The following is a 55,470-nucleotide window of genomic DNA, read 5'->3' as shown; positions in this document are numbered from 1 at the left end:
AACCCTAACTTGGCATCAACCCAGCCAGGTTTCCCTTTTGGAGCCCACACTACTGGATAATGCTAAAGAAAATTGCACACCCCCCTGGCCTCCAGCCCTACCCAGGGCTTAGGGCTAGTGCACTCTGCTCAGCTGCTTCTCCCGTCCCCCACTGCAGCTCTGTCCAGCCTTCACCACAGTCCTCAGGCTCCTGTCCAACATGCTTGCTGGTCATACTCAGCAAAATTGCCTCCTTCTTCTCAGAAAAATGTGGAAGGCATCAAATTCCCCACATCCTCACAACAAACCTATGAGCATCAATACTCACCCACATTTATGCATGCAACAAACATTATGGGGCAACCAATTATGTGCCGATTTCTGTGCTAGGGCTGGGCTAGAGAGATGAATGGCAGAGTCATTGTTCCTTCCTCAGAGGGGGTGTCAGCAGCTGAGGACAATAGGATGCTATTGAGAGACTTGATCTGGGGAGTGACTGGTCAGGTCGTGTTTATTTGTTTATAATTGGGAACTTATTTGTTAAAAAACATTTTTTGGCTTTTTTCCCCCAAGGCTGCTTCATGGTTTATGGTGTTCAGATTTGTTTTTGGAAGATCACTCTGGATGGGTGAAGGAGGGGCAGAAACAAGGCAGTGACAGGACTTGTGAAGCTGTTGTGGGTGGGAGGTGATGGTGGTCGGAACCAGGGAGTTCAGTGACAGAGGAAGAGATCAGAACCAAGAGATATATTGGGAGGAAGACTTGACAGGTCTTGGAGATTGAATGCGAAAACATGAAGGAGCGGAAGATGCAAAACTCGGCATCACCCACCTGCCGTCCCAGATGCAGGGATGGAGGGGTCCTCCGGGTTCTGTGTTTCATGGGAGTCATCTCTGCCCACCTTTCTTCATTATTTTCTGTCTCTTTAACAGCTTTATTTAAGTTGAGCTCTTAACATCTCAGTGAAGTTTTGTAAACCTTGCAAGATCTTCACTTTGTGCCTTGAAATATGGGGACCTCTTCTTACACTCCACACTCTCCTGGAGGTTTCCTAATAAGAACACTGCTTGGCATTATCCCCAGGTGAAAGACCAGCTCCTTAGTCTGGGCATCAGTTAGGCCTGGACATGAAAAAGGAGTGTTGCCACCTTAGCTAACATACTCCAACGAACTTCACAAGCAGTGTGTGAATTCAGACTGAAAACATTCCTGGAGACTAGCTAAGTCTATCATTTATTTTATTCATGCATAGAGTTTTACATATTTTCTGCAGACCATCATGTTGTCTGCAATTATAATTATATTTTAACTTCCTGCCTGATGCTTATACTCTATTTCTCTTATTTCTTTTTCTTGTGTTACTCCACCAGCTTCGATGTCTACAGAAGTAGTGAGGGAACAGTACCTGATCTCAAAGGAAATGCTTTCAACATCTTAACATGAAGTATAATCTTTGCTGTTTTAAGTATAATCAATTTTATATAGATGCCCTTTATTAGGTTAAATAAATTCTTTCCCATCTTGAGTTTTCGCTAAGACAGGAAAAAATTAATGTATGTTGAATTTTAAATGATAAATTTAAATGTATTAATATGATTAAATATATTACTCTATTTTATAACATAAAACCAATCTTATATTTCAGGAAGAAACTCAATCTGGTCACACATGTTTTTCTTTCAAAATGTATTTTTTTAAGTAAATATTTTGCACATTACCAGGGCTTAGGAATAACTTTTATTTATTTATTTATTTATTTGAGACCGGGTCTCACTGTGTCACCCAGGCTGGAGTGCAGTGACACTATCTTGGCTCACTGCAACCTCTGCCTCCCAGGTTCAAGTGATTCTCCTGCCTCAGCCTCCCAAGTAGCTGGGATTACAAGCATGTGACACCATACCCAGCTAATTTTTGTATTTTTAGTAGAGATGGTGTTTCACCTTGTTGGCCAGGCTGGTCTCGAACTCCTGGCCTCAAGTGATCCACTTGCCTCAGCCTCCCAAAGTGCTGAGATTACAGGCATGAGCCACCCGCCTAGCCTTCTACTTTTAATAGAGACAGAGTTTTGCTATGTTGGCCAGGCTGTCAAAATGTATTTTTATTTTTAAATATCTTTCTGGAATTGATTTATCATATGTTGCTTAGGATTTTTATAATTATGTTAGTGAATGAAATTAAGATTTATTTTTCCTTTATTAAACTGTCCTAATCTGTGTGTGTGTTTTATTCAAGGCTTTGCAAGACTCATAAATTAGAAGTACTTCCTCTTTTTTTTTTTTTTTGGAGACAGAGTCTTGTTCCAGAAAAATTTCTGTAAGCTGAAGTGTAGTGGCGCCATCATACCTCACTGTAACCTGGAACTTGTGGGCTCAAGTGATCTTCCTGCCTCAGCCTCTCAGGTAGCTGGGACTTGTCCTCTTTCTTTTTTTTTTTTTTTTATTTCCCCTCTTTGGGAATAACTTTAATGTCTTTGTAAACATGATGCATACCTATTTTTTTAAATTCCAACACTACCTTAAAATACAAATAAGAAAACATTTAAATATTTTCACGAAACCATCTGGTGGAAATCAGTCAACATTTTGATGAATGTAATTCTGAACATCCCTCTATGTAAAAATAAATTTCTGAATTTTACATAAATGGCGTACATACATTACATGTGAGGTTCTGCTAAACTGCTTTCTTCCATTATGTCATGGACACCTTTTCTTTTTTATTTTTCTTTTTTTACAGATAGGGTCTCACTCTGTTGCCCAGGCCGGAGTGCAGTGGTGCAATCATAGCTTGCTGCAGCCTTGAATTTCTAAGCTCAAGCGATCCTTCCACCTTAGCCCCCAAAGTGCTGGGATTACAGGCACGAGCCACTGTGCTCAGCCATGGACATCTTTTCATGTCAGTAAATATGGAACTTTCTCATAAATCGTACTGATTACTTCATCTAAACAATAGTGCCTCCTAGCCAATGACAAAGTTACTTACAATTTTTATTTTTACTGTAACAAAGCAATAATGAACATCCTTGTGCACGCATATTTTTATATTTGGGTAATTATTCAGGTAAATAGTGAAAGGGTATACAAATCTTAACTATTCATACATATTTCCAAACTCCCATCTAGAAATGTTGCACAATTTGCACTCCTACACCATTGCAGAGAGAATACCTTACTCTCCACTTCTCCACCCTCTGACTCCTACTCTTTCTTTCTTTAAAACTAACGTCCAGGCCAGGTGTGGTGGCTCATGACTGTAATCCCAGAACTTCGGGAGGCCAAAACAGGACAGTCACTTGAATCCAGGAGTTAGAGACCAGCCTGGGCACCATAGAGAAACCCTGTCTCTACCAAAAAAAAAATGTTAAATTAACTAGGTCTGATGGTGTGGGCCTGTAGTCCCAGCTATTGGGAGGCTGAGGAGGGAGGATCCCCTGAATCAGGGAGGGTGAGACTGCAGTGAGCCGTGATCACGCCAGTGCACATTAGGGCAAGACCATGTCTCAAAAACAAAATAAAACAACAAAACTAATATCCCTATTGACATATGTCACATGCCACATAATTAACCTATTTATAGCATGTACAGTTCAATTATTTTTGGTGTTTTCACAGAATTGTGCAACTATCATCACAACGAATTTTAGAACGTATTAATCACCCCCAAAAGAATCTCCATACACCATAGTGTCATTCTTATTATTACCAAACCCCAGTACCTGGCAACCATCAATCTACTTTCGATCTCTATAGATTTGCCTATTCTGGGCATTTCAAATAAATGGAATCATACAATATGTGGTCTTTTGTGGTTGGTATATTTAACTTAACATAATGCTTTCAAGATTCATCCATATTACAGAATGTGTTAATACGTCTTTCCCTTTTTTATGCCAAAAATATTTTATGGTATGGATATAGCACATTTTATTTATCCATTTGTCAGTTGATGAACATTTGAGTTGTTTTAATTTTTTGCTATTGTGAATAATGCTGCTATGAACATTCATGTACAGGTTTTTGTGTGGACATCGGTTTTTATTTCTCTTGGGTATATACCTAGGAGTGGAATTGCTGGACCATACAATAATTATGCTTGACATTTTGAGGAACCACGTTCCCTCTTAATTGCTAATATTATTCATTTGTACCTTCTCTCTTTTTAGAAAGAATTAATATTGGCAGGTCCATATAATTAATCTTCTTAAGTAATTACCTTTCGGCCTTCTTTATCTCCTGTATTACATTTTTGTTTTCTATTTCACTGATCTCTGCACTTATCTTTATCATTTCATTTTCTACATGTTTGATGAGCATATTTAACTTTTCTAACTTCTTAAACTAAAATACCTAGCTTATTAATTTTCAGCCTTTTTCTTTGTTAATATAATAATTAAGACTAAGTTTGCCTTGTTGGTATTGTTTTAGCTGTAATCCACAAATTTGTACACAATCATTTCATTATCGTTCAATTTCAAATATTTTCTAATTTCTGTAGTGATTTCCTCTTAGACCCAGCATTGCTTGGACATATTTCAAAATCTCCAAATCTTGTGGAGGTGTTACGTTTATCTCCTTGTTATTGAACTCTAACTTAGTGAGTCTCAAACTTGAGCTTTATCAGGATCACCTTATTAAAGCACAGACTTCCAGGCCCTGCCCCTAGAGTTTCTGATTCACTATGTCTGGGGGGGACCGTGCATTACAGTAGCCACTAGCCACATGTGGCCATTTAAATTAAACTTAAGCTAAATAAATTTTAAAATTCAACTCCTCAGTCGTATTATCCACACTTTAAGTGTTCAATAGCCACATATGGCTAGTGGCTACCGTATTAAACAACATTAATATAGAATAATACCACAGAAGCTCCTATTAAACTATCACAGTCTAGTTGAAAGGGCCCTGGAGGCACAGTCAAATCTAAGGTCTTAATACAGGGTCTGACTGACTTGCTCTTAACCCTGTACTTCCAACAGATGCCTTGGGTAAATCTGTTGAGCCAGATCTGTGGGCCTATGTCTGAGAGCCAGGAGTCCAAGCTCCATCCTGTCCAGCCTCAGTTACAATCTTAGCCTCCGTTCTGGCAACCTCACACCTATGCATGCTTCTGTAGCCCCCCTCTCCACAGAGCCAGGGACCACTGTGCAAACAAAAGCTAACTTAGATGTACACCTGCTTAAAACCTGTCAGAGGCTCCTTGCTGTCCTCAGCATAGGGACCTCTGAGCCTGACCAGAGCCCTGGGCATTCGAGATGGTAAAGGGTGGTTTGTTCATGTCCCTTCTCCTCTAGCCTGTGATCCCTGAGGGCAGGTGCAGCTCATCCCTGGCACTAGCAGGGTGCTGGGCAGAGTAGGTGCTGAGCAGCACTTGTGGAATGAAAGCACCAGGTTGGGGAGCTGCTGGGCTGCTGGGCTGCTGGCTGGGCAAGGCTGGGCCAGTCCCAGCCTACAGGGGCTGGGCTGGAGGGAAGGAGGATGGAGCTCCAGGTAAGGAAGTGGCCACCTGCCCTCTGCACCCAGAGATGACACCATGTCCACATCTGCTCAGGTGAATGTCTCCTTCTTGCTCTCCCTAGAGCTGCTCTCCTATCAAAAGCTCCCAGCCAACCAGATGCTGCCTGGGGTGGACATTCAGCAGAGCGCGAATGGAGAGAGAGATGCTGTTTACTCAGAACCTGCTGCTGGAATACGCAAACCAGACCACTCAGGCTTGCCCAACGCCTGCCCAACATGGAGAGGAGGGCCAAAGTAGGCTGGTTTCTGTTCTGCTGGGGCCAGAGAAGGAAAGACCTGGCAGGGCCCTCAGAAATAAGGAGCCCCTGCCCCTGTCCTGGGGCTCAGTCTCCCCTAGAAGAGACCCTGTGTGCAGAGATGAGGGCCATCCACCCTTACCTGCCTCATGAGCCCAAAGCTGGGTGAGGGGCCAGAGTGTGGGAAATCATGGAAGACTACCTGCAGGAGGTGGCATGTGAAGCCTGTATACTTTTTAATCAGAGGAGATGGTAAACACATTGATAGGCTGAGGGAATGCCTGATGGGTGGAAACAGTGAGAGTACCTGACACAATTGTAAGGAATGAGCACCATGGGCTAGAAGGTCACTAGGCTGTGGTGTGGAGGCTAAGGTGGGATGCAGATGAGGAGTGTGAAGGAGTGGCCCAGGGGAGTGTTGCCCACACAGCTGAAATCACCTTTATGAAGATTATGACAGTGAGAGAAATCTAACAAAGCTGACTCCATCCTGGTTGTAACCACACAGGCTAACTGTCCTCGTTCATTCCTGGGCATAGGCCAAGCTAACTATGCGAGGAATATAGCTTATAGGTTTTTTGTTGTTGTTGTTTTTGAGAAAGGGTCTTGCTCTGTCACCCAGGTTGCCTCCCTGGGACTACAGGCATGCACTCTCATGCCCGGTTAGTTTATTTTTATTTTTATTCTTTGTTTTTGTTTTCTTTTTTTTTTGAGACGGAGTCTCACTCTGTCACCCACGCTGGAGTGCAGTGGCAGGACCTTGGTTCACTGCAAGCTCCACCTCCCAGGTTCACGCCATTCTCCGGCCTCCGCCTCTGGAGTAGCTGGAAATACAGGCACCCACCACCACACCCAGCTAATTTTTTGTATTTTTAGTAGAGATGGGGTTTCACCGTGTTAGCCAGGATGGTCTCGATCTCCTGACCTCATGATCTGCCCGCCTAGGCCTCCCAAAGTGCTGGGATTACAGGCGTGAGCCACCACATCTGGCCTATTTTTATTCTTATAGAGACAGGGTCTCACTATGTTACCCAGACTGGTCTCAAACTCCTGAACTCAAGTGATTCTCCTGCCTCAGCCTCCCACAATGCTGAGATTACAAGTGAGCCATTGTGCCTGGCCTTATAGTTTAACTTTAAAGCAAGGACGATAATAGCCCCTTCTCAAAACTAACCCCCTGCTTGTTTGGGGACCAAATTCACCTTTGTAAAACTAATGAAAGACCACAAGGTTAGAATTATGGTAGGGACCTGAATCCTGCTAAGCTCTAAGCATAGTAAAGTGATAACCAGCCATTGTTCCCTAGTTTGCTTACTGCTCAGGAGTCATGTAGCTGGAGGCCACAAGATTTATAACTTTCTCAATTGCTCCTATAGATAACATCACTATTGTTAAAACCTAGGATTGGTCTGTGAGATATTTTTCTGACTTTTGCATTCAGGCAGACCAAATGACACCACCTAGACCCATGACTAATACCAAGGAGCTGACTCAACAAGTCCTATGACCCCCCACCCAAAAAATGGCTCAGCATGTGAAGACAGTTTAGATGCTCTTATGGTTTCATCCCCAAACAATCAGTAGGACCCATTCCTTATCCCCCTGCCAGCCTAATTATGCTTTAAAGCCCTAGCCTCTGAGCTCTTGGGGAGGCAGATTTGAGAAATATCTCCCGTCCTTCTGCCTGACCATCTTGCAATAATTAAACTCTTTCTCTGCTGCAATTCTGCTGACTCGATGTATTGGCTTTTCTGTGCAGTGGTCAAGAATAACCCATTGGATTGTAATACAATGGATGGGTTTGGTCACTTGGCAGGTGACAGTCCAATGACCACAATCAAGGAGGGTTTAACAAGGTGACTTTATTACTTGCAACAATTAAGGAGGATGCCAGTGATAGCACCCAAGAGCAATGCCTCCCCAAATAATGGTGAAAACAGGGCTTTTATTAGGTAGGTGAGCCGAGTCATTGTATGTAAAGGCAGTGCAGATGCAGTCACCATTCATGCTTCTACATACATAGCATGTATAGAAAATGGCAAATAAGCTCCCCTCTTGGTGGGTGGGGTTTTTAGTATGATAATGAGGACAGTTCATCAATATTCATCTCCAACTCAAGTATCTCTGGATCCAAGTGATTTTTGTTTTTCCCCAGGGGCTGAGCTTCTTCCTGGAACTTTCTGAAACAACAAGATCTCAGGATGCAACAGTTACCTGTGGGTACTTTTCCAGAAGGACTCCAGAGAGGCCAGAAACAAGGGGCTGAGCAATGGAGCTCGGGGTTTCCAGCCTGGCACCTGGGCAGCTGCTGGGGCTGAGAAGCTGGGGCTGAGGTGATGAGGTTGTGCATGCCTGAGGTGCCTGAGGTGCCTGAGGGTGATGCAGGGACTGCCAGGAGCTACAGAAGGCAGGGCACAGATAAGACATGAGGCTGAGGGATGGGGCCAGGTGGCTCAGGGCCTGAGAGGAACTGAAGGGCCCCATGGAGGTGAAAGGAGGAAGAGAAGGGCAGCCCAATTAACCTGTGGGCCCCATGGAGGTGAAAGGAGGAAGAGGAGGGCAGCCCAATTAACCAGGGAGCAGGGAGCAGAGCTTGGGGGGAGTGAGGGAGGCAGGGATGGTAGGGGGAGTAGATGGCATATCATCCTGGTCCTTTCCCTGCACAGACTCCCACCAGCAGCCCTGGCCTTTAAAGGTGGCACTAGCCCCCTGCCATCTGTTGGCACTTCCCCTGTTCTCCTCAGGAACATCAGCACTTGGGGTCAGCAGGGTTCCCTGTGTCCCAGAGGCCTTGACTCAGAGCCCACCCAGAATGGACAAGGTTGCCTGGTCCCCCAAGGGTGCTGCTCCTGCAAGCCATAGTGGCCATGCCTGAGCTGCAGCTCTCCACCAGCTGCGTGGACTTTGAGACCTGCTTTGTGAGCCAGCAACGAGTCTGGGAGGTCTACCAGATGCACCTGAGCAGCTGCCGAAGTTACTGGGCCACAGAAACTGGAGAGAAGATGATCCCCCAGGAAGGGTCCTGTCTTAGTCCATTTTCTGTTGCTTAGAATACCTGAAAGTGGGTAATTTATTTAAAAAATAATTTGTTTCTTACAGGTATGGAGAATGAGCAGTCCAAGGCTGAGGGGCTGCATTTGTTGAGGGCCTTCTTGTTGGTGGGGATAGTTTGCCTGAGTGAACACAGGGTATCGCATGGTGAGGGAGAAAAGTGTTCTAGCTCAGGTCTCTCTTCTTATAAAGCCAGCATCCCCACTCACATAATAACGTGTTAATCCAGTAATCCATGAATGGATTAATTTATTCATAAGGGCAGAGCCTCCATGACCTAATCATCTCTTAAAGGCCCAGCTCTCAATACTGCCACATCGGAGATTTAATTTCACCATGAGTTTTGGAAGAGACAAATGTTTAAACCATAGTGGAGCTCATGTATCATGTCCCTGTGAGGTGGCTCCCCAGGGCTGGCACAATTTGGAATTCCTGCAGAGCAGCCAGTCCTCCAATCTCATGTGATCTCAGGGTTGCCCTGCCCTGTGGTGCTGAGCAAGACCAGAGGTGCAGACCTGAGAGGCAGGCAAGCCTGGGGGTGGCTGAAATCTTCCTGTAGTGGTACATGGGGCCACCTGTGCTCATGTTTGTCCTCCCTTCCTCTCGGAGCTGGCCAAAGACACAGTGATCTTCAAGGTCTCTCCAAACAGTGGGCTGCTGGAGGTGTGACCCACCAATGCACTCCCAACCTCCATCACCTTGTAAGTTTTCTTCACTGCCAGTTACAGCCCCTCCCAGAGTCCCCTGCACTGCCCACAGAGCCTGGACATCCTGCCCAGGGCCCTTCCTAACCTACTACCTATAGGAGCAGTAAGCTACCACATTGATGGTGCAAGATGTGCTGGCAAGAAGGCCTGTACCCTGTGGTTCTGGGGCCAAGGGTCTTATGATGACGAGAGATACCTGTCCCCTCACCAGCTCTGAGGCTCTGCCTTATCCCTCAGCCCCAGCCCACAGCTATGGAATAAACATGGCCCAGGGCTGAGGAACAGGTCTGCTGGGCAGGGGGCTGTACCAGGTCACAGACTAGGGTGGTGGGGTGGAAACTGGAGAGGGGACAAGCTGGCACCTCAGGTCTCCAACTACTCTAGAACACCCCCCTGGGATGGAGGAGGCTCCTTTCCAAAACTGCAATATTTGATACAATTTAATATCAAAAGGAGAAGAAAAACTCCTGGAAATGCAGAAACAGTAAAACACTTCCTTAATCTGATCATGGCTATGTACAACACAACAAACTTACAAAAAACATCATGCAATGTTAAAATGGTGAGTGATTTCCCTTTAAAATCAGAGTCAAGACAAGAAATTCCTACACATATCACTTCTTTTCCATGTTGTACTGGAGGAACTAGCTAGTATAGCAAAGCAAGGAAGAGAAATATAAGACAAACATTGGAAAGGAAGAGACACTATTTAACAAGACTGTGGATATAAAAATCAACATGCAAAATTACAATTCTCAATACCAGCAATTAATGGAAAATGAAATTAAGAAAACAAAAACAAAAGACAGTGTTTACAAAAGCTTAAAATTATAAGGCACCCATACATAAGTAAAAACATACAAGGGCTCTAGTGAGAAAACTATAAACTAAAAGTTTACCAATGGACTTTGGAGAAGACAAATAAATGTAGAGATGATTTAACATGTTCTTGGTTTGGAAGACTCAATATTGCAAACTGTCCTTTAGCGTCACCACAACTCTGATCAAAATTCCATCACATTATTTGTTGTTGTGTAACTTCACAAGCTGACTCTAAGATTTAAATGGAAATGCAAAGAGCCAAGAAAAGCCAAGACCGTCTTAAAGAAAAAACAACATGGGAGAACTTGCTGTGCTAGATACCAAGAGGTTAACACACTAGAGTCCTTAAGAAAGTGCGGTATTGACAGAAGAATGGCCAGGTGACTGAAACAGAACAGAGAACCAGAACCAGACCCACATGTACAGTCACTTGATTTATGATGGCACTGAGACAAGTGGGGGGAAGACCATCTTTCCAATAAAGGATCCTGGAAAAATCAGGCATCCATATAAAAAAAAATGAAGATGAAAGCCTTCTTCACATCATACATGCACACAAAAAAACCAGTCTCAGGCAGATTAGATATGTAAATATGAAAGGCAAAAAAAATTAGGTGAAAAGGCAAGCCAAAGGAGGGCAAGATGTTTGCAAAACAGATAATAATGGACTCATGGCAAGAATACATAAGGCACTCCAGTGAACCTCTAAGGACAAGAACAGACAACTCAAAACAAAAATGGGGCTAAGCATGGTGGCTCACGCCTGTAATCCCAGCACTTTGGGAGACCAGTGTGGGCAGATCACCTGAGGCCAGGGATTTGAGACCAGCCTGGCCAACATGGTGAAACCCCGTCTCTACTAAAAATATAAAAATTAGTCAAGTGTGGTGGTGGCATGCTTGTGATCCCAGCCACTTGGGAGGCTAAAGTGGGAGGATCACTTGAACCCAGGAGGTGGAGGTTGCAGTTTGCCAAGATCGTGCCACTGTACTCTAACCTGGGTGACAGAGCAAGACTCCATCTCAAAACAACAACAACAACAAAAAAAAAAATTCAAAAAGCAAAAATGGGTGAAAGACTTGACTAGGTACTTCACAAAACAGAAAATCCAAGTGGCCAATGCATTTATGAAAAAGTTCTCAACCTTCTTAGGAAGGGGGAAAATGCAATTTTAAACTCAAGATACATCACTACACAGCCATAGATTGTGTAAAACTTACATCTGAAAAAAAATCAAGTATTATCAAAGATGTGACATGCATGAAGTCTTTACCCTGCTTTTTAAAAGTGTACATTGAAACACCATTTTGGATAATGGCTTGGCATATCTAGTAAAATTGAGTGATGTATTCTCTCTGACTCAGCATTCTTGCTCCCAGGTAAAAACCCTAGAGAAACCAGGGTGTCTGTCCTCCAGGATACAGTTACAAGAAGGTTCATACAGGCATTATTCATCATAGTACATTTTCACCATTTGGAAAGCACCAAAGGTTTATCACTTTGGATATGGATGAATAACCTGTGGCCCATTCATACAACAGAACATAGCATAAAAACAAACGACTTGCTGGGCATGGTGGCTTGCACCTGTAACCTCAGCTGCTTGGGAGATGGAAGTGACCAGATCACTTGATATCAGGAGTTCAAGACCAGCTAGGGTGACATAGCAAGATCTTGTCTCTAAAAAAAAAAAAAAAAAAAAAAAAAAAAAATTGAGATGGAGTTTCACTCTGACGCCCAGGCTGGGGTGTAGTGGCACCATCTCGGCTCACTGCAACCTCTGCCTCCCAGGTTCAAGCCATCCTCTCACCTCAGCCTCCCAGGTAGCTGGGATTACAGGCATGCATCACTATGCCAGGCTAATTTTTGTATGTTTAGTAGAGATGGGGTTTCTCCATGTTGGCCAAGCTGGTCTTGAACTGCTGACCTCAAGTGATCCAGCCACCTCAGTCTCCCAAAGTGCTGGGATTACAGGCGTGAACCACTGTGCCCAGCCTCCAATTTTTTTTTTTTTTAATTAACCGGATATGGTGGCATGTGCCTGCAGCCCCAACTTCTCTGGAGGCTGAAGCAGGAGGATTGTTTGAGCCCAGGAGTTTGAGGCTGCAGTGAGCTATGATGGATGAATCTCAGAGTTGAGTGAAAGAAGCAAGAGTTCAAACTGTGACTGCTCTTATAAAGTTCAAAAACCAGTAAAAGTAACCTATATTGTTAGAAATGAGTAATTACCTTGAAGGAAGGGGAGACGGTGACTGAGAGAGGAAGGAGGGAGCTTTGGGATGCTGATAATTGTCTGTTTCTTGATAAGGGCAATGGGTACCCAGTATGTGCTTTGTGATATTCAAAAAAACAGGGCTGGGCATGGTGGCTCACACCTGTAATCTCAGCACTTTGGGAGGCTGAGGCAGGAGGATCACTTGAGCCCAGGAAATTGAGGATGCAGTGAGCTATGATTGCACCACTGTATTTCGGCTTGGGAAAGAGAGCGAGACCCTGTCTCTAAAAACAAATAAACAAAAACACATTAAATGATTTATGCACTTCTACATGTGTTATTCTTCAATGAAAAAGCTTAAAAGATTACTGTAAGAATGTCAGGTGAAATAAAACTTACGGCAAAAAGCATTAATAGAGACAGGGGAGTTATATTTAATAATAAAAGAATCGAGCAACTCACTCCCTCTTGGGCAGTATCTTATTCTGATTTTACTTCTCTATTGTGTTCTTTAATTCAGCCACTATGGTGTTCATTTCTAGGATTTATGGGTGTCTTTTTCCAAGTTTGTGTCTTAGGAGTTATGTGACTTTATCTCTGAACATTTTAAACAAAGTCTTTTCAGAAACAGCACTATCACCACTAGTTCATTGATGGCAAATCCTCCAGTGTATTCCTTCTGTTTTTATGCCATTTTATTTCTTCATGTGCTCAGTAATTTTTACTTACAAGTTCATTTTCATTGAGATTCATCTTCCTTAGAAGCCCTGTAAGTCTTGAGTTGCTGCGGCAACCTTGTTGTGGATTGCTTTAGTGTTTGCTTCTGCCAAGGCCTTACAGGATTCACAACTGTTTGTTTCTGGACTTGGGGCTTGCATTCATGGGGGGCTAAGTTTTCTACTCATGGTCTGGGGGCCTCATCCTGTACCGAGCTGCTTCACACTCACCCCAGGCATCCCCTCAACATGACCTCAAGGCCTTTGGTAAATGGTCAGCAGCATCCCATGTCAAGGATGGGGATGAAAGGGGATAACCTAGGACAAGAGGCTGCTGCCACATTTAGGCCAGTGCTTGAACAATGGTAGAAATATACAAACAGCTCAAAGAAGCAGGTGAGAATTCCACAAAGGCAAGTAGTCAGTGACCAGGAAATTAGAGCTCCGGAATTCACAGTTCACAGGCATCCACGGGTACCATCACAAGCTGCAAGATTACTGACCTCTCTCTCTCTCTCTTTCTGCACACAGGGAGGCCCCTGCCGACATGTCGACACTGTCTATTGTATCATAAAAATATCACATGTGTGAGAAAGAGAATTTATTGACAGCAGACAATTTCATACAATTTTGGCATTTAATTTTAGTCATTACACCAAGATACCTGTGTGATAAGAATGATGTGTGAGACCCACAAAAGGAATGTTCTAGTCTAGTACTATGTAATAGAACTATAATGTGAGACACAGAAGCAAGTCATGTATAGTTTTAAAATTTTTGGTAGTCACATTTCAAAACATTTTTAAGAATAGGTGCAGTTCATATACACCATGGAATACTATGCAGTCATAAAAAAGAATTAGTTCATGTCGTTTGCAGGGAAATGGATGAAGCTGGAGACCATCATCCTTGCAAACTAACACAAGGAACAGAAAACCAAACACCGCATATTATCAAAATAATAATAATGTATTCACTCATAAGTGGGAGTTGAACAATGAGAACACATAGACAAAGAAAGGGGAACATCACACACTGGGGCCAGTCAGGGGATGGGAGGAAAGAGGAAGGAGAGCATTAGGACAAATACCTAATGCATGTGGGGCTTAAAACCTACATGACGGGTTGATGGGTGCAGCAAACCACCATGGCACATGTATACCTATGTAACAAGCCTGCACCTTCGGCACATGTATCCCAGAACTTAAAGTAAAATTAAAATAGATAAATAAGAATAGGTGAAATTAATTTTAATGTTTTATTTGCTCAATATATCCAAAATGCTGCCATTTTTACATATGATCTATATTATTGAGATATATTGAAAAATATTGAGATGTTTTATGTTTTATATTGTACTAAGCCTTTGAAATCCAGTGTTTTTTTCACAGTTACAGCACATCTCAAATCAGACTAGCAACATTTGTTGTTGTTGTTTGTTTTGAGACAGAGTCTCGCTCAAGGCTGGAGTGCAATGGCACGATCTCGGCTCACCTCAAGCTCCGCCTCCAGGGTTCAAGTGATTCTGCTGCCTCAGCCTCCCGAGTAGCTGGGACTACAGGCGCCCACCATGCCTGGCTAATTCTTGTATTTTTTTTTTTTTTTTTTTTTGAGACGGAGTCTCGCTTTGTCGCCCAGGCTGGAGTGCAGTGGCCGGATCTCAGCTCACTGCAAGCTCCGCCTCCCGGGTTTACGCCATTCTCCTGCCTCAGCCTCCCGAGTAGCTGGGACTACAGGCGCCCACCACCTCGCCCGGCTAGTTTTTTGTATTTTTAGTAGAGACGGGGTTTCACCATGTCAGCCAGGATGGTCTCGATCTCTTGACCTCGTGATCCGCCCGTCTCGGCCTCCCAAAGTGCTGGGATTACAGGCTTGAGCCACCGCGCCCGGCCAATTCTTGTATTTTTAGTAGAGAGGGGGTTTCACCATGTTGGCCAGGCTGGTCTCGAGCTCCCAACTGCAGGTGATCCGCCCACCTTGGCCTCCCAGACTAGGCACATTTTAAGCCCTCAATACCTACGTCTGGTTAGTGGCTGCTGTATGGGACAGCATGGGTCTAGTCCAATAAAATACGTAATGTCAAACTCTAAATAATATTAGCCAGGCTGGGTGCGGTGGCTCACGCCTGTAATCCCAGCACTTTGGGAGGCTGAGATGGGTAGATTACGAGGTCAGGCGATCGAGACCATCCTGGCTAACACGGTGAAACCCCATCTCTACTAAAAATACAAAAAATTAGCTGGGCGTGGTGGTGGGCGCCTGTGGTCCCAGCTACTTGGGAGGCTGAGGCAGGAGAATGGTGTGAACCCAGGAGGCGGAGCTTGCAGTGAGCCAAGATCCAGTCACTGCATTCCAGCCTGGGGAACAGAGAGAGGCTCTGTCTCAAAATAATAATAATAATAATAATAATAATAATAATAATAGCCATTGATTCAGTAAACAACTAGATAGGTCCTATCTGGAACTGACTGACAAGCCTTGGCCACCTAAGAAAAATTGAAAGCGTGTAGGAGTGCAGTTGGTCTTGCTGACAGCCACAGCCTGTACAACCAGCTCCTTCACACCCACACTGCCCCATCAGTTTTCTGTCCTGACCCCTGTCTTCCTCCTGTCCCCTATGGCACTAGGTGATTCCTGGCAAAGTAACTTGAGGAGAGATGTTTAAATAAGGCTTATATGTTGGCATCACAGCTCACACACAGGCCTCTGCCAGAAAGAGCAACACAGACTTCTCCAGCATCCTGTGGTCCTACGGACAGATACTTCACGAGATCCCTTTCCGGGCCCTTCAAACCCCACTTTGGAGACCATACTAGGAAACCCAGTTAAGAACAGTAGGCTCAGAAAATGACACTGAAAGGGAAAGGCATGGACACCAGCTTCTTGGTGCCCCAAAGCTTGGGAGCACATGCGCAAAGCAGTGTGCTGGGCCAGAGTGCCAGGAATGCTGGAGGCCACTCCCTGCTTCACCGGACTCCAACCTGCCCGGGAGATCCATGGCCTTGCTGCCCTGGCTCCATGAGAACTGCATGCTTATCTGTCTTCCTCCCTCAGAGGCAACAAGGAGTCGAACCAGAGCTATTCTCTGCAAGCCCATGATCTTCCAATAAACTAGGCAAGCATGGAGGAGGTAAGACAGGCCCCGACTCCTCCTCTCCCAGGGAGAGAGGAGGTAGTGCCGAGGGTCTGACCCAAGGACTTCACAGTCTGGTTGAGGAGTCCTGGGCCCTGCCTGGCAGAGCCCCCATGCCAGCTGGGAAGGGCAGAATCACCTGCAGGGCAGTTAGGATGTGAGCTGGGGTATGGGGGTTTATCCTCAGAGTGGTGGAGGCCAGAGGTCAGCTAGGATGGAGCCATCAGGAAAGCATCCTCAGGGATGTGGACTGATTTGGGTAATTCCCAAGGCCATGCTTATTTGTAGCATCAGTGAAAAGATGGTGAGAAAGCCCTGTACAATGGGACAAATGAGAGAAGTTCTCATTGTTCCTTTACATTCCATCCCTGCCCTGACTAGTGCATAAAATGGAGCTTTGAAATCTGTCCTCAGCCTGTGCTTCAGGTGGAAACCCGCCATGCTAGCGGATGTGTGGACTAGCAGGTGTGGTTGGTGTGCAGACACAGTCTTGCCCTCGGTCCACCTCTGGCCCTCATTGACATTGCCCTCCCCACTCCCCTGCCCCCATCCAGAGAGCTCCTTACTGTCCCTGAGTGATTAGACAAAGACACTAAGGAGTCTGTCTAACCCATCCTCCTCCAGGCCAAGGGCCTCTGCACTCTCCACACATGGCCAACTTTGACCCAGCCATCTCAAGACCAACATTGTACCTTTATTGGAATGAATCACAGCAGAGCTCCCGCAGAAGGGCGGCCATTTTTTTTTAATGTCAAGTGCTGGTCCGGGAGCAGGACTGATCCTGCCCCACAGACTGAACTGGGCCTGGAATCTGTGGCCTGGAATCCACGACCCCATACTTGGCCACTCAATTCCAACCCAAGATGGTCTGGGGGCCTGGCCCTCGGGGAGCCTGGATGTTTGCTTCCTCTTTATTGATCCTAGGCAGGTTTGGAGACAGGGTATGGGAACAATCTCAGGATCTGGGCATTGAGAATGACGTTCTTGGCCGCTTCTTCAGACATATCATCAGATGACATATCATCAGATGACGTATCCTCAGGCGTCATGTCCTTGACCTTATTCCTGAAAGAGCCATCAGAGGATAAGTCCAGGGCCACATCTTTCCAGAAGCTGAGAAAAGCAGCGGCTTGTGCCTTCAGCAGCACCCAACCCTGCGTTCCCAAGAGGTGAGCCTTTCTCACTCCGGCAGGTCCCCAGTTGAGCTTTGCCAGGAGCCTCCAGAATCAGGCGTGCTCCAGCTCCCAACTCTCGCGAGACCCTTCTCTTTCCTGTGTCTTTGAAGTTGGTCCACCATCTTCACTGCTAGCATTTACTGAGCACTTGCCACATGCCAGACCCTGTGCCAGCTGCTTTATGTAGGTTTAATCCTCTCAAAAAAACCCATGGGGGATGGCTGGGCTACATGGCCTTACCTCTCTGTGCCCCAGTGCTCTCATCTGTAAAATGGGGATAGTGATAGGACCTACCTTGCATTTGACTGTTTTAAGGATAGAGAGAGATAAGGTATGTATAGAACAGGGTCTAACACATAGCAAATGTTCAATACATCTTAGCTATTGTTATTACTCCGTTCTCATTCCACTTTGCAAACGAAGAAACTGAGTCTCAGAGGTATGAGGTAACTTCTCCACGCACACACGAGGAGGTTGTGGCACAGGGAACCTGTGCCCATAACCACTATCTGCTCTCCCTGTGCGGCGCTGAACTTCCTCTCTCTATGGTGGGGCAAGTTTCTATCCATCCTTCAAAGCCCTACTCAGATGTCACTGTGACATTTTCCCCGACTCCCCAAATGAACATTCTTCCCTTGTTAGGTTCCTATAGATCCTGTACATCCCACTGTCAGAGTCCGCTAGCAGTAGCTGTTTGCATAATCTGTCTTCACATAAGCTATGGCTTTCTCAAGGGTGGGGAGTGCTGACCTCTGACCTTTGACAGTCAAGCCCTGGCACAGTGCCTAGCACGTGTGATTCGAATGAGAGCAGGGCGGGAGGGCAGTAGGAAGATGGTAGGGAAGAGGGCAGAGAAAGCCCAGAGGCAGTGACTCCTGTGGCACAGAGCAGAGGACACTCTAGGGCCCCGGCAACTTCTGCTCCATACTGCTGCTCGGGTCCCCTCAGGTCCAGGGAGAGCATGTTCATTGGCTCAAATCCCAGAAGGGATGGTTCTGCCAATCATGACAAGTCTTTTCCAGGGGACATTTGGGAGATCAGAGGCCAGAAGTGCCCACGGAGGTGTTGGGTGGAGCCCAGTTCCCAAATGGGGTCCTGGGCTGCTGGGGCCAAGAGGCCAGAGTCCTTCATCAAGACTGGGTTTTTTATGAGGAACTAGGAGTTCAGACAGGAAAAGAGATGTACTCAGAGTTGGTTCCAAGCCAGTCCTCTGTCCCTGGGAGGAGAGGGAGCCTCTGGCAGGAGTGCCCCTGGAGGGTATGCCCAAAAGCAATGCCCCCATCCAGACAGGCAGGCAGGGGCAAGGAAAGGAGACGACATGGCCCAGCCCGGGTCAGGAGGGGCAGCAAGATGGGAGCTGGCAGAGGCTGGGTGGGAGCAGGTAGGCAGCAGCAGCCAGAGGAGAAGGGAGACTGCTGCAGACATGGCAGCCTTCAGGTCACAGGCTCTCTGGCAGAGGAGCGGGGATGGACAACGCCCCACATGCTCTCTGTACCAAGGCTTCAGAGCCAGGCCCCATGCTGGCACAGCCCAGGAGGCTCCCACACCTACCTCATCTGTGGGGAGTGGTCCAGGCTGTCGAAGAGGGGCTGATCTCCAGTTTCCGGTAGCAGGAAGGAGAGGGAAAAGGCCACGATGGCTAAGACGCAGCAGAGAAAGATGGGCAGGAAGGAGGGGGTCTGGTTGATGATTGTCAAGGACAAGATGGCTCCAGTCGCCGAGGCCAGAAACACCAGCCCCAGACCTGTCGCCCTGAAAGTGGAGGTGAGAGCTCCTCTGAGAGGTCTGTCGGGTTCAGAGGCTGGGCCAGGCCAGCAGCTACATGAAACCCCACACCCTCCAGTCTCCACCCTGTCCCGTCCTCACTGTGTGATTCCAAGCAGACAATAATTTCTTCTGGGCCTCTTCAAGGGAGATGAGGAGGGGGAGAGGCAGAAACCATGCAGCATTGTGTGGAAGTGCAGGGAGAGGACGCAGGCAGTGATGCCAGCCAGGCAGGAAGATAGTGCTCCCATCACCAACCTCAGGGAAGGATCTGAGCCTCCGAGTGGCCCAAACACTTTGCAGGCAGTGAGTGCAAGGCAGGGGCTGGAGTCAGGCTGCCTGGGTCCAAATCCCAGCTCTGCTGCTTGCTCTGTCTGCCCTTAATCGAGTGCCTTCATCTATCTGGTCTTGCATCTGAAATAGGGTTAGCGATGGCATTTGGGGGATTTTCTGGGGTGTTTAAATGAGATCACTTATGTAAACTGTTTAGCACAGTGCTTGTCACCAGGCGAATGTTTGTCTTACTTGCTGCATTAATCTTGTCATTGTCAGTCCCTGCCCATGACGCCATGGCCCCCTCACCCACCAGACCCCATACCTGAGCACGGTGGGGAGGAGCTCGGCGGTGTAGAGGAAGAACACAGTGACAGTGGCGGCCAGGCTGAACTCTCCAAGTGTGAGCACCAAGATCGTCATGGATTTCAGCCCTGTGGCCGGACAACGTGGCCGCCTGAGTCTGAGGCCATCCTCCCCTGGGGCAGGTGAAGGAGGCCCGCCCATCAGCTCTCCCTTGACCCCTCCTAGAAGGCATCTGAGCAGCCTTCCCTACCACCTGCCCAGTTGGCCAGCAGGCTCAGGCATTCCATCAGAGGAGGGGCAAGCTGTCAGAGGCCCAGTCAGTCCAGAAGGCAGGACATGTGCAGTGCAGAGTTGGTCAGCAGGGGTGGGGAGGTCCCCTGGGACCCCCATGGCCTCTCAGGCCACTGTCTCCCATGCTACACCCAACACCCCCATCTCTGCCTCCAAGGCTGTGTCTTCGTTCCACCTCCTCACCCAACTGCAGCTTCCTCACCCCACTGGGGATCCACTCAGGGCCAGGCCTGTGTCCTCTGGGTTGGAACCCCTGCTCAGGGCCGTACCACCAGGGCTCTGCAAGGTGCTCAGAGTAAGGGGGTGTTTCGTTCCTGGGGCCTGAATGGCTGGGATAGGTCCCAAACATTCCAGGATGTTTTCTGGCCAGCTAGACAGGCACAATGAAGGGGAAACTGGAGAAAGCCCATTCCTCAGACCTGGTGAAGCTGGGGGCTTCAGCCCCTGCCTGCCTGCCTGTCAGCCTCTGCAGGACCCTGCCCCAGCCTCACTCCCATTCTAGTCCTGGCTTTTCTTGTCTCTGGGATGAAATCAGAGATCCAGTTTTATCTACTGGGGAGTCCATTCCTAGTTTCTCTCACACTTCTGAGTTTACATATTTCTGCTTGACTCAGCGTAGACCCGCTTTTTTAAAAACCACCAGGCAATAAACATTCAATAATAAATTTGTTTCCACATTTTGTGTTACCCAATCTACACTGCCAGCGTCTGGGAGTGGAAAGGTCCTAATCCAGGCACACACAATTCCAACCCTGGAGAAAGGGAGGGAACCCCTCCAGAGGGCCCGGATGTAGCCTCCGCTGCCCTCGCTGGACTGTGAAAAGGCTCTGCAGGCAGTCATTCTAAGCGCGTGTGCTGCACAGATCGCTCCAGCTCTAGGACCTATGGCGTATCCACTGCTTAGGGCTCTTTGAGATTCTGAAGATAACACCAGCCCTTCCTGTTTCCTTTTCTAGTGCTAAGCCCGCAGGAACGCAGCACTCAGCCCCTCTGGAAAGGAGGGGCCTCCATACAAGAGCTGTTCCTGAGTGCTGAGCCCCACATGACACTCAATTTTCAGTGAGCAGGTTATTCCTGGCGCAGCTACAGAGAACAACAGGCATTTCCCAGTCAAAGGGGCTACAGATGACAGGTGGGCCTGGGCAGCGGTTGAAGGAATATTTTTGCCATCATCTATTCACATGTAACCATTAGACCTACTTCTAAGGTGGATTGGAATGTGGTGGAAGAAGGCTGCTGCCTGCTGTCCTCTGGAAAGTACACCCTCCTTCCTCAAGCCTCCGAGAGAGTGTGGGCGCCCTGTCTGGGAGACCCCACCCAGGAAGGGCAGTGCTCCAGGGACTGGAGGTGCTGGGGCCTCTGTGGGGTGGGTGGGCTATAGGTGCAGGAGGCTGATTCCCAGGGTGTCTAGGTGGCTGGCCAGGGCGGGCGGCAGTGGGGAGGGGTTTTGAGAAGCAGGAAGGCGGTGGGCAACCCACGGGGGAAGGATGAGCTGTACCTTCAGGGAGGAAAAGGAGAAGCAAGCACCAGATGATGGTTTGGAGGAGAGTCACAGCCAGGCTCCACTTCCTCCCAATCTGCTGGAGGAGAAAGATGCAGCACAGCCGGGCAGACACCTCCATCATGCTGGGGACCACATGTCTGAAGTGGACGCTCACGCCCAGCTCTCTCATTCTCAGGCTCAACGTAAAATAGGTGTAACTGACGGTAAACCTGGATGAAGCCAGGAGGCACGTGCGCGTGCATACACACACACACACACACACACACACACACACACGGAGCCGGGAATAAAGACAGAGGCAGAGCGGCAAGGGTCAGGGTAGGAACGGAGGAGAGAAATAAGCACAGAGACCTGTGATCTGTGTCCTTGGGCTGCCTCCCCTGCAGCCTGACCATTCCCATCCTCTCCCTAAAGTTTCCAGCCTGCGCACCTGTTTGCAGTCCCTGCCGGCGGGCCCTGGATACTCACCACACGCAGCTCATCACCAAGATCACCTTGCAGAGCTGCCTATTCTTACAGAAGTCCAGGACAGAGGCCTGAGTCACCTTCTTTCTGGGCAGCTGCACCTACAGAACAAGCAGAACCAGTCAGAGGCAGAGCCAAGACCCCAGCTTGCTCCCCAGCCCCACAGCACCCACAAGGCCTGCCTGTCCCTGAAAGTGCCAGCTGGCATCTGGCCTTCCCTGGCAGGGTTCAATTTTGCTGTCACCATTGTCCTTAAGCAGTGGACTGGGGGCACCCTCTGGACCAATGTCCCACCTGAAGGGATGAGGAGGGAAGGGGCCCTTCCACAGCCCATTGCTCCGGCCCCACTCCTGGCTGGAAGCCCTTTACCTCGTCCAGCAGATTTGAAGGAATGGTCTTCTTGTTCACACTTGCAGCGTAGCACAGCATCTGCTTGGCCTCCTTCACCTTCCCTTTCATCATCAGCCACCGTGGGGACTCCGGGAGAATCCTGCGTGGCCAGCCCCTCTCTTATCTCATTGTTCTATGATGCCCAGAGACCCCTGCTGGCCCTCTCGTGGCCTCATCTGTGGCCATCCTGTGCCAGCATGAGGTGATTCAGATGTCAGGGCCTTGAAGGCCACCACTGACCTTGAGCTGCCCTCTGCTCCTCCCCGGCAGTCAGCCCTTCCCCTGTCTAAGCCTCAACTGGCCTCCACTGCTGCTAAGTGACACCCTGACCACTGGCTGCCTCTGTCTCCAGCCTCCTTGATTTGCCCTCGGTTATCACCGAGAGCTCTCTCCTTTTCTCTCTAGGGGGGCCATCCCTATCTGCTCAGGCACACTGAGGGCTCCGACCTCCATGCCACAGCCTCTTGTAGAGCTCCCATGCTTTTAGTTGGAATTTCTCCTGTTCCCTGTCTCCCCAACAGCCTGAGGAGTGTGAGGAGGCAGGATCCTGGGTCTGACCCCAGTGCCCAGCACTCTGCCTGGGTGAATGGAGGGGTGAGTGAAGGTCTCTACTCTGTCCCGTCTCTCCCCTGCCACATCTCTATTGCCTTTGACCTCAGAATAAGTCCTCTCTGTTTTTTCCCATCCTCTCAGGCTGTCAGAATCCACACAGATTGGCATAAAAAGCACTTATGTGTGAAAAATGGTGCTCAGTGCCCTTGTATATATAGTCTTGTTTAATCTTCATCCAAACCTGGACCTAGTATGATTATCCACATTTTACTCCCAGGCTCGAGGAGTAAAGGCTTGCCCAAGAGCACAGAGGCAGAGCTATGTACTTGGGGACTGGTACAGCCTCAGTCCCCTAAGGTGGTATAACTTTTTGATAAAACTATGCCTGCTGATTTCTTACACCACCACTCCCTCCCTGACCACGATTCTGGCTGGTTGCCATAAACACACACTCAAGACACTAGAGACAACTTCATTCCTTATACCTGCCCTGCTCCTCCTCTCTCCCACCAGGGTTCAGCAATCAGTCATCATTTTCCACTCTAAGGCTGTGGAACTCTCCTAAAGAAAGTCATTAAACTGAGACTTCTTCAAAAAGATGGGGGATTGGCCTCATGTCCACTGAAAAAACAGGAACAAAAAAAGGATACCAACTCTCAAGGGCAAAGAGAATGGGAGGGAGGACACGATGGGAGAGATGTAACAAATGCACTGAAAGGTCATGAACAGAATGTTGACATAAATATGGACAATAAAGATATTCTCATGAGGTCTCAGATGCAAATGAGGAACTATTAGAAACTGGAGAAATGGCAATCCTTGCTACAAAATGGCAAAGAACTTGGCTGAACTGTATTCATGCCCTAGTGTTTGTGAAAGAAGGAACTCGTAAGTGATGAAATAGGACATTTGGTGGAAGAAGTCTCTAAGCAAAATGCTGAGGGTGCGGTATGGCTTCTCTTGACTACTTACAGTAAAATGTGAGAAGAGAGAAACAAATTAGAATTTATAATTAAAAGGGAAGCAGAACTTAAAGATTTGTCAAATGCTCATGTTAGCCATGTTGTTTATTCATTTTCCATGAATAACAAAGTGTGTTTGGGAGAAAACACCAAAGATGTGGCCAAGCTACTGTTTGGTAAGGAGGCTAGTACAAATCAGCAGAACTAACCATGAAGACACTAAAAGAATAACCCCAAAGATACATTAGAAATCATTGGTACTGCCCCTCCTATCACAGACCCAGAGTGCCAAAGCCTAGGGGACATAACTATGTCAAAAGAGGGACCTTGAGCACCCATAGCCCACATTGGTGCTCATTGCTAACAGCCTACCAATAGAGGCTGGAAATCCAGTTCATGGAAGGGACAGGGTCTTGAATCTCTCCTCCTCACTCCCCATACAGGTCTCATCTACTCAAGCTAGGCAAAGGGGAGTTCAAGAGAACTCCTTAGACAGATGAGGGGACTGCCTTCTAAAAAAGGACATCTACCATCCCACTCTGGCTGGAACTTGCTAATTCAGAAACATGGGGGCTTGCGCTGGTGTTCCAGACAGTAAGAGAGATTATAGGAGAGTTAATATGTGTCACCTGGAGTTTGAGGGCCTACATAAACCCAGAGAATGATGCCCATCTCTCATCTGGGTATAATGAAGGCAGAAGGTTGAATGGAGCAGCCCACCACAACAGGGTGGAGGCTGGGGAACAGTGGGGTTTTTTGGCCAAGTGGACCCTGCTGTCTTAAAGGCACCCCATGTGCTGGGATGAGGAGATCCCTACACAAAGAGGCTGTGGGGTGAACTGCCAGGGACAGGAGCTGAGGGAGGTCACAAACAGAGCACTGGGAGCATTAGGAAATTCCAGTGCTCAGAAGACCCACGAATGGACCCAAGAGTGATGGCATTTGAATATCTACTCTACAGAGGACCCTGAGAGACTATAATAGCCCCTGCCATGTCAGTCTTTGGTCTATTTTATCTGATGTCCCTATCCCATGCCTAGAACCTGGAAAATCAGAACGAGGAGATAGGAGGAAGAACAATAGGTCAGAACAGACCTCATCCCCCTTGGCCACTATCCTGAGCGAGGAGCCAGGAAAAAGCTGTGGATCTGATGTAAGATTAAAGTTTTTAATTGAACTGGACTTAATGTTTTTTTTTAAACAGGGTCTCACTCTTCTGCCCAGGCTGGAGTGCAGTGATGCAATCATAACTCACTGCAGCCATGATCTCCTGGGCTCAAGTGATCCTCCACCTCAGCCTCCCAAGTAGCTGGGACTACAAGTGTGTGCCACCAGCTCTGGCTAATTTTAAAATTTTGTGTAGAGGCAGGGTCTTGCTGTGTTGCCCAGGCTGGTCTCAAACTCCTAGCCTCAAGCGCTCCTCCCACCTCAGCCTCCCAAAGTGTTGGGATTACAGGCATGAGCCACTGCTTCCAGCTCCCATGCTGTTAACCCCATCCTTTATCATCCTTACTACACATGGTACAGTTAAAATGCAGGGGCTTTGGAGACGGCCCCTGAGTTCAAATCCCAGGTGCCCCACTTTCTAGCTGTGTGATGTTGGACAAGTTATTTCCACCCTCAGAAGCCTCAGTTCTCCCTCCTCCCCACCTCCCATGACATGGGAGTAGCATACTTCTTCTAGAGGGGTCAAGATTAAATACAATAATGTCAAGATTAAATATGATCATTGTTTCATGCAGAACTGCCTAACCCTTCACACGTGAGTTCTTTCAGCTTCTTCTCACCTCCCTCTCGGCCTTCTCTTTTGTCCCTCTCTTTTCCCCACCTGCCCAAGGTTAGCTGTGGCATCTCACTTTTGTTCTCAACCCTTATTCCTCCAAGTTTTGCCCCATCAGTTGTCCTCTCCCAGCCTCAATCTCTTAGGTTCCTGCCTGTGACTCCCCACATTCAAAACATCTGATACTCTTCCCTGACTCTTAGTTGCCCGTGTAAATCATCCCTTTCTCCCTTTTTCTATGAAAGTCATCTCCTGGCTGAATTTCTTCTGCTCCTAGTCACTCCTTAACCCTCTGCCACTGCAGTGAAGCCACCTGAAGAAGGTCACCAAGGCTGGCAGACCCTTTCCCAGCCTCACCCCTCTTGCCTTCAACACTGACCCTTCCCTTGTCCTTAAACCCTCGGCCTTCAATACTCTTCCTCCTGGTGTTCTGACCACCTCTCTGACATCTCTTTGAGGGTCTTCTCTGGGTCGGGGAGGAGATTAATGCTGAGGTTCAGAGGCTCTGCCCTTGGTGCCTTCCTATCTCATCCCATCCACAGGCACTTTCTCCCAGGGGAAATCCCACCCATTCCCACAGTTTCAAGGACCCTCCACTCTCATCGACATCCAGCCCATCAGACCCAGCCCTGTACATGCCCTGTACTCGCTTGCTCACCAGATATAGGAGATGAGGGGGACCGCAAGTGCCCCACCCACCAGAAACAGCAGCCGCCAGTGGGGAAGACTGTAGGCGATCCCCGTCAGCAACATGGCCCCAACAGCGAAAAAGCAGTGTTCCAGGATAATGGCGTGGGCCCGGTGCTCGCCCACTAACCACTCAGTGGCTGTGCAGAAGCCAAGAGGACAAAACCATGGTCACTTCAGGGTCCCCAGGGCTGCCCTTGCATTCAGCCTTCCTGGGTATCCCCACCTCCTCTGGACAGTTGAGATCAGGCAAAGCTGCTTCTGCTTGTCTCTGCACTGGGTCCAGAGACAGCCCCTCAGAGCCTGGTAGAGCACTTCTGCTCCCGCCAGGGCACACCCTTGTCTCCTAATCATACACACAGCTTCCTTCCCACTCCACCTGGCTGCTCCCTCTGCACACCCGCTGTCTGACCATGTGCCTCTCATAGAAAAGACACAATACCAGACACGTGGCCCAACACATGGTCAGGGAAGGAACCGCTGTCCTTGTCTTTGTTCTGAGTGTATTCGTGCTTTGGCCACCTAGGCCTAAGGATCCCAATGAGAAGAGGTTCTCCTGCCAGGAAACCCTGAGCAACTAGGCAGCTGCAGCTATAAGGCTGCACTGGGTGCTTTAGTATCTCATAGGCCTGGGTTGAAGTCCCAGCTTCTTCACTTAGTTGCTGTGTGACCCTGTGCAAGTTGGTTAACTTCCCTGAGGCTCAAGAGTCCTCCTCAGCTGAAGGAGTAATAGAATACTGCCTGCTGAAGAGAGTCGCATCAGGAGGAAATGAGACAATGCATATAAAGGGCTTAGCAGCTGCCTGGCTCCTCTTAGCAGCTATCTGGTTCTTCTTCTTCTTCTCCTTCTCTTTCTTCTTCTCCTCCTCCTCCACCTGCTCCTCCTGCTCCTTTTTTCTTTTCTTCTTCTTTCTTCTTTCCTTCTTCTTCTTCTCCTCCTCCTCCTCCTCCTCCTTCTCCTCCTTCTTCTTCTTCTTTTTTTTTTTTTTTGCATGGCCTTTCTTAAGGGCTCAATAAATGTAACTCATGGGGCTTGGGGGTATGCAAGGAGTGTGCGGTGGAAGGTGTGGGGTATGAGGGAGTTAGGAAGGAGATGAAGGTGGAAGAGCAGTCAGGGTACTGATTCTCTGGCATCTCCAGGCAGCCAGGAATGGAGATCCCTTCCCCTTCTGCCTGTCCAATTAGGCCCCTGACTCTGTGTCCTGTGGGCTCCCAGCAGGTGCCCACGCCACCACACACCTGCCACGCCCTCTTGCAGCCATGCCACGCCCCCTTGCCATCTGGCTATGACGTCACGCCCCCTGCCACTACTTCCCCTTGTCACCCGCCTATGCCACCATGTCCCTGTGCCACCCCGCCCTGCCCCATTGAGGCCCAGTCTCACCCAAAGAAATGCTGCTGATGGAGTAGCCCACCACTGACTGCGAGATGCCAAAGCGAAATAACAAATACAGGTGAAAGCTGTTCACGAAGGCTGTCCCAAAGCCGAAGATGATCAGCCCCAGCAGTGACAGCAGGATGGCAGGGTAGCGGCCCATCCTACAGGCGTCAAAGGGAGGCTGCACCAAGCGCACGGATCTCCCTGTCCCTGGCTGGCTCCAGCCTGATATACCTGGGCCAGGCCCTGAGCCATCCATGGGTCCCTGGAGAACCCTTATCCTCACCTCCCTCAGCCTGACACACTCCAACCCTGAATGCCCATGAGGAGGAGGTGGGATGGCTCGGGGGCCAGCAGAACCTCCTGCGGACTCACTTGTCAGTTATGAGCCCAAAGATGAGAGAGCCTATCAGGATTCCTGCCATGAACATGATATGTGCAGTGTCCTTCTTCGTCTCCGCGTCACATACCAAGTCAAACTGTGGGTCAGACACAGGGATTGGTCACGGGCGCCCACCTTTGGGTCCAGAGACTGAGCCTCATCCCAGGGTGGGACTTATAGGCCAAGGAGACCTGGGGTAGGGGCAGGTAACTGTGTGCGGCATGCCTCAGCTGTTGCCTCTGCTCTGCTACCTCTGCAACCCCTCCAGCACCTGCTCCACCCTGAGAGCTGGGCCTGGAGAGAGTGACAAGAGGCACAGGCCAAGATGTGTGGCGGGGGCAGGGGGTAACTGAGCAAGGGCAGGAATCAGTGCAGACCCTTTCCCAAAGGCAGATGCCAGGCCCATCCTGCAGATTCATGCTAGTGTGGTCTGTGTTTTAAAGGGCCTAGATTGCAGCTCGGGTTGGGAAGCCCCGTAAGAGATGCCTCAAAGCTGCTTCTTTCCCCGAGCCCTACTTTTTATGAGTTCTAAGGTCAGAGCCACAACTACAGGAGCGATTTCTTGGACAGATGGAAGGAAACCCTGCCGTGCAGTACCCATCTCTACCCCAAATGTACTCTACAGATAGGCAGGGCAAGCACTGGGCAGCAGGAATCCTAATTTTCTGCCCAGGCCCTGCCTCTGCAGGGTGACTTCAGGCCAATGGCTTCCCATCTCTGAGCCTCGGTTTCCCCACCTGTTCAGTGAGGGTGGGAGGCACAACTCTGAGCCTGTAGGGTAGTTACAGACAACCCATGACACGACATACCTCATTGATCAGCGATCTCTTCTTAGCGTCAGGATAGATCCACCCATCTTGGCATTTGTCTGTGTCATTGAGGCCAAAGTGGATGATAGAATCCAGATTCCAAGGCACAGGAAGGTACATGAGGCACATCAGGAAATTGCCATTGGGTCCTCGGGGTATGGTCAGATTCAGCTGCTCAGCTTCAGACAGGTTGGGGCCCACTGCCAGGATCCAGCTGGTGTTGCAATAGGGCTTTTGGGCTGTGAACACGAAGTAGCCAGCAAACATGAAGAAGGCTGACATGATGCTGGGGATAAAGGTGAGGGCCACTAGCCTCCGCTGGAATGTGCCAAACTCCCCCACCGCATCCAGGAGGTTGGCAAACTTGTCATCCTGCTTGGTGTGGTCAGTCCTCAATCTGTGTAACAGCATCTCCAGAGACCAGGAATGTGGATGCCCTGCTGCCTCATGCTGGCTCAAGTTGCTGGAAGCATCCTGGGATCTGAGCTCTTCCTTGACATTCTCTTCTCCTGCCATCTGTCCAAAGAAAGGGTGCAGCTCAGTCTCTGCTGACACCAGTTCCTGAACATCGGAGACCAGCATGGGAGCCACTGACCAGGAACTGGCCTCTGGCTGGAAGCAATATGGATTCCAACCTTGATATTCTCAGTAGCTCCCTCCCTTGCTTTCTTAGTTAACTTGATTTATTCCCCACTGGCCCAACCATCCTGGAGTTTTAGTGTAATTAAGATTTTTAATGTTTTAGAAAATGCTGTGCCTCTGTTGTCATGAAGGTCTGACTAATTCTGAGGAACTCTCCTACAACTTCCCCATAACTCAGACTTCTTGTTTACACACACACTGAGACACCAATGGTCTGGCAAAAGGTAGGAGAGGTCTCCAGGGACCTTTTCTTCAAAATGAAACAAAGATCTGCATCAGCAGTGGCCAGGAGCTGGGCCCGAGGTGGGGGACTGGAAGCCTAGGCCACAGAGATGGGGCGCCAAGGCTGGTGCGGTGGTGAGGTGGTGCAGCATGGAGCCAAACTGGAAAGGCAGATGGGCGGAAGGAGGAAGGTGAACAGTACTGACTGTGAGCATATTACCTTGCAACAGCAGCGAGGAGGGGAAACTAAGCTTAAAACTCTGTTTTGAGCCAAAACTCTCAGAAGGGGTAACAGTTCCTGGTGCAGGGCACCCCTTGGCTCAGAGCAGAGGCAGAAGCAAGCCTTCTCTGAAGGAAAATTTCTTCAAGTTGATTCTGCAAGACTCTCATGGATGTATATCAAACAAAGAGATTACAGCTTGAGAAGACAAGCCACTCTAAGAGTCAACAGAACCCAGAAACCACAGACTTTTAGACTGCAGATGTTGAAACTGTCAGATACAAAATTTAGAACAGCTATTGTATGAATTTTTTAAGGATTAAAAGGTTGTAATTACAAAAATGAACTTACAACAATCAGGAAAAAGCAGACAGTTTTGGAAGGAAGATTAGAAACTTTCAAAAACGAAAGCTTGTTGAATGACAAGTTGATGTTGAGATAAAAACACTAAGAGGAAAGTTAAACAGATTTGACACAAAGAATCAGTGAACTGGAATAAACTGCTGAAATGTGAGAGAGAGGTAAAGAGACTTGGTAGATAGATGATTTAACGTGTATCGAATTGGAACTCCACAAGGAAAAATGGAGATGAAATAAAAATAATACGTTTTCTAAAACTTTTAAAACAAATTCTTAGATCCAGGAAACACAACTTATCTCAGGCAAGATAAACATAAAAGAAAACCATGGCTAGACACATTGCTGTGAAGCTGCAGGGCACCAATGACAAAGAAAAGATCTTGAAAATCAGCTGGAGAGAAGACAGGCCACTGACTAATGAACAGCCTCAGCAGTCTCCTGTTAGAAGCAGGCGCAGGCCGGTAGATCACTTGAGCCCAGGGGTTCAAGACCAGCCTAGACAATATAGTGAAACCCCGTCTCTACAAGAATATACAAAAAAAATTAGCCAGGCTTGGTGGCATGTGCCTGTAGTCACAGCTACTCAGGAGGCTGGGAGGTTGAGGCTGCAGTGAGCCATGATCACGCCACCGCACTCCAGCCTGGGTAACAGAGAGAGACCCTGTCTCAAAAAAAAAGAAAAAAAGAAGATGAAAGTTAAGCAACAAGGAAACGAGGAGAGCAAAGAATATTTTCAAAATGTGGATGGAAAATTATAGACCACATAGAATTGTATACCCAGAAAAATTGTCTGTCAAGAACTAGGGCAAAATAAATATAATTATAGAGATAATCAGAAATTGAGAGAACACACAGCAAGAGACCTGATTTGATTGAACGTTTAAAAGATACAAAGGGTGCTGGCTTTGGCAGCACATGTACTAAAATTGGAACGATGTAGAGAAGATTAGCATGACCTCTGCACAAGGATGACACAAATTTGTAAAGTGTTCCATATTTAAATAAATAAAGACCAGAAGGAAAATGATCTCTGGAGGACAGCCGGAGATGCAATAATGAGTGGCAAAAATGGGAAAAATGTAAGCAAATTCAAATATTGATTGTATTAAATGAATGCAATCATTGAGATTGTATTGAATCAATAGTAGAGAAGAATTTATATCTTAAGAAAAATATTGAGTCTTCTAACCCATGAGGATGGAATGAAGATAGATACAGAGATGATAGAGATAGTGATAGCTCCATATGTTTTTAAGTTAAAAAGTTAAAGAAGAAATCATGGTGGGAGTTTAAAAAGATTTATAAATGAATGATAGTAAGAACCATAACATATCAAAACTTATGGGTGGTATAAAAAGTGGTACTTGTAGGAAGTTTATAGCTTTAAGTGCTTTATAATAGAAAATCAGAAAGACTGAAAATTAATCAACTAAACAACCGTCATAAGTGGGAAAAAACACAAAAGAATAAATCTAAAGAAAGTAAAGGAAGAAGGTAGTAAAGTTAAGACAAAAATAAAGGAACTAGAAACAAAAGAATAAGAAAAGGAATCAACAAAGTTCAAAATTAGTTCCTTGAATAGATTAATAAGACAGACAAACCTTTAGTGAAATTATGTAAAAAAATAAAATAAAAAAGACAGAAGATACAAATAAGTCTTTTATATATGCAAAAAGGAATATACAGATATAGCAAGACTGAAAATATAATTGGATATGAACATCAACTTTATGCCAATGAATTTAAAAACTTAGGTGAATTAAATTTCTAAAACAAAATTACTCAAAACAGATTTAAGAATAAATAGAAAGTCTTAAAAGTTCTATAATGACTAAATTAAAGTAGAAGTAAAAAATCTTCCAATAAAGGAAGTCCAATTTATTTAATTTTTTTTCAGAGAATAGGCAAAGATATATACTCCCAAAGATTTTTAACTTTGATAGCACAACTAGAAAATTACAGTACAAAAAGGAAATGACAGATACGTTTCATTCATAAAAATGGATGCAAAAAACTCTAAATACAATGTTAGTAAATCAAATTTAATTGTGCATTAAGAGAAAATATATCACAGTAAATACAGTTTTATCTTTGAGACAGTGTCTCACTTGGTCACCTAGGCTAGGATGCGGTGGCACAATCTCGGCTCACAGCAGCCTTGACCTCCCAGGCGCAAGCAATCTTCCCACCTCAGCCTCCTTGAGTAGCTGAGACTACAGGTGCACCCACCACACTCAGCTAATTTTTATATTTTTTGTAGAGATGAGGTCTTGTTATGTTGCCCAGGTTGGTCTGGAACTCCTGAGCTCAAACAATCTGCCTGTCTTGGCAATCTGCCACCATGCACGGCCAGTTAAAAACAGTTTTAACCAGAAATGCAAAGATGGTTTTACTATTAGAAAATATAAATATATATATATACATATACATATATATATACTTTTTTTTTTGAAACAGAGTCTCACTCTTGTTGCCCAGGCTGGAGTACAGTGGTATCATGTCAGCTCACTGCAACCTCCGCCTCCTGGGTTCAAGCAATTCTCCTGCCTCAGCCTCCTGAGTAGCTGGGATTACAGGCGTGTGCCACCACGCCTGGCTAATTTTTGTATTTTTTAGTAGAGACAGGGTTTCACCATGTTGGCCAGGTTGGTCGAGACCTCGAGCTGATCCACCCGCCCTGGCCTCCCAAAGTGCTGGGATTACAGCCTCCTGAGCCACTAAGCCTGGCCTAGACAATATATAAATACTTATATTTATACAAGTAATAAATCAATACTTAACAGATCAATGGAGAAAACCATATAATCATGTTTATAGATGCAGAAAATACATTTGATAAAATTCAACAATTTGTGATTTTTAAAGAAAAATCCTAAGTGAGAAATTATTTGATTTAATAACAAAAAAAACTATCTCTCCCCCCAACAACAACAACAAAATCCTAAAAAGGAAACATTAAAAGTATCCCTTTTAAAATCAGAGGGAAGACAAAGATGCTCACAATTACTTATTTGACATTATACTGGTGGCCCTAGCCAGTGCAATGAGATAAGAAAGAGAAATTAAAGGCGTAAAGATTGAAAAGAAAATAAAACCCCAAAGAATCTACAGAGAATTAGAAACAATAGGAGAGCTTAGCAAGGTAGCTGCATATAATGTGAATATATAAAAGTCAGTTGCATTTCTCCCAAAACAATTAGAAAATATAATTTGTAAAAGTATTCCATTCAATAAAAAAATATTCAAACTCACTCAAAATTTGCGGAAATGCTAATTACAGCAATACCGTGATAACGTGTCTCACCTATCACATGGGCGCATTTTGTTGATGAGGCTGTGGGGAAACAAGTTCTTTCGTACATTGCTGATGGGAATGCAAACTGGCACAACCTTTCTGAAGGACAATTCGGTAATACCTGATATTAAAGAACGAATTAACCCAGACACCCTGATTTGTTTACGTCTTGCACATGTTAAGAAAGGACTACTTGGCCGGGCGCGGTGGCTCAAGCCTGTAATCCCAGCACTTTGGGAGGCCGAGACGGGTGGATCACGAGGTCAGGAGATCGAGACCATCCTGGCTAACACGGTGAAACCCCGTCTCTACTAAAAAAATACAAAAAAATAGCTGGGCGAGGTGGTGGCGCCTGTAGTCCCAGCTACTCGGGAGGCTGAGAGGAGAATGGCGTGAACCCGGGAGGCGGAGCTTGCAGTGAGCTGAGATGTGCACTCCAGCTCTGGGCAACAGAGCGAGACTCCGTCTCATTAAAAAAAAAAAAAAAAAAAAAAAAAAAGGACTACTTGAGTGATTAGTCTTTGGCTGGCTTCTGGAATTGAACTTTTGGAGTGTTCCCTCTGCTACCATTAAGAGTGTTTGGGGCCAGGTGCAGTGGCTCATGCCTAAAATCCCAGTATTTGGGGAGGCTGAGGGGGGAGAATTGCTTGAGGCCAGGGGTTCAAGACCAACCTAGGCAACATAGTGAGACCCACCCCGCATCTCTAAAGAAACAAACAAACAAAAATTAGCCAGGCATGGTGGAGTACACTTGTAGTCCTAGCCCCTTGGGAGGTTGAGCCACTCCTGATAGCTTGAGCCCAGGAGTTTAAGGCTGCAGTGTGCAAGACCTTATCTCTAAAAACATGTTTTAAAAGAGTGTTTGGCATGCTTGGAACCTTGAACCACATTGTACCATCTTGTCTAGATAGCTTGTGCCTTATGTTGAACATCTTTCCTTCTTGGGGTCTGAAATTGGGCAATGCAGTTTCAGTCATGGACGTTTTAGTCATGAAGGCACTGTGTGGCTTCACGTTCAATCCCCAATAACAATGCTGGGCTCTTAGGCTCAGGGAGATTCCCTGGCAGAAAAGACTTCACACATGTTGCTGCAGTTCATTGTTGGGGGAGTAAGGGCATCCCATGTACTTTCATTGGGAGAAGATGGGAAGATTGTACCCAGTATCCTCTAGACTCCACCCACTGTGCCTTTTCCCTTTATTGACCCTGCATTGTACCCATTTGTTGTAATAAGTTGTAGCAGTGTGTATAATAACATTATTATTTTTTTTTTTTGAGATGAAGTCTCGCCGTGTTCCCCAGGCTAGAGTGCAGTGGTGTGAACTTGGCTCACTTCAACCTCCACCTCCCAGATTCAAGTAATGCTCCTGCCTCAGGCTCCCAAGTAGCTGGGACAACAGGCGCACACCACCACACCCAGCTAATTTTTGTATTTTTGGTAGATATAGAGTTTTACCATATTGGCTAGGGTGGTCTTGAACTCCTGATCTTAGGTGATCCTCCCACCTTGGCCTCCCAAAATGCTGGGATTACAGGCGTGAGCCACTGCACCCGGCCCTAGAATAACTTTTGAGGCCCATAAATGCTTCTGGTGAATTGCAGAGCCTGGGGGCAGTCTTACAGACCACTGATACACCTAAAAAACTATGTAGACACTTGCTTTTTGATTTAGCAATCCCACTTTGGGAATTTACCCTGGAAATACACTTCCGACAGTAAGAAAATACATATGTACAAGGTTATTCACACTGCAGCATTGATTGTATTGCAAAATATTGGGAAAAAACTAAATATCCATATACATAGGAGACTGGCTGAATAAATAGTGGTATAGCCACTCAGTGCAATACAAGAACTGGCGTGGTGCCTCACACCTGTAATCCCGGCACTTTGGGAGGCTGAGGCAAGAGGATTGCTTGAGCCCAGGAGTTCAACACCAGCCTGGTCAACAAAATAAGGCCCCATCTCTACAAAACACAAAATAATTAACCAGGTGTAGTGATGCATGCTGTTAGTCCCAGCTACATGGGAGACTAAAACAGGAGGGTCACTTGAGCCCAGGAGATTGAAGCTGCCATAAGCTATGAATGCTCCACTGCACTCCAGCCTGGGTAACAGGGTAAGACCATCTCAAAAATAAAAAAGTGACATTATGCAACTGTAAAAAAGAATTAGGAAAATGTCTATTCATTGATATGGAATGATTTCCAGACCATATTGGTAAGTGAAGAAAGCAAAATGCTTGAGTATCTCTAGTAAGCTGCTCTTCATGTAATAAAAGGGGATTTAAGAATATACATGTATTGCTCATTTGTGAAAAAAATACAGAACAAGTCACAAACTAATGAGACTAATTACCTCTGAGGGTGAGTGGGTGGGAATGGGTGAAAAGAATGAGGGAACGGAATGGGATAGACGGGATGGGAGGGGAGGGACCATTCTCTGAGTATAGCTTTTTGTGTAATTCTGATTTTACAACCTTAGTAAGGTTTCACATACACCCCATCCCCAAATAGGCAATTAAAACCAACCTGTACAAAGAAGTAATCCAACAGCAGCAAATAAACCTAATGTGATACAAATAAACATCATAACTGCATTGAAGAGGATGGGGAAGAAAAGGACTAATCTAAGTAACCTAAAAATAGCATATTGACTACATATTGTAAAGCTAAAGATGAAAAGAACTGTACACAAATATTGTTATCCTAGTTAGTGAATTTGTTTTTCACAGAGATGGATTTGCAGTTCTGAAACTATGTGTATACTATATTTAAGTAAATAAGTAACTATATTGTAGATAATAAGAGCTAGGTTTTTGTCAGAGAAAGGAGTTACAACAAAGGACAGGGGAAACTGGGCGCAGTGGCTCACACCTGTAATCTCAGCACTTTGGAGGCCAAGGCAGGTGGATCACCTGAGGTCAGGAGTTCAAAACCAGCCTAGCCAACATGGTGAAACCCCGTCTCTACTAAAAAATACAAAAATTAGCTGGATATGGTGGCACCTGCCTGTAATCCCAGCTACTCCAGAGTCTGAGGCAGGAGAATTGCTTGAACCCAGGAGGCGGAGGTTGCAGTGAGTTGAGATGGCACCACTGCACTCCAGCCTGGGTGACAGAGTGAGACTCTGTCTAAAACACATGCGCGCGCGTGCACGCGCGCGCGCGCACACACACACACACACACACACACACACACACACACACAAAAAGACAGGGAAGACTAGAATGAAGACTGTGGTGTTGGATTGGAACCAAAGATACCAGAATGAACTCATGATTGATTGATAGATAGATAGATAGATAGATAGATAGATAGATAGATAGATAGATAGATGTCTATTTTCTAGCTCTGTCCACTAGATGGCCTAGAAAAAAATAACAACTTAGTAGCAATGAGCACACCTAGTACTTAGATCTTGGTTCCTAAATAAAAGAATCAGGGTTCATTGGAGAAATGGTTGATTCCACCGTTGGAGCAGGGACAGTACAAGATGATTATTAAATATCTTGTGGTGCCAGAAAGCAAGAAAGCACCCTAAAATGATGGAGGCACGTCAAAAGAACACAGGAGCCAAACTGAAGGTGTCCTCAGTGGACAAATCTGGGACAATTTTAGCAACAAAATAAATAATGATAGTAATAGGTTATAACCCATAGAATAAATATGAGTTCATAATGATATAAATAAATAAATGACTAAATAAGTCGTATCAAAGGGAGAGCTCTTCCTTACTGAAGAATCCCACAGTAATAAGTGTAGAAAAAAAGATGAAAATACAAAAATCACCATTTGGTAAGCACCAGTTATAACTGTTACAGGCAAGAATCATTGATGAATATTAAAATTAGAGGATGAAGTTATGAGAAACAGATATTTACATAATATCAAAGTGTGTCTCACCATAAGATACTTATCATTTACAAAGGGGAAAATAATAACTTCATAGTGAAGAAATTTGGCAGACACCATTTTAACCAAGTAATCAAAATTTAAATCACCAGTAAGGGGATGTGATGACATCATACACCCCTGCATATGATGTACTAGGGGCACAACAGCACTTCTGAAGTATTCTTGCCAGAAATACATGCCTTAATATAATCATAAGAAAACACCAAACAAGGGTGCATGGGGAAGGGAGAGCATCAGGAATAATAGCTAATGGATGCTGGGCTTAATACTTGGGTGATGGTTTGATCCGTGCAGCAAACCACCACAGGACACATTTACCTGTGTAACAAATCTGCACATCCTGCACATGTACCCCTGAACTTAAAATAAAAGTGGAAGAAAAATTTAAAAAAAAACAAAAAACACCACCAAACAGATTGAGGGGCATTCTACAAAATAACTGCCTAGTACTTTTCAAGTATTAAAGCATGAAGAAGGCTGAGGAACTTTCTGAGACTGTAGGAGACTAAGAAGACATTGAGAGACAGGACTAGCTGGATTTTCTAGGCTGAATAAGAATCCCTAAGCCTAGCTGGGAAGGTGACCGCATCCACTTAAACACGGGGCTTGCAACTTAGCCCACACCCAACTAAACAGGTGGTAAAAAGAGCTCACTAAAATGCTAATTAGGCAAAAACAGGAGGTAAAGAATCATCTATCGCCTGAGAGCACAGCGGGAGGGACAATGATCAGGATATGAACCCAGGCATTCAAGCCAGCAACAGCTACCCACTTTGGGTCCCCTCCCATTTTATGGGAGCTCTGTTTTCACTCTATAAAATCTTACAACTGCACACTCTACTGGTCCATGTTTGTTACGGCTCGAGCTGAGCTTTCACTCGTTGTCCACCACTGCTGTTTGTCGTCGTCGCAGACCCGCCGCTGACTTCCACCCCTCTGGATCCGGCAGGGTGTCTGCTGTGCTTCTGATCCAGCGAGGTGCCCATTGCGGCTCCGGATTGGGCTAAAGGCTTGCCATTGTTCCTGCAAGGCTAAGTGCTTGGATTCATCCTAATCAAACTGAACACTAGTTGCTGGGTTCCAGGGCTCTCTTCCATGACCCACAGCTTCTAATAGAGCTGTAACACTCATTTCATGGCCCAAGATTCCATTCCTTGGAATCCGTGAGGCCAAGAACCCCAGGTCAGAGCACAAGAGGCTCGCTGCCATCTTGGAAGTGGCCCGCCACCATCTTGGGAGCTCTGGGAGCAAGGACCCCCCGTAACAATTTGGCAACCACAAAGGGACCTCCAAAGTGGTGAGTAATATTGGACCACTTTCACTTGCTATTCTGTCCTATCCTTCCTTAGAATTGGAGGAAAATACCGGGCACCTGTCAGCCAGTTAAAAATGATTAGCATGACCACCAGACTTAAGAGTCAGGTGTGAGGCTGTCTGGGGAAGGGCTTTATAACAACCCCCAACCCTTCTGGGTTGGGAACATTGTTCTGCCTGGAACCAGCTTCCACTTTCAATTTTCCTGGGGAATCCTGGGGCTGACTAGAGGCAGAAAGTTATTGTCCCAAACTCCTGGCCTTACAGCCAGAAGTCTCTATTCAACAGTCGCCCATGTGTGCGCCCCTACCTTTCCTTCTGACCCATACCTCCTGGGTCCCGACCACGACTTTTTTGAAAGTGTAGCCCCAAAATTCTCCTTACCTCTGAATCTACTTCCTCCCATCGCTGCCTCCTAGGTACTAATGGTTCAGACTTTCATTTCCTCTAGCAAGTTGTATCTCCAAAGGGATCTAAGGAAACTCTACACTGTATCCTTAGGTATCTAGGCTATAAACACAGGGAGTCTTGTCCCTGGTGTCCCTCCTGATTTAAGTATATAGCTCTCGACATGGGCAGTTATATGTGGGACCCGTTCCCCACCACCCTTGCCAGGGCCCCAAGTTTGTAAATGGCTAAGAGAGAGAGAGAGAAAGAGAGGAGAGATAGAGAGGAGAAAGAGGCAGAGAGACAAAAAGGGAGTCAAAGAGAGAAAGAGAAAGATAGAAATAGTAAAAAAAAAAAAAAAAAAAAAAAAAGGTGTGCCCTATTCCTTTAAAAGCCAGGGTAAACTTAAACCTATAATTGATAATTGAAGGTCCTCTCCGTGACCCTGTAACACTCCAATACTACCTTGCTGTCAGTGTAAATAAGGATGTAGCCTGAAAACACTGAGACCACTAACAACCTGTAGCCTTCCTATCAAAAATCCTTAAACCAGTAACCCACAGATGGCCCAAATGCATTCAGTCTGTAGCAGCAACTTCTTTGCTAACAGAAGAAAGTAGAAAAGTAACTTTTAGAGGAAACCTCATTGTGAGCACATTTCACCAGTTCAGAATTATTCTAAGTCAAAAAAGCAAAAAGGTAGCTTACTAACTCAAAAATCTAAAAGTATGGGGCTATTCTGTTAGAAAAAGGTGATTTAACATTAACCACGGAAAATTCCCTTAACCCAGCAGGTTTCCTAACAGGGGATTTAAATCTTAATTACCATACAAAGATCTGACCACACCTAGGAGGAACTCCCTTCAGGACAGGTGATTGAGAAAAAACCACAATGGGTATTCAGTAATTGACAGGGAGACTCTTGTGGAAGCAGAGATAGGAGAATTGCCCAATAATTGGTCTGCTCAAACGTTGGAGCTGTTTGCATTCAGCCAAGCCTTAAAGTACTTACAGAATCAAAAAACTCTATCTCAATGCTGACTCGAAAAGTTACCTACACCCTCTCTGAAACGAATTTGCAAAAGAACTGTTTATGGGAATGCATCTTGATGAGGCAAACTGGGTTGTTATGAAATACTCAGGAACCCAGCCCAGCTCTAGGACTCACCCCTGAGCACAAAGGCAATGTTGGACGAGTTGGTAAAGGACCACTAGAATCCAGCAGCCCAGACCCCTTTCTTTGTGGTCAAGAAAGGCGGGAAAACAGGTGCAGGACTGCTACATCAGTGAGCGTAACTAATCCAATAAGCAGAGGTCCATGGGTGGTTACGCACCCTGGAAAGAAATAAACATTAGGAACATAGAGGATGCTCTAGGACTAATGCTCATCGGAAAATGACTGGGGGTGCTGACATCCCTATGTTCTTTTTTCAGATGGGAAACATTCCCACCAAGGCAAAAACACCCCTAAGGTGTATTCTGGAGAATTAGGACCAATCTGACCCTCAGATACTAAGAAAGAAACGACATATTTTTCTGCAGTACCGCCTGGCCACAATATCCTCTTCAAGGGGGAGAAACCTGGCCTCCTGAGGAAAGCATAAATTATAACACCATCTTACAGCTAGACCTTTTTGTAGAAAAGAAGGCAAATGGAGTGAAGTGCGATATGTACAAACTTTCTTTTCATTAAGAGACAACTCACAATTATGTCAAAAGTGTGATTTATGCACTACAGGAAACCTCGGAGTCTACCTCCCTACCCTGGCGTCACCCCGACTCCTTCCCCAACTCATAAGGACCCCCGTTCAACCCAAACGGTCCAAAAGGAGGTAGACAAAGGGGTAAACAATGAACCAAAGGGTGCCAATATTCCCCGATTATGCCCCCTCCAAGCAGTAGGAGGAGGAGAATTCAGCCCAGCCAGAGCGCATGTACCTTTTTCTCTCTCAGACTTAAAGCAAATTAAAATAGACCTAGGTAAATTCTCAGATAACCCTGATGGCTATCTGAGTGATGTTTTACAAGGGTTAGGACAATCCTTTGATCTGACATGGAGAGAAATAATGTTACTGCTAAAACAGACACTAACCCCAAATGAGAGATAGGATGACAACAGAGGAAAGAACAATTCCCCACAGGCCAGCAGACAGTTCCCATTGTAGACCATCACTGGGACACAGGATCCGAACATGGAAATTGGTGCTGCAGACATTTGCTAACTTGCGTGCCAGAAGGACTAAGGAAAACTAGAAAGAAGCCTATGAATTATCAAATGATGTCCACTGTAACACAGAGAAAGGAAGAAAATCCTACTGCCTTTCTGGAGAGACTAAGGGAGGCATTGAGGAAGCATACCTCCCTGTCACCTGATTCTATTGAAGGCCAACTAATCTTAAAGGATAAGTTCATCACTCAGTCAGCTGCAGACATTAGAAAAAAATTTCAAAAGTCCATCTTAGGCCCGGAGCAAAACCTGGAAACCCTATTGAACTTGGCAACCTTGGTTTTTTATAATAGAGATCAGGAGGAGCAGGCAGAATGGGACAAACGGGATAAAAAAAGGCCACCGCTTTAGTCATGGCCCTCAGGCAAGCAGACTTTGGAGGCTCTGGAAAAGGGAAAACCTGGGCAAATCGAATGCCTAATAGTGCTTGCTTCCAGTGCAGTCTACAAGGACACTTTAAAAAAGATTGTCCAAATAGAAATAAGCCGCCTCAGCACTATTCACAATAGCAAAGACTTGGAACCAACCCAAATGTCCATCAATAACAGACTGGATTAAGAAAATGTGGCACATAGACGCCATAGAATACTATGCAGCCATAAGAAAAGGATGAGTTCATGTCCTTTGTAGGGACATGGATGAAGCTGGAAACCATCATTCTCAGCAAACTATCACAAGGACAAAAAACCAAACACTGCATGTTCTCACTCATAGGTGGGAATTGAACAATGAGAACACTAGGACACAGGAAGGGGAACATCACACACCGGGGCCTATTGTGGGGTTGGGAGAGGGGGAAGGGATAGCATTAGGAGATATACCTAATGTAAATGATGAGTTGATGGGTGCAGCACACCAACATGGCACATGTATACATATGTAACAAACCCGCACGTTGTGCACATGTAGCCTAGAACTTAAAGCATAATAAAATAAAATACTTTAGAACAAAACATACAAACAAAATATTATGTATATTTTCAAAAGCTGTATTGGCTCATAATTGCCCATAACTTGTCAGTTTTGATCATCCAAACTCCATTTACCATTTCAAATAGAACCGCAATTTTCTTTCTTGCTCCCTAGTAAATGATCTATACTTCCACAATTGGATTCTATCTTCTGGGGATTTAAATATTGAAACTGTTATGCAAGGATAGAAGAAACACCACTGATCGTACAAAGTGGCAGCATCCAGTCTGTGTTGTTATGGATCTCTTCCTGGAATTTCTGATTCTTGGGTCCCCAAAATGCCTTGATTGCAATTAATTTTCAAACCTTGCTGTCTAACCTTTTCAGTAATTCTATAACGCCCTTAGGTTTTCAACAAATTCACTTATTGTTTAAGTTGGCCAAAATGAGTTTCACTCGCTTGGAAAGATCCAAACTGATACAGATATTGGTACAAAAATGAGAATGGATAATGTCTAGGGAATTGTAGGGTGTTGGGGACTGTGCTGTTGAGACGGGGTAGAAGAGAAATACTTTCCATTAATATATGCATATATGATTCCAGGATAGAAAATTTGGAGTCTTATGACAAAATAGTCAATTAAATATTTACTTATTATGATCTAGAACAATGTCTTACTGAGAGTAAGTTTCAGGAGGAAAAAGTTGTGGGCACCATAAAATATTTTGAAGAGCACAAGAAATGTAAGTACCCCTCTGGTAGGGTGGCTGATTTCTATGACATTGCAAAAGAATGGCAGGCTTAAAACCCCAGACTAGCAAATTAAAATATGAACTGATGCTCATGAAAAAGTAGGAATTCAACCGATTCTGTAGTTTAGCAACATATAGCCTAACTCTTTGCTTTTTGTTTGTGGCCATAAGGCAATGATCACAAAATTAGTACTCTTAAGAGGGGAGATGAAACAGGAAGGAATGACTCACTGCACCGTCTCCTATGAGGCCCTCTACACTGTCATTACCTAAGGAAGAAATTTTATTATTTGGAAGTTGCTCTTCTTCCCTGGCTTTAAAAAAAAAAAAAAAAAAAAAAAAAAGCTGTTGTTTCCTTGCGTGAGGAGGCTCCCTTATATGTGGTCATTATTCCTTTTCTGCCTTAAATTATTGTCATTAAACCAGTAACTAGAACCAGACTCAAGAATGCCAGGGTGTATATGTAAAATCAAACTTGTATAGAGAAGACTAACAAACCAAAAGAATGGCAAGAATTTGCTGGTTTATACTGTTATAAATCTGTTATTTTGGCCTTTGAGAGTACATGACCAAGGACGGCAAGGTAAATTTAGATTGGTCTGAATTTCTCAAAATCCAGGTACTTTCCAAAAAAATACACCTACCTTCTGAAATGCCAAGTATGTTCCTAAACTTTGTTAGTATTTTTTAATGAACCTAGACTTAACACTGAAATTTTCTAAAGAAATGTGACATTCCAGAAATCCTATGGCATACGGGCCAGAATTCAATGGAATTTAAAAATAATAAAAATGGAGTTTTGCTTTAAAAAAAAAAAATAAGCTGCCCCCTCGTCCATGCCCCTTATGTCACGGGAATCACTGGAAGGCCCACTGCCCCAGGGGACGAAGGTCCTGAGTCAGAACCACTAACCAGATGATCCAGCAGCAGGACTGAGGGTGCCCAGGACAAGCGCCAGCCCATGCCATCACCCTCACAGAGCCCCAGGTATGCTTGACCATTGAAGGCCAGGAGGTTAACTGTCTTCTGGACACTGGTGCGGCCTTCTCAGTCTTACTCTCCTGTCCTGGACAACTGTCCTCCAAATCTGTCACTATCCGAGGGATCCTAGGACAGCCAGTCACTGTCTGGTTGTAACTGGGGAACAACTTAGTGGCTGATACTTCTCCCAGCCACTAAGTTGTGACTGTGGAACTTTACTCTTTCACATGCTTTTCTAATTATGCCTGAAAGCTCCACTCCCTTGTTAGGGAGAGACATTCTAGCAAAAGCGGGGGCCATTATACACCTGAACATAGGAGAAGGAACACCCGTTTGTTGTCCCCTGCTTGAGGAAGGAATTAATCCTGAAGTCTGGGCAAGAGAAGGACAATATGGACGAGCAAAGAATGCCCATCCTGTTCAAGTTAAACTAAAGGATTCCGCCTCCTTTCCCCACCAAAGCAGTACCCCCTTAGAACCGAGGCCCAACAAGGACTCCAAAAGATTGTTAAGGACCTAAAAGCCCAAGGCCTAGTTAAACCAAGCAATAGCCCTTGCAATATTCCAATCTTAGGAGTACAGAAACCCAATGGACAGTGGAGGTTATTGCAGGATCTCAGGATTATCAATGAGGCCATTGTCCCCCTATACCCAGCTGTACCTAACCCTTATACTCTGCTTTCCCAAATACCAGAGGAAGCAGAGTGGTTTACAGTCCTGGACCTTAAGGATGCCTTTTTCTGCATCCCTGTATATCCTGACTCTCAATTCTTGTTTGCCTTTGAAGATCCTTTGAACCCAACATCTCAACTCACCTGGACTGTTTTACCCCAAGGGTTCAGGGATAGCCCCCATCTATTTGGCCAGGCATTAGCCCAAGACTTGAGCCAGTTCTCATACCTGGACACTCTTGTCCTTTGGTACATGGATGATTTACTTTTAGCCGCCCGTTCGGAAACCTTATGCCATCAAGCCACCCAAGCACTCTTAAATTTCCTCACCACCTATGGCTACAAGGTTTCCAAACCAAAGACCCAGCTCTGCTTACAGCAGGTTAAATACTTAGGGCTAAAATTATCCAAGGTCACCAGGGCCCTCAGTGAGAAATGTATCCAGCCTATACTGGCTTATCCTCATCCCAAAACCCTAAAGCAACTAAAAGGGTTCCTTGGCATAACAGGCTTCTGCCGAATATGGATTCCCAGGTACGGCAAAATAGCCAGACCATTATATACACTAATTAAGGAAACTCAGAAAGCCAATACCCATTTAGTAAGATGGACACCTGAAGCAGAAGCGGCTTTCCAGACCCTAAAGAAGGCCCTAACTCAAGCCCCAGTGTTAAGCTTGCCAACAGGGCAAGACTTTTCTTTATATGTCACAGAAAAAAAAGCTCTAGGAGTCCTTACACAGGTCCGAGGGACCAGCTTGCATCCCGTGGCATACCTGAGTAAGGAAATTGATGTAGTGGCAAAAGACTGGCCTCATTGTTTACAGGTAGTGGCAGCAGTAGCAGTCTTAGTATCTGAAACAGTTAAAATAATATAAGGAAGAGATCTTACTGTGTGGACATCTGATGATGTGAACGGCATACTCACTGCTAAAGGAGACTTGTGGCTGTCAGACAACAATTTGCTTAAATATCAGGCTCTATTACTTGAAGGGCCAGTGCTGTGACTGCGCACTTTTGCAACTTTTAATCCAGTTACATTTCTTCCAGACGATGAAGAAAAGATAGAACATAACTGTCAACAGGTGATTGCTCAAACCTATGCCGCTCGAGGGGACCTTTCAGAGGTTCCCTTGACTGATCCTGACCTCGACTTGTATACTGATGGAAGTTCCTTTGTAGAAAAAGGACTTCAAAAAGCGGGGTATGCAGTGGTCAGTGATAATGGACTACTTGAAAGTAATCCCCTCACTCCAGGAACTAGTGCTCAGCTGGAAAAACTAATAGCCCTCACTCGGGCATTAAAATTAGGAGAGGAAAAAGGGTAAATCTATATACAGACTCTAAGTATGCTTACCTAGTCCTCCATGCCCACGCAGCAATATGGAGAGAAAGAGAATTCGTAACTTCTGAGGGAACACCTATCAAACATCAGGAAGCCATTAGCAGATTATTATTGGCGGTAGAGAAACCTAAAGAGGTGGCAGTCTTCCACTGCCAGGGTCATCAGAAAGGAAAGGAAAGGGAAATAGAAGAGAACCACCAAGCAGATATTGAAGCCAAAAGAACCACAAGGCAGGACCCTCCATTAGAAATGCTTATAGAAGGATCCCTAGTATGGGGTAATCCTCTCCGGGAAACCAAGCCCTGGTACTCAACAGGAGAAATAGAATAGGGAACCTCACGAGGACATAGTTTCCTCCCCTCAAGATGGCTAGCCAACGAAGAAGGAAAAACACTTTTTCCTGCAGCTAACCAATGAAAATTACTTGAAATCTTTCACCAAACCTTTCATTTAGGCATTGATAGCACCCATCAGATGGCCAAATTATTGTTTACTGGACCAGACCTTTTTAAAACTATCAAGCAGATAGTCAGGGCCTGTAAAGTGTGCCAAAGAAATAATCCCCTATACTGCAGGCCATACATTTCAATCCCTGTCTCTTGTTAAGTTTGTCTCTTCCAGAATCGAAGCTGTAAAACTACAAATTGTTCTTCAAATGGAGCCCTAGATGCAGTCCACGACTAAGACCTACTGTGGACCCCTGGACCGGCCTGCTAGCCCATGCTCCGATGTTGATGATATCAAAGGCACCCCTCCCGAGGAAATCTCAACTGCACAACTCCTACTATGCCCCAATTCAGCAGGAAGCAGTTAGAGCGGTCGTCAGCCAACCTCCCCAACAGCACTTGGGTTTTCCTGTTGAGAGGGGGACTGAGACACAGGACTAGCTGGATTTCCTAGGCCAACTAAGAATCCTTAAGCCTAGCTGGGAAGGTGACTGCTTCCACCTTTAAACACGGGGCTTGCATCTTAGCTCACACCTGACCAATCAGATAGTAAAGAGAGCTCACTAAAATACTAATTAGGCAAAAAAAGGAGGTAAAGAAATAGCCAATCATCTATCACCTGAGAGCAAGTGAGAGTGACAGTGATTGGGATATAAACCCAGGCATTCGAGCCAGCAACAGCTACCCCTTTGGGTTCCCTCCCTTCGTATGGGAGCTCTGTTTTCACTCTATAAAATCTTGCAACTGCACACTCTACTGGTCCATGTTTGTTACGGCTCGAGCTGAGCTTTCGCTTGCCGTCCACCACTGCTGTTTGTCGCAGTCGCAGACCCACTGCTGACTTCCACCCCTCCGGATCCAGCAGGGTGTCTGCTGTGCTCCTGATCCAGCGAGGTGCCCATTGCGGCTCCGGATTGGGCTAAAGGCTTGCCATTGTTCCTGCACGGCTAAGTGCCTGGGTTCGTCCTAATCGAGCCGAACACTAGTAGCTGGGTTCCACAGTTCTCTTCCGTGACCCACGGCTTCCGATAGACCTATAATACTCACCAAATGGCCCAAGATTCCATTCTCTAGAATCCTTGAGGCCAAGAACCCCAGGTCAGAGAACAAGAGGCTTGCTGCCATCTTGGAAGCAGCCCACCACCATCTTGGGAGCTCTGGGAGCAAGGACACCCTGGTAACAACAGGACAACGAATCACAGTGTGGGACCCTGGACTGGACCTCAGACCAGGAAAAGAATGTTAGTGGGAGAATTGGCCAAGTTCAAGTTAGGTCTATAGATTATGTAATAGTATTGTGTCAGTGTTAATTTTCTGGGTTAGATAAGTAAGATGCCAACATTAGGGGAAGCTGGGTGTAGAAGGAATGGGAAGTCTGTGTTCATTTTTTTGCAACTTTTTTTTTTTTTTTTTTTGTAGAGCTAAAGTCACACTCTGTCACCCAGGTTGGATTGCAGTGGCACAATCATAGCTCACTGCAGCTGAACTCCTGGGCTCAGGTGCTCCTTCTGTTTCAGCCTTCAGAGAAGCTATGCTATAGGTGTGTGCCACCATGCAGGGCTAATTTTTTTATTTTTTGTAGAGATGTGGTCTCACTTTGTTGCTTAGGATGGTCTTGAACTTCTGGCCTCAAGTGATCCTCCCATCTTGGTCTCGCAAAGTTCTGGGATTACTGGCATGAGCCACCGTGCCCAGCCTCATAATTTTTGTTAAAACCCTAAAATCATTTCAAACGAAGACAATTTTTAAAAACTGGAATCTTTAAAAGATACCATTTATAATATTGAAATATAGATTAGGAACAATCTAACAAAATTTGTACAGGACACCCATTAGGATGACTATTATTAATTTTTTTAAAGAAAAGGAAACAAATGTTGGTGAGGATGTGGAGAAATTGGAACCCTTTGTATTGAATGTAAAATGGTGTAGCCACTATGGAAAACAGTATGATGGTCCCTAAAATAATTAAAAACAGAAGTACCATTTGATTCAACAATCTACTTCTGGGTATATACACGAAAGAATTGAAAGCAGGAGCTCAAACAGATTTGTACATCCATGTTCACAGCAGCATTGTTCACAATAGACAAAAGGTGGAAACAACACAAATGTCCATGGATGGATGAATGGATAAAGAAAATGTGGTATATACATACAATGAAATATGAATCAGCCTTAAAAATGAATAAAATTATAATACACGTTACAGTGTAAATGAACCTTGAAAACATTCTGCTAAGTAAAATAGCAAATCATAAAAGGACATGTATGATTGCACTTATATGAGGTACCTAGTCAAATTCATAGACACAGAAAGTAGAATGGTGGTTACCAGGGACTGAGGGAGGAGGAAAAAGGGAGTTATTATTTAGTAGGTACAGAATTTCAGTTTGGGAAAATAGTTCCGGAGATGGATGGTAGTGAAGGTTGCACAATGATGTGAATTACTTAATGCCACTGAACTGTACACTTAACAATGGTTAAGATGTTAAATTTTGTGTTGTGTATATATTACCACATTTTAAAAAATGGTTTAAAAATATATGCAAGACCTGTGTGTAAAATAATGATAAAATGTACAGAAATATGTGAAGAAAGAAAAGTAAATGTAGAGCTATCTCATGGTCATGAATAAAAGTTGTCAATTCTTCTCCATATTGATCTGTAGATTTCATACAACCCTACTCAAAATCCAGAACATATTTTTTATAAAATTATTTTTGGCAAGATGATTCTAAAATGTATATTGAAGGACAAAGGGTATAAATACCTAAGAAAATTTTGAAGAATAATAAGAATGATGTGCCCTGCGAATTATCAAAATTTATTATAAAGTTATATGAATGAATGAGAATGTGCCAACATAGAAATAGCTAATAGAAAGCCCAGAAATACATCCATGCAAACATAAAGTTTTGATATCTGAGAGGGGAGTGGCAGGATAGGTCAGTAAATGGAAAAATAAATTAAAATTAGGTTCCTCATATCATAAACAAAAATGCCAGCCCTGTTAAGGCCTTAAATTTCAATAATAACACTTCTAATAGAAAATATAAGGGAATTTATTTCTGACTTTCAGATGAGGAAGGATTTCCTAATCAAGACACAAAAACTATGCTGTTTTGTGCTAACCATAAAATTTTAAATTTATAAATTTGACTACAGGTATATAAGAATGTATAAATTGTAGTATATTTATATAGTGAAATACAATATAGCAATATTAAGCTTACAGTCAAATTTAGCAATATAGCAGTTTTCAGCAGACAAAACTTGAAAATCTTAAAGTAGAAAAAAATGACACAACTGGAATGAGATATTTGCACGCGCACACACACACACACATCTATATCTGAAAAAGGACTAGGATCAAGAATATGTAAACAGTATGTACAGAACCACAAATCAGGCCGGGCACAGTGGCTCACGCCTGTAATCTCAGCACTTTGGGAGGCCGAGGTGAGTGGAATCACCTGAGGTCAGGAATTCCGACACCACCCTGGTCAAGGTGGTGAAACCCAGTCTCTACTAAAAATACAAAAATTAGCCAGGCGTGGTGGCACACATCTGTAATCCCAGTTACTTGGGAGGCTGAGGCAGGAGAATTGCTCAAACCCAGGAGGCAGAGGTTGCAGTGAGCCAAGATGGTGCCATTGCACTTCAGCTTGGGTGACAGAGCAAGACTCCGTCTAAAAAACAAAAATGGGCCAAAGACCTAACAGGCATTTTATGAAGAGGAAACTCATGTGGCCTACAAACATGTGAAGATGCTCAACCTCTTTAATAATGAGGGAAATGCAAATCAAGACCATTGTAGGATATTTTTACATTCATTTGATTGACAAAACTTGAGAAGTTTTTTGTTTTTTGTTTTTTGTTTTGAGACAGAGTTTCACTCTTGTTACTCAGGCTGGAGTGCAATGGCGCAGCACAATCTCGGCTCACCGCAAACTTTTGTCTCCCAGGTTCAAGTGATTCTCCTGCCTCAGCCTCCCAAGTAGCTGGGATTACAGGCATGAGCCACCATGCCTGGCTAATTTTGTATTTTTAGTAGAGATGGGGTTTCTCCATGTTGGTCAGGCTGGCCTGAAACTCCCAACCTCAGGTGATCTGCCCAACTCCGCCTCCCAAAGTGCTGGGATTATAGGCGTGAGCCATCACACCTGGCCAACTTGAGAAGTTTGATAATACCAAGTGGTGGAGAAAACTACCTTGCATACATTCCTGGCAGAATTATTCACAGACCCACTTTGGAAAACAATTTGGCATTGTCTTATAAAGTTGAATATCCAGATACCTTATGACCCAACAATGCTACGCCCAGGTATATACTCTAGGGAGCCATTTGTACATATGATCCAGGAAATAAGTACCAAAATGCTCATGACACTTTTCAAATGTGAAAAAAGAGCCCAAATGCACATCAATGAAAGAATGCGTAAATTGTAGTAGATTTATATAATGAAACACAACATAGCAGTGAAAATGAAGAAGCTTCAGCTCCATCCATCAACCTGTATGAGTCTCAAAAACATGATATTTAGTGAAAAAAGCAAGTCTCAGAAAACTGATGCTCTTTTTACACAGTTTGGAAACAAGCAAGACTAAAGAAATAATTTCAGTGTATCATGCAATGAAACTATAGATTTTTTGAACAACAAGGATGAAATTCAGGAAACCATCTCTGAGGGGAGACAGAGGGATGATGTCAAGGAAGAGGTGAACTGAAATCATTAGAGGTGTTCTGGTGCTTTGGGTGGGTGATGGATTCACACGCGTCTGTTTTTATTTTGAAACAATATTGTACCCAAGGACCCTCTCCTGAAATATCCACTCCTGCTCTTCCTGCAGGGCCCCTCCCCTCTGCTGGAGACTGATAAAGGCAGCAGTCCCCCACTGTGATGGGAGGGTATCCCCCGTTTAGTGAACTTCTGCCTGCTACTACTTGCTCTTAGTATTTTCCACAGCCAAAACCCATCTTCACATTGATCGTATTAATGGCTGCAGGATCCTTAAGGTGCTGTTTACTTCGTGGTAGCTACTGAGCACCAGGGCTGTTTCTCACCGCTTCCTCACCATCCCAGACAACTTTTCTGTACACAGTAATGTGCAGAAGGCTCTCTTTGTTCCCTGGGCTAAGGTCTAAGAAGTAGGACTGTTTATATGGCTCTTGTAACATAGGCTCATAGTGTCCTCCAGAAAGAGCAACCATTTCCGAGTCCACAACAGTTCACGAGGTGTCTGTTTCCTTACAGTCCCACCAGAAAGGTTGGGTCTTATAATTGTATTGTTTTCAGTCATTTTGTAGTATGATAAGACCCTTTGTCTCTGTTCTTGTGATTTTTTTTTTTTTTTTTTTTTTTGGCAGGACGCTGATCACCCACATTGTCAGGCCAGGTGTCCTTGAAGGGGACATATATTCTCACATTTCCTACACTCTGGTCCTTTGTCTCGTGGGAACTTGCTCCCTAAGCACTGCAGAAGACACTGAGGCATATTGTAATGATTAACGGAGGCATCCTTTCTAAGTTCTTCCTATCGTTTCTGCCAAGATCCCTGCAGATTCCCAGCATTCTGGGAAAGTTTCTCCAGATAATTCTTTAGAGGACAGGCCTTGGCTGGGACACCAGAGGCCCTTGCCTGGCTGGGGATAGCACTGTGGTGGGCCTAGAGGGCGGGGATCTGTGGGGAGGCTGAGCTGCATATGCCAAATCTATCCCTCTTAGACTGGCCCTGGAGGAGTGGCCCAGCCTGGCCACCAGCCCCCATGGGGTCCTCACCTGGGCATGTTACCAAGCTGCCATGCTAGCCCTAGCCAAGAGCTAGGGCCACTTTCAGAAGCCACCACAAGCCCTTCACTCTACTATTGGACAGGGTGGACAGGGATGGAGAAGGGCTCACTGTCTGCTTGGGGAGAAGTCCCCTTTCCCTCTTGGGCCCCTAGTTTTCTACCAGTCACACTAGTGGGCTGCCTCCTTTTCAGACTGCGACTGCTGTTTCATAATCCAGGGAAGAGGTCTCCAGCTCACCGTCCATGGGACAAATCCAGCCTGCAGACACATTTCCCTTGGCTAGCCCATTTGGTGTCTCACTGTATCTTGGAATGTGATTTAACTGCCAAAAGATGATTTCACATACATGCAACGTTTTCTTTTTGAAGTTTGGCCAAAGGGACAGCATTCCCATCTGGCAACAATTAGCAAACCTGAGCAGGGGCCCCTCCCTTAGACTGAGAGTTTGCTCTGTTTGTTGTTGTTGTTGTTGTTGTTTGTTTGTTTGTTTGTTTTTGAAACAGAGTCTCACTCTGTCACCCAGGCTGGAATGTAGTGGTATGATCTCGGCTTACTGCACCCTCTGCTTCCTGGGTTCAAGCGATTCTCCTGCCTCAGCCTCCTGAGTAGCTGGTACTATAGGTGCACACCACCATGCCTGGCTAATTTTTGTATTTTTAGTAGAAAAGGGATTTCAGCCACTGCACCCGGCTTCCGCTACTTCTGATTTGTGCATGCAGGAGGCCCAGCAGGGTCCGGCACCATTAGCCCTTTTCACTTGTCTTTGCCTCCTGCCTGGCCCCTAGTTCGGGATCCCTTATCCCAGCAGAATTTGGGGTACATAAGAGGCAGGGAACACAGAGGGAGAGCATGCTCAGATGTGTGTGTGCTGGGAGGTCGGCGAGGCTGCATAAGCGCCCCCCAGAGGGATCTATGCCTAATCCTCAGAACTCATAAATATGTTTCCTTATATGGCAAGGGGGGGTTAAAGTTGCAAATGAAGTTAAGGTTACTACTTAGCTGACTTTAAAATAGATTATCCTGGATTGTCCGGGTAGGTCCTATTAATCCCAGGATCCTTAAATTCATAGGACCCAAAGAAGCGCAGCTTGATAAAGATTTGGGCAGCCGTCAGTGGCTTTGAAGATGCGAGGGGTCCCGGAGCCAAGGAATGCAGGAGGCTCTAGAAGCTGGAAAAGGCAAGGAAGGAAATGAACTCTGCCCTAGAGCCTCCAGAAAGGAAGGCAACCCTTCTGACACCTTGATCTTAGCCTGCTGAGGCCCATGTGTTCTTCTGACCCCCAAAACCATAAGGTAATAAGTCTCTGCTGTTTCAAGCCACTAAATGTGGGCATTTGTTATAGCAGCGATAGGAAACCAATACAGGATGCATGTGTGTAAGGCTGGAGACGGTGGAGGTGGATAAAGGAGAATTTCCAGGGAGGGAGGGAGGGAGGGAGGGAGGGAGAGAGCCTCCGCTCTCCTCTCAGAGATGTGGCTTCTGGACCAGAGCCATCTGTACCAGTCTCCCTCTGCAGGGACCACTTCAGCATCCCCCAGCGCCACCTGATACCCCAAGGCCCTGGAGCACTCACTCCCTCTACCCTTCCCAAAGGTCCTCTGCCAGGTAGACGGACCCCAGGCAATTGGCTGTCAATGTGCCAGAGAGGTAACTGAGGCCTGGGAGAGGCATAGCCAGGAGCAGCACTCCAGCTGCCGCAGGAAATGGCCAGACGCCACACCTGAGAACTCACGCTTTCTGGGAGGGCAGCCCACTCCTTCCACAGACTCCCCACAGCCAAACAGGCCCAGGCAGGCTCCTGTCCACACTTGTGCTGAGAACGCGGCCATACAATTGCCAGGTGCCATCATAATTTCCACCCTCCACACCCTCCCAGCCCTGCCTCCCTGGAGGCAGACCACAAGCCAAAGCCAGGGCCCACCTGACCACAATCCAGGCCCAGCCAGACCCTTGGAAGCAGAACCTTTGAGTTCCACTGGTGTCCAGGAAGTAGTGTCACAATGGGGTGGGGAGGTCCTTGGGGTGGGCTGGGAATGGTGAGGGGCAGCATTCTACTCCGGGGCACAACTGGCCGCAGCCTCCAGGGGCAAGGCAGGTCAGGAAAGCTGCCAAACGGCAACCCCCGTCCGCCCGTTCCTTTGTGCAGGCTGTTTCCTCCACATGAGGGCTCCATCTCCACTCACAGAAATTCTCCTGTCCTTGCAGATATCACTCATTTGTCAACTATCCTTCAAGCCTTCCTGAGCCCACAGCTGGAAACAGCTTGGCCCTACCCCACTCACCTCTGCTCTGTCTCTCTGTGACACTTCCCTACCAACCATCCTTGGTCAGAGCTGCTGGTATCTGACCCATCTCCCCCATAAACTAGAAGCCTCCTCTGCCAGATTGCAGGAACAGGGCTTCAAGCTTCATGCTTGGGGGAAGGGAGGCCAAAGTGGCAGGACAGGAAAATCAGCACAGGGCCTGGTACAAGGCAGACCGTCCTTGTACCAGTACAGCATGTACTCAGGACCTCAGCAAAATTAGGGCATTGCTATGGTTTAATATTTGTCCTCTCCAAAACTCATGTTGAAGCTTCATCTCCAGTGTGGTAGTGTGTTGGGGCCTTTAAGATGTAATTGGGTCATGAGGGTAATCTGTTAATCCCTGAATCACCATTCACGGATTAATAGATTAATGGGTTAATGAGTTATGACAATGGGACTGGTGACTTTATAACAAGAGGAAGAAAGACAAGCTAGCTTGCTCAGTTCCCTCACCTGTGCCCCCTTGGGACTCCCCAACAGCAAGAAGGCCCTTACCAGATGTATCCCCTAAACCCTGGACTTCCCAGCCTCCAAAACTGTAAGAAATAAATTTCTTTTCTTTATAAATAACTCAGTTTCAAGTAGTC

The 55,470-nt window shown here is 45.8% G+C and overlaps 1 protein-coding gene and 1 non-coding gene across 10 annotated transcripts; one reads left to right on the top strand and one right to left on the bottom strand.

The window, feature by feature from the left end:
• Positions 1–17,046: 17,046 nt before the first annotated feature.
• Positions 17,047–54,770, bottom strand: SLC22A14 (solute carrier family 22 member 14). Of its 9 annotated transcripts, XM_050780287.1 has the most exons (13): positions 54,499–54,552; positions 46,348–46,411; positions 45,767–45,845; positions 29,091–29,606; positions 28,275–28,378; positions 27,906–28,060; positions 26,493–26,661; positions 22,520–22,640; positions 22,154–22,251; positions 21,680–21,894; positions 19,910–20,018; positions 19,099–19,299; positions 17,047–17,437 (listed from the first exon to the last, which is right to left on the bottom strand). In XM_050780287.1, exons 3-13 carry the CDS (start codon positions 45,806–45,808, stop codon positions 17,293–17,295), a joined length of 1,875 nt encoding a protein of 624 aa, XP_050636244.1. In that variant the 5' UTR covers positions 45,809–45,845; positions 46,348–46,411; positions 54,499–54,552; the 3' UTR covers positions 17,047–17,292. The 9 variants fall into 9 exon arrangements, 8 of the variants coding, with proteins under 8 accessions (XP_050636244.1, XP_050636246.1, XP_050636243.1 ...); XM_050780289.1 differs by lacking the exon at positions 45,767–45,845; XM_050780286.1 differs by lacking the exon at positions 54,499–54,552 and having other exon boundaries at positions 46,348–49,502.
• On the top strand, positions 31,431–31,535 carry LOC126949413 (U6 spliceosomal RNA). The gene has a single exon (XR_007723719.1). It is a non-coding gene; the product is annotated as a U6 spliceosomal RNA (small nuclear RNA).
• Positions 54,771–55,470: the final 700 nt, after the last annotated feature.

The sequence above is a fragment of the Macaca thibetana genome, chromosome 2 (assembly GCF_024542745.1).
Source record: "Macaca thibetana thibetana isolate TM-01 chromosome 2, ASM2454274v1, whole genome shotgun sequence".
Taxonomy (NCBI): domain Eukaryota; kingdom Metazoa; phylum Chordata; class Mammalia; order Primates; family Cercopithecidae; genus Macaca; species Macaca thibetana.
Note: the sequence above shows the minus strand (reverse complement) of the source record. Positions and strands in the feature narration are given on the sequence as shown.

Coding starts and splice junctions, on each gene's coding strand:
- SLC22A14 (XM_050780285.1), bottom strand. CDS start 54,750: ATGGAGCCCTCATGTGGAGGAAACAGCCTGCACAAAGGAACGGGCGGA. Junction 28,061..28,274: donor TTTGGGCTCATAACTGACAA/GTGAGTCCGCAG, acceptor TGACGCCTGTAG/GATGGGCCGCTACCCTGCCA. Junction 26,662..27,905: donor CATCAGCAGCATTTCTTTGG/GTGAGACTGGGC, acceptor GCTTCTGCACAG/CCACTGAGTGGTTAGTGGGC.